Genomic DNA, 71,588 nt, shown 5'->3' on the forward strand with positions numbered 1-71,588 from the left:
CTTTGAAAGCCACAGGCTTTCCAGAGAAGGGAATCCAGGACCCACCACAAGAAGGCAGCTTCCGCATCTGAAATTCAAACTGTCTTGGATAATAAGGCAATTGAAATAAATACTGGAAAATGCCAGGAACATTATTTATACATTCTAAATAGTAAGTCCTAGTTAGGCCTTGGGGAAGAGTACACACACCACAAGCAACTGGATCTTCTGCGTTACCAAGTGCTCAGGGAGCCAGATGAGTCCGCAGTGCACTCTTGGGATACTGACAAGGATGCAGTGACACACTTACTTGCCATTAAGAGGCTCTTTCCTTTGCTGTCTTCCTTTGGCAAACAAAGACACCTAGAAAAAGAGAAGTGTAGGCTACAGAATTTATCATGTATTTGGTCATACTTTTTAGTTTTTCTGTCTGTTTTCATTTTTCACAGATACGTTCTAAAAATAATGGGTTAATAATGTTGAGGAACAATTTTTTGGTTAAGAGGAGCCAAGAATTAATGTCTGCTTGGCATAGGAATAACTTCCCTGTGCATTCTTGATACTGCTCATGCAGGAAATTTAGAAGAAAAATTTGATGGGCGGATCAATATGTGTTCACACAGGGTCTAGGATTGCAAAGACAAATTGGCAATGCAAGTGCTTTCTTCAGGAGAAAGGAATTTAGAGCTCAGCTGACTAATCTGGAATAAATCTACTCTCATTATTTACAAAAACGTTCAAATTTTATTGATTTAAAAACAGAAAGATTCCTTACTGATTGCAATTTTATTTTCATAAGTGAAAATATAATAGAAAATGATAGTTTAATAAATGTATCTAAATGTTCTGTTATTGGATTCTTTAAGTGCAAATATCCCTAAAATTCTGGAACTTCAGTTTTCCTTTTTATATCAAACTTTCATTCTTATGTTGCACTCTTTATAGAAGTAAAATCTAAAGCCTAACACCAATCTCATTCCCTTGGGCTGTGGTGACGAAATCCTATGAATGAAAACCATCAGCCAGTGGTGCTTACACGTCTTACAAGTGATGATAAAATTTTGGCAAATGCAGTTCTCTAAAACAAAAGCTGCTGTGTATTTTACAGAGAACAAAACAACTTAAATCAACTCTAAAATGCTATCATCATTTTTCCTATCCTAAACTCCAAAGTTCCTTTTAGGCAAATGTAGAATGTTTGGTAGTTATTCTATCTGCTTCTACACTAACTACACAAAACCTTAAGCTATATCTTCTTCCTTTTAAAAACAACAAAATAGATTTTGTGTATCAGTTTCTGACTAAACTGAAGCACGTGATTACACAAGCATTTTGTTCAGGATAAAGAAATTTTCAAAATTAAATTTTCCCTTTAAGTACTTCCAAGTTAAATTATAAATCAGTAAAAATTAGCCATGTGGAAATAATGTAAGCATTTTAAGGGCCCTTCTCTGCTATTTTATCAAATTACTGGAACATTGAATTTTCTAGACAAAAATACTCAAAATAACTATGTTCACAGCGGGAACATAAAGAATGGTTGAATCATCCCTAACAATTTCCGCTACCAAAAAGGGGCAACTGAGAAGTGTTTAGAAAGTAAATCTAAGTGAATGCAGGATCCAGCAGAAAAGACTATGTACGACCCTTTCCTATACCATGAAACTATATTCACATATACCTGCACATCCCTGCTACGCTTTCTTTTACTTAACACTGCACAGTCTTGTCTAACATAACGATGATGCAAATGCAAGCTGGAGATCATGACATAGCTACTTGCCTCAATAAGATATTTTTTAAAGCCCCAAATCCCAGTCTTACCAGTTTTGCTCACCTTGAATCTAACAGCCAAGACTAATCCCTTTGTAATTTAGAAAAGTCTATGTATTAGGCTTATTCTTTAAAGCAATCATGTATTGAACACCTATTATGTATTCAGCCCTATGCGCAGCAAAGTGGAAATAAGAAGTCAGTCTCCAGTCATCAAGGAAATTAAAATCGACTTGGATTATTAAAAAAGTTGAACATAAAACAAAGTTAAGAGCTGACCTATATGAATCAAACCAAATAGCATTTCATCCAGTGAAAATTCATACTACTCAACACCTAGCAACATCTGCTTTTTCCCCCCTAACTCAGAAGACTGAGAGAGGAGCTAAATCCTACCTCGTTGTACTTCCTATTTAAGGCCCAACTGTGATCATATGGTTTTTATTCTTTAATTTGTTAATGTTGTGTACCACATGGATTGACAAATCGTAAATTTCTCTTAACCTTTCTTTCTTCTCCACTGTTCCATAAGGTCTCAATAATGTCTGGAACATGGTAGTGATTCAAATGTTCATTAAATGAATGAATAAATCAGAAGCTAAGCCAAGCCCAGAGCAGCCTTATCAATGAACTTAACGGTCTCCTACAGCAAATCCCAAAAGCAGTTAAGGTTCTAAGCAGTTACCTAATATGACCTTTGACCTAGCCTTGGCCCCATGGGATAACTGGTATTAAAGACTTAGTGCTGAGTGTTAAGGCAAAGGCTCAGAAAAAAACCAGCAAATCCTAAAATGCTTTTTTTTTAAATGAAGAAAGAATATTATAGCACAATGCCTGACCCATAAAATGTGCTCACTATATGTCCGATGAGTGAATGAACAAATGCAGAGCTGAGGAAAGGTAGCAGCTCCAAAAGAGAACAAACTTGGGGCAGGTGTCATAGATGGGGCTGTATGTAAAGCCCTCTCTGGCTGAAACTCAAATCTATTTCCTTACAGCTACTACGTCCATTTCTTTTTTTTTTTTTTTTTTTTATTGATTTGTAATGATTTTACAATGTTGTGTCAAATTCTACTATGTCCATTTCTATGGGTGAAATCTCCAGCTACCCCTTCTTCACTCCTCCCAACATCCCATTAAAGGAAAACAAAACCTGTAAACCACACAATCAGCAGTGCCTCCCAAACTTGAATGTACACACTTATCACTTAGTTAAAATGAAGGTTCTGAATCATGACATCTGCGGTGAGGCCAGTGATTCTGCATTTCTAACGAGCCCCCAGGTGATGCTATGCGGCTGATCAACAAACCACACTTTTCGAGTATCAAGAGCCTGGACACACTGCAGAGAATATGTATGCTGTCTTAAAGCCAGAGTTAAGATACCTCCTGCTCCCGTATTTCCTAGTTGTATAAACTTGGACAAGCCATTTTACCCCTCTGAGCCTTCCTTTGTCATCAGTGGAACATGGAGAAAAACAACACCTTACACTTACTAACTGCTTACTATTTACCAGAAACTAATGCTTCACATTTATCAACTTATGAATAGGACTTAGGTTAAACAACCTGTCCGACACAGGTACAATAAACCTAAATCTTATTCTAGGTACTTTGATTCAAGAACCTGGTGTTTAACCACTGTATAAGAGTGTCTCTTCAGCAGAGGCATTATGAAGATTAAATAATAATTGGTATTTAGCTCACATTTATTGAACACGATATGCTCCAGACCCCAGGATAAGCTCCCTTGGGAGCGTATTAACTCATTTACCTTTATAACAGCCCCAAGAGATAGATACTATTAGTATCCTCATCTTACAGGTTTTAAAATAGGCCCAGACAAGTTAAACAGAGGAAGGTCACACACTAGCGCAGTCAAGGTTGCAACCCAGGCAGTCTAACTGCAGAGCCCCGCGCTCTTTCGCCACAAGCCCTGAGAGGGTGAGGCCGCGGGGCTCTGAGCCACCAGACATCAGCTTGCTGGGATGCGCCCACCACCGCGCCCACCCGGGGCGTTCTAACTGCCAGGCCCGCTCGCTTCGAAGCAAACCAGGTCTTCCTCCACACTCGGCTTTAGGCCTATCTGTGGGAAGGGTCCTTCTCGGGCCACACCAAGGACCCCCATGAACGTGTCAGGGCTCTGGTGAAATACAGTGTCTAGTCCCAAGACGAGCTGATTAGCTAAACATCGTGGGAACCGACTTACACTAAAACTGTAACACAGTCACAGTGGGACCCTCACCCTGAATCTGCGGCCCCCGAAAGCTCGGGCCGCTTCCTTACGCTGCTGCATCCTGGAATTTGTAGTCGGGGCTCCTTTCCTGCTCCGCCTACACCGAGGCCGGGGCCAAAGCGGGCCGCCTCTAATCCCATCTGCTCTCCAACACCGCCCTCTGCCGGCCTCTCCTCGGGTTGCCCGCATTGTGAGCCCCTTCCGGGTGCTCCGGAAGGGAAGCTTTCTCTTCCGGGACGAGCGTCTGGGTGGCCGCACGTGGTTGTATTGCCGGGTTTGAGCTGGCGCTGGCAGAGAAGTAATTGAAAGTGTCTCCCGGAGCGAGTGAGCCGGGCCGGAGCCATGGAGGGCCAGAACGTGGAGGAGCTGCTGGCAAAGGCGGAGCGAGACGAAGCAGAGAAGCTGCAGCGCATCACGGTGCACAAGGAGCTGGAGCTCGAGTTCGACCTGGGTAACCTGCTGGCCTTGGACCGGAACCCCCCGACAGGGCTGCGGCACGCGGGACCCACGCAGGAGGCCGAGCTGCGGGCCCTGGCGCGGGACAACACGCAGCTGCTCATCAACCAGCTGTGGCAGCTGCCCACCGAGCGCGTGGAGGAGGCGCTGGTGGCGCGGCTGCCGGAGCCCACCACTCGTCTGCCGCGCGAGAAGCCGGTGCCCCGGCCGCGGCCGCTCACACGCTGGCAGCAGTTTGCGCGCCTTAAGGGCATCCGTCCCAAGAAGAAGACCAATCTGGTGTGGGATGAGGTGAGCGGCCAGTGGCGCCGCCGCTGGGGCTACCAGCGCGCCCGCGACGACACCAAGGAATGGTTGATCGAGGTGCCCGGCAGTGCTGACCCCATGGAGGACCAGTTCGCCAAGCGGATTCAGGCTAAGAAGGAACGGGTGGCTAAGAACGAGCTGAACCGGCTGCGTAACCTGGCCCGCGCACACAAGATACAGCTGCCCAGCGCGACCGGCATGCACCCCACCGGACACCAGAGTAAGGAGGAGCTGGGCCGCGCCATGCAGGTGGCCAGGGTCTCCACCGCCTCTGTGGGACGCTTCCAGGAGCGCCTGCCCAAGGAGAAGGCGCCCCGGGGCTCCGGCAAGAAGAGGAAGTTTCAGCCCCTTTTCGGGGACTTTGCTGCCGAGAAAAAGAGCCAGCTGGAAATGCTGCGAGTGATGAACAGCAAAAAGCCTCAAATGGACGTGACGAGGGCCACCAATAAGCAGATGAGGGAGGAGGACCAGGAAGAGGCGGCGAAAAGGAGGAAAATGAGTCAGAAGGGCAAGAGAAAGGGAGGCCGACAGGGTCCTGGGGGTAAGAGGAAAGGGGGCCCGCCCAGCCAGGGAGGGAAGAGGAAAGGTGGCTTGGGAGGCAAGATGAATTCCGCGCCGCCTGGCTTGGGTGGCAGGAGAAAAGGAGGGCAACACCACGGAGGAAAGAGGAGGAAGTAAATTTCACCCTTGGACCCGCTTGTAAAACCGAGAACTGTACTAAGAACTGTTACTAAGCTCTAGGTACTGTAAGGGGATGCGGAAGATGTGGCCGCTGCCTTCATTGGCTTGAGATTGAAGGGACAGGACTGCCTTCCTCTCAAGATAGTATGTAAATACTGAACTCGACACATTAATGTATTTCCCACAACCAAACTTGGGCTGGAAATTAAAGGCTGTATTTAAGGGCATAAGAATTAGGTGGAAGCTGGAGTGAGTTCTGTTTTTTAAACAACCAATTTTTTCTTTTAAACTTTGGAGTGGTGTGAGGGGGAGCTGGTCATATTTCAGAGACTTAGATTGATTTTTGCATTATTTTGGTAAACTTCTGTATCAAAGAGGGGAACAGAAAGATTACATTTGCAGAACTGTTGTAAAGGTTATTTAATAAAAGTTTGTATCTAATGTTGCTTTTAACTTTTTGGCTCTTGGTACAAATCTTAAGTAAAGCCGGTGACCTGGATATCTGGTACAGATTATTTTCATTTACTTTCTAAAAAACACGTAGCAGCTAAATTTTGTTTTCAGCGAGACCACTTTTATTAGACAAACTCATACTTGTTTGGGTATCAGATAAAATACTGGAAGTATAGTACAACTGGTGTCTCTTTCAAAAAAGATTTAATGCTTTTCAACACTGAAAACATTAATTTACTGTACATGGTGATTTGGGGCTTTGCTAAATAATGGTAATCATCTCTCATTAATCCTAATTTTTATACTTAAATTAAATCTTTATCAACACTTACGTCCCCAGTTTTTTAAAGCTTCAAGTAGGGTCTGTTTGGGGAAGAAAGAAACCCACATGATACATTTGTCAAATTGACCTGAGCTAGTTTGATTAGGAGGTGAAATGTCTACAACTATCCTGAGTCTCCTTCCCTAATTGATTTCAGTAACTCATCTTTGTTAAAATTGTCTCCTGAAGAGGGTTCATAGTACATGGAGGGGGTGAGGGTTTGCTGCTGCTATACTCTGGGGAGCCACTCTACTCTTGCTTTTCGGTCTGACAATTGATAGGAAATTAAAATTGGGAGTTCATTTTGTCTTCCTTTTTTTTCAGTATTGTCTCATTTTTATATTTTTAGAAACTGCTATGAAAGAAGATTAATTCAGATTTCATAATAGGTTACTAAAAACGCAAATGTTCATTTGTTACTGTCTGAAAATACTTTCTGATAAAGTTGAATTTTGCCATCATTGATCAGCGTTTCCATGGGACATGGGGCACTTGACGCCAGTCCCCCGGGTCCCCTTGTAACCATGGAAAGTATTAACTACTGATGAAACCATTTAATGGTATCCTGAACAACTTCATTAAAAGCCAAGCCATTCGTAAAGCATTTAACACCTTTTAAGTTGTCAACTGTCCAGGGTTGTTGTTGTTGTTGTTGTTGTTGTTGTTGTTGTTGTTATTTTGTTTGGGAATTTTTCTGCCTTTGGTTTTGTGAATTGATTTAACATTGGACACAGCACTGGCCTTGTAAAAAAAAAAAGTATCCTCGGGCTTTTTGCAAGGTTCTTGTTTACTGTTAACATAAAGTTAAATACACTGTCTTAATTTATTCTGAAAATACTCTGAAAAGGCAAAATAGCATTTTAAAGAAGTTAGAGTGGAAAAAGAATGCCCCAGTTTCTCCCTTTCCCCACGTCCCCGACATGAGTAGAGGGTTTTAAACAGAGACCTGTACTCAAAACCCTACGGAGCAGTTTCCTTCACGGCAATTTCGAAGGTGGACGGTGAGACTTTGCACCGGGTAAGTCGTAGTTTTGACCGTAGGGAAACTGTCCGGAGCCGGGGGGCCGAAGCGGGGGCGGGTGACCCCACGGAGCCGGGGGGCGGGCAAGGGCGGGGGGGGGCGGGGCGGGAGGCGGCGGCCGGGATTGGCCGGCGGCGGGGGCGGGGCCGCGAGGAGGACACCACGCGCAGCCATGGCCGCTGCCGCTCGCGCCCGGGTAGCGCACTTGCTGAGGCAACTGGAGCGCGCAGCGTGAGTGCGGGGTCGGCCGGGCGGGCGGGCAGGCAGGGGACCGGAGGGTGCCGCCGTGCCCACGCAGCCCGCGGGGAGCGACCCGCCCAGGCCCCGCGCATTCTTCCTCCGGTCACTTTCAAGATCTCGGGGACGGGGTGCCGCAGGGCGCGTCCGCTGCGCGCGAGCCGGGCCGGCGCTGTCCGTGTGCCAAGCAGCCAAGCGCTGCGCGGTGAGGCCGCTTTTACTCTGCATGTTCTCCGGTTGAGAAAACTAAGGCCCAGAGAGGAGGCTGCTTAGTCCCAGATCGAAGCAGGCAGTGGAGAGCCTGGCACAGTGACCAAAACAAATGCATGTATCCGATCAGCATATACCTATTGGCTGTACGTAATGTGACTAAAACTATTCTTGGTGCTGGGGATACAAAGACGAAGGACTGGAGCAGTTTACAGTCTAGCGGGAATTGCATGAGGGGACAGGGCAAAATGGGCCTGTGCAGAACAGAACGGACAGAGGGTGTAGAAGAGAGATGGATGTGAGAAATCACCAAGAGCTTGACCCCCCTGGCACGTACGGGAGTCACGGTATTAAAATAAACATTATGACACGTCTGACTTCCCCTCCAAAAATGCCAGGTACGTAGTAGCTGCCTGTTAAATGCCTGTTGAATGTGCAGGTGCACAAGTCGGCCTGGGAAAACATGGGGGTGGGGGGTGGGAATGTACTACAAGGTGAAGCTAAAGAGGGAGAAAGGAGGGAGACTAGACAGGAATTTTAGGCAAAAAGGAAAAGCAGCACCAGAGGCAAAAGTCGCAGTTCCAGGATCTAAAAGTAGTTAAAGTCTGGACTTACCTTCACATGAGAAGGTGAAGATAGAAGACAGATGGTGAAAGGCCATGAATTAGAAAACAGCTAACATTTACCATGCACTTACCATGTGCCAGGCACTGTCCTACACACTTTACATGTTCTAATCCTTACAACAACCCTATGCAATACTGTATTATCATCATATTACAGGTAAAGAAATAAAGTCATGGAGAAAAATAATTTGCCCAGTGTCATACACTAAGCAAATGGCACATCCATCATTTGAACTCAGATACTCCGGCTTCATAGTCCTTGTTATACTAAGGAAATTTTAATTGTGTCCTATAGATATTCGAAAGCTATTGAAGCAGTAGTCCTCACTGTGAAACACATACTTTAAGATGCCTCGTGGGAAAAAGAATGCCTTGGCCAATTAAGGAGGGAGAGAGGTCAGAGATGGGATAGGGAAGAAGCTTGAGAGAAGGCAGTTGATTCTGCAGTTCAGCAGAGAGGTCTAAACAGGAAGATTAAAGTAGAAGTCATCAGCATAGAGGGTCTTCAGGGCCATGGGACCAGGTGAGATCACTAAGGGAGTGAGCGCGGAGGGAAGAGACGCATCCACAGGCTGAACACTGGGACCCGCCAGCATTTAGAGTCAAGAGCATGAAAAGAAAGCCAGTGCAGTAAGAAGAAAACCAGAGAGTTGTCTCCTGAAAACCAAGGGAAGAAAGTATTTCCAGGGAGGAGGGAGTGAACGGGAGGATGCCACTGACAGGTCTGAACTGAGACCTGAGTGGTGTATTAGTACTGGGTGGAGGTTATGAGTGACCGTGTAAGTTTCAGTGGAGTCACAGGACAAAGCTCATTGGAAAAGGTTCTGGAGAGGATGAGAGAAGAGAAATTAGAGAGAGCAGGTGTAGTCAGCTGGAGGGAAGGAGAGGCGTGGGGGCGGCAGTGGGAGAGGGAAGAGGGACAAGAGAAAGTTGTTGCTGGATTGTTTGTTGATATAACCTGGGGGAAATAACATTTTCATGCTGATGAAGATCTTTGGGGAGGGAATTTTGAAGAGGCACGAGAGAAAAGGAAGAAGTGTTGTTAGTGATGTTTGGAGGAGCTGAGCAAGGCTGAGGTTTAGTGCACAAGGGAGAGGTTTGGCCTTTGCCAAGAGCATGGCCAGGTTATCAGTGACACTAGGAGGGAAGCCAGAATAAACGAGCCAGAGCCAGAGCCAGAAGTGGGTAGATGAGAGGCTTGCACTAACCATGGTTTGCTCTGCTTCTCGGGGGGAGCACAAGAAGCCTGTCAGTGGTTTCCGACCATCCTAAGAAGGTGGGGGAGCCCACAGCACATTCTCCCGGCCCCAGGTCAGGCTCTGAGTCTTGGCACACCAGAAAAAGAGGGAAGGTCAAGGGATTTTAAATGTCTACATTTGTTCATTTACTCATTCATTCATTTAGTATTAAAGATTTATTTTGTGCCTGCCTGGCACTATGCCAGCCACTGCCAATAAAGTTGGGAAAAAGGACAGATCTTGCTTTGTTGTCACAAAATTTATAATCCAGAGGCGGATAGAAACAGAGCACCAGCAATACAGTGTGATCACAGTTTTAATGTGGAGGGAGACTTGGGTACAATGGACTACAGAGAAAGGGTGTCCCCCAGGGCCTCGGGCCTTGGGGAGGACTGCCCAGAGGAAATGACATCTGACTGACATGAGAAAGAACACTAGTTCCCTGGGAGAAGAGAGGGGAAAGTATGTTCCAAGAAGAGGAAATAACAAGGACAAAGTTCTGGAGGCAAGAGAGAGAGTTTGTGGCCCATGCAATGAAAAGAACAAAGTTGATTTTCTAGGAGCTCAACATCAGAGATGGAGCAGGAAGAGGGCCAAGCTGGAGAAGTGAGCAGGGCCAGGGAAACAGGGCCAAGTCTGAATTTTTATGGGGAGCCATCGAAGTACTTCCAAACTAGCAAGTGACATCACTGGAAATATGCCCCTGACCACAGTGTGGGGGAAAGAGGTGGCAAAGGTGGAGCCGAGAGAAGTCAATTAAGAACTCCATAGTAATCCACAGAACCAGATTGGGGCATTGATGCATCGTCGACTATGAAGGGTGATGGAGGGTCAGAATGACTGACAGCAGCCCAGGACAGAACCCAACATTTAAGGAATGGGCAGAGTGGAAAAGGAGCTGGAGAAAGAACAATCAGAGGACACCCAGGGGAGTAGGGAGTCTTGGGAGCCAGAAGAGTGTTTCACCTACCCAAGGAGAGGGTGCCCAGTTCAGTGCTGTGAGAGCAAGGCGCTAGGAGGTCTGGGAAGAGAGGGGACAGCTGGAGAGCAGGGACTTGTAGAGACAGGTGCCAGATTTCAGGGGGTAAAAGAATGTGTGGGAGGCAAGGAAATGGAGTCAGCAGATGGAGGCCAGGAGGAGAAAACTAGAAGGTGGGCAAATGGGAGGGGACAGGAGGTTGTGAGTTTTAAGCATGAAAGTCTTGTTTAAATATGATGACAAGGATCAAGTAGGGGGAGGCTAGGACAGATGGAGGTCCCAGGAAGGCAAGAGTGGGTGGGATTCAAACCACAAATAAGTATAAATGATGGACTAAGGTAGCAAGAGCTTGAAAAATATAAGAAGAGAAGGGGTGATGAGTGGAAGGAAGTGTGTGCCCCCATGGCCCTTCATTGGAAAGCTTCGAGTTTGGATTTATCCCTCCCTTTGGGTCTCTTTTCTTGTCCTTGGAGGGCTGGGAAAGACCTCGAAAGTAATGCCTTGTTAAGAACGGCGCCGGGGCCTCGCCTACTTTTTCCCTGCAGAAGCTACGGGTGCTCAGGCCCTCCGGGATGCTCCCGGGAACTCTTCCACGCGGCGTTTCCAGCCGTGCCCACGAGATGGCAGCCTCGACTCACGGTGGCGCTCACACCGGCCCGCGCCGGTTTTGACTTAATTCACCATTTTTGAGATCTTGACCATCATTGAGTTAACGCCCTTCCTTCCTTCCTTCCTTCCTTCCTTCTCCCTTTTCCCTCTCAGATGTTTTCATTCCAGATTTGAAGGCAGGGCTGGGGAGTGAGGGGGTGGTGTGCACGCACGTACCTACTGGACCCCACTACGACAGGGTCCCCAGAGCAATAGAGAGAAACGTAAACCTATTGCGAGGCTCCAAGGGACAGCGAGCCGCAGAAAGAGAAGCCGGAGAAGGGACTGTTTAATAAATAGGAGGACGCCAGGACAGGGAAGGGATGCAGAAGCCAAGGGAGGGACCGTCTAGAAACAGGAGGACGTGGAAAATCTGAAGATATGGATGTGATGGCAATTCAGGCGGCTGGTGAGGGCGGACACCGAGGGTGGGGCTGCGGAGGGGACACGGCGGAGCCGAGGAAGGACGGGGGCGCGAGGCAGTGACCTGGCAAGCCCGCTGAGGGCTTCCGGAGCACCCGGCCCAGAGCCCGTTTGAAGAAAAGCCAAACACCCTGAAGACAATCGGAAACTACAAGGAAAGTTCCAGGAGAAAGGGGTGAGGGGGATGAGATGCGAGTAGTTAACATTGGGTCAAAGCCCCAAGCCTAGTAAGAGCTGAGTCCCCATCAAACTTACTTGCAGCCCCAGAGTGCTTATCTCAGCTCCCCGCAGGCATCGACTATTGATTGCTTAAGTGTAAAAGAATGAGCCTACAACGCTGGAGAGCCTCTGAGTCAACTTAGTGTCCATGGTGATTTCTGGCTTTTTCTATGGTGCAGTGTTTACCAGTAGCTACTACTTTGGTAGCATCTTAAGACTAGGATGCAATGTGAGTTCCTTTAAGGTTTCTTATCGTTTGGTGTTCTGGTTTCACAATACATTTTTTTCTTTCTTTCTTTCTTATTTTTTTTTCCCCTCTTTGTTTTCCCTAGATGCCAATGCCCAGGTCATTCTCATACTTACTCCCAAGGTAATAATACATTTTGTGTTTAGCCACAATTTCAGTTCCCACTGTTGCCAGTAAATTTGGGCAAAGTGTAAAGCAAGAAAATCAAGGCATGTGAGAGGAAGATGGATGAAAATAGTTGCCTTTTTACTTGAAATTGGTAATATGTAGTTCTAATTATATTATGTATAATTATATGTATTATACCATATTTATATTATGTATAATTATGAATCTGTTACTGATTATGTGTTTGGCTCAAATGTATATTTAATGCTATTTATAATGCCTTTCTATTTTAAATAGAATTACTTACCAAAGCTAAAAATGGTGATACGAATAGGATTTTAGGATTGTCTGAATTCAAACAGAATTAATCAAGATGAGATCTCTGGAAAGTCCTAGTACATCTCAGAAAAGAAGCTAAAGAACAATGTGGTTCCCAGAAGGAAAAAAATTTGCTTGTATCAATTTTTAAAACAACATTCTATTTCTTAATAATTATAAATAAGGGGGTGTGTATAGCTCAGTGGTAGAGCACAGGCTTAACATGCATGAGGTCCTGGGTTCAATCCCCAGTACCTCCATGAATAAAATATGTATTTTTAAATGACAAAGTTTTCAGTTCCTACAAATGTCTTAATCCTTACCAACTCTATTGTCCACAGAGCAGCAGGAAGCTCACTGTAGCTTCAGCATGTCCTCAGAATGTCACATGAATTATACTGACACAAAAACTGATTTCACCTCTTAGGAGAAAAGGTCAAATCTAAACAGAGCAGTAAGGGATGGAAAGGAGGGACCTGCACAGACAGGATCCTAAGCAGAAACCCATAAAGAAGCCTGCTGGGGAGCAGAACAGATAGAATAACTAACTGAGGACTTTTTCCTGCCCAGAGAGTGACTCATCCATCAGGACCAGCCAGGGGACTTCCTGGTCCTTGACAGCCATCACTAAGCAGAAGCTTGCCCTGCCTCTTAGGCCCTCAGGGACACGTGCAGAATTTTGTCTTCAGCGGATTTTCTGCAATTCTTAATTGGTTTCAACAAAGATACATAATTTTCCTATTTGGGGCAATAAAATTCATCATTTAGAGACATAATCTCAGTGTTTTCCAGTATCCAATTTATGTCTTTTCCTAAACTTTAGTAACAGGAGTAATAGATTATTTCTTTAAAGCCTATAGATATCAAAGAAATTCAAATTATGATTAAGGATACTTCTACTGAAGGTAGATTTTTGTCTGATAGTTGTGATCTCTTCTTCTTTAAAAAAAAAAAAAAAAGGTCGTGAAAATTGTTCTGTAGACTTTTTTCAATCTTATGACTGACCAAGACTGATAAAAATAAGTGGATGAAAACAAAGATAAAATCCATTAAGTACAGCCTTCTTGTGTTGTCCCAATATGACAAATCATTTCTGCCATAACTAAACCTGATACTTTGCAAAGAAATGTCAGTTTATAAAAATTTGTATTAAATTACCCAAAGAAAACTAATTAGTTGATATGTAAGCTTGAGAAATATAAATATCTTACTGTGATAATTAACCTCCATGGAAAAAAATCTTAATTTAAACAAATTATCACAGTTGCTATAAGAAGTGTAAGCAGGACTGTAATTTATGAGTTTACTAATAGCTCTTCTCTAACAATAACTGAACTCAAGTCTAGATTTTTTTCTAGTGGGTTTTTACACATCATGTTTTCAAAAGTATAGTTTAATTTCAACGGCGAAAAGGTTTTAAGTAACTATTTTCACACAATCTGCATCAAGTTAGCATTACATTCTCTTAAAATGCAGGTTTTAATTTTAATCTGGTAGGCAACAAGGAAACCTGAAAAATGTATTTCAGGTAAGGCTTCAAGGGAAATATTTATGTTCACTGCTGAAATACCAGTTTACTCTCAAATAACAATATTTTTGCTTTGTTTTTGAGGTCTACTCTGATGCTTATTTTTACATTTCCAGCTCCTGGACTTTCACCTTCTGGGAAAACAACAGATTATGCCTTTGAGGTAGGTTGACTCAATTCATTCTTTGTTTTACGAATGACTTGAAAAAGTACAACCAGAGTATTTTGCTAATGCATTATTATCTCATTTGAAATCTGCTACTAATTGATGTTCCCTAGTCTCAGTATTTGATCAGCACCTGTTAAACAAAGTACCTTGTTAGGATTTAATAGGTTGTTAAGATAATAGTACCTAATAGAATAATGGAATGTAAATTTTCTGGTATGTTATCAGTAATGAGAAATGTCTAGAATCCTGTCCTCTATTAAAATAAAGCCAATAAGCCATTAAAATTGGGCAAATTCCCAGTTCTACAAACTCTACAATTTATAAGTTGTGTGATATATCTTCTTTAGTTTTATAATTATAACAATCCCCAAAGGCGTCCAAGAAATCTGTTGAAGCCAGTATAAGGGAACAATTAATTCTGATGAATTTTTATCATAGTGTAATTACATAACCATTTGCTTAAATCCCCGTCTCCTTCTAGTTCAAGAGTCATAAATTAAAATGTGACCAGAAGCCTGAGTTAATCATTCTAGGAGCAGTCCAAGTGAGGGCAGTGCTGAGTTCACTGCGAGCACAGGCCTATGTGAAGGGTGCAGCCTGTACCGAGCCCCACGTGGCTGCTGCCACTTCAGAACACAGGCTCTGTGCTGCCCAATTATGCAAGAGAGAGAAATCCAGATGGTCACGCTGGCTTTTTTTTTTATTTGGATAATAAGAGTTATTATCCAAACCAAAGAAAAAAAAAGGAAGAAAAGAAACTTAAACATAACATGGACCAAGCAAAACTTGTCTTCAGGCCAAAAGCAACCCAACATCCATCAGTGTAAAAGCTCTCTCTCAGCTGTAAACTTTATGAGGCCATGTTTCTCTTGTTGATAGTTGTATTACCAGAGCTTCGCACAGTGCCTGGTACATAGCAGACACTCAGTAGTGTAGGTTGGACAGGAGGATGGATGGATGGTTGAATGGATGGATGCATACCTACATGCAAGGGTGGCTGGATAGATGAACATTTGGATGAGTGAATGAAGGGGGAAAAAATAAAAATAAAGAATAAATTCCAACAACAATTAAATTGGAAAATAAGAAGATATTTGAAAGTTAATTTGGATGTGGAGGCAAGAAGAGACAGGCATTTCAAGCCGAGAGAACAATTGAGAGATTATGATGTATTGGGGAAAATTCCAGTGTGACTGGAACCAGCATTTGCTTAAAGAAGTATGATGAGTGTGAGGCCAGATGGTGGTGACGTGAAGGCCATGCTGGGGAATATGCACTTCGTTTTCTAGACAATGGGAACTATTTTGAGGGTTTTATAAATGAAATGACCAACTCTAAACACCCCTCACCTAAATCTTTTTTTGTTTTCAGATGGCTGTTTCAAATATTAGATACGGAGCGGGAGTTACAAAGGAAGTGGGCATGGCAAGTGTTTAAGATTTCTACAGGCTTCTACTATAAATGTTACATATATTTAAAAACAAGCACAAATGGACAACAGTTGAGTCCTTTGTTTTGGACTCAATGTTAAGTTTGCCAGAAGTGTCTATGACATTTTTAGCGCAATCAAACCCAACTTATAAACTCTTTTTGTTATTGTAGGACCTACAGAACATGGGTGCTAAAAACGTTTGTCTGATGACAGACAAGAACCTGTCCCAGCTCCCTCCTGTGAAGACAGTTATGGATTCCCTCGTGAAGAATGGCATCAACTTTAAGCTGTATGATAGTGTGAGGGTGGAACCAACCGACAGAAGGTATTCTTTTATTGCTGTTCTTTACTTCAAGTGGAAACCAAAACATTTCACGGTTGCTTAAAACTTGCCCCAGGCCTTATTGAATGGCGTGGCAATTTAATCCTGAAAAACCTGACATTAACGGCTTTTCTTTTCCCTTTTCCAAGCTTCATGGAAGCTGTTGAATTTGCCAAAAAGGGAGCTTTTGATGCCTACGTTGCTGTGGGTGGTGGCTCCACCATGGACACCTGTAAAGCCGCTAACCTGTATGCATCCAGCCCGCACTCCGATTTCCTAGATTATGTCAACGCCCCCATTGGGAAGGGAAAGCCTGTGACTGTGCCTCTTAGGCCTCTGATTGCAGGTAAAGACTTTTGGATCTCTCTGTTTCATTTTGCAGTGGGCAAAGGCCTTAGGAAAATGCATGCCAGTTATTTTAGGGTGTACGTTTGCAAAGCTTTCTGAGTTCTTCATTTCAGTATAATGCCTTATTTAGAGATCAGAAGAGATAGCAGATCACTCATGTTTAAAATCCTGATCTTCATTATTGCACAGACAGAGACACTTTGGGTCACTGGTAGGAAAGTTTGCAGAGGTTACCGTTTACATTTATTAGGTCCCTCTGTCAGCAGGTTTGTCTTCTGAGCCCCTCTCTGTTTTGTCCCATTTTGCCAGAAGTTTAAGAGGAACATTCGCTATGATTTTTCTGGTGCCGACTCAACCCTTTCTTCCTCATAATGGCTCTTCAGCTGACCTGGGGCTTTGTCTCTGCCCAGGGACATGTGGCTAGCATGGCCTCCTCACTCTGGGTGACATCTGCTCTGTGGCCGCCCAGGGCACAGACACGCAAATCCAAGCCAGGGCAGCTCGTCTCTTCCGCACTGACCCTGGGATCTTTCGGTCTTTTCTTCCCTCCCATTTCATGGCTGTCAGCATATTACTGTTTAAAGCCTTATAGCTAAAATGCACTAACTGAAAAATATCAGTTTAAAGTCTTGTCCTCTCTTTCCTTCCCGCTCCTGCCCCCACTGTGAATGGGCCTTGTGCTGGGACAGGAGTAAGTGGATGGGAGATGAACTGCTTTGACATGAATGAGTAATCAGCAGGGAGCAGCATAATTGATGTCTGGCAAATGGGACCCTCTGGTGAAACCGTGTCAGCATCACACAGAGGGGTGATTAGTAAAGTTTAGAAACTTGACAGAACCACAAAACCGCAGAGCCCAGCAAAGGCAAGGCGTTACTGTGATTGCTGCCAAGAGGGAATAAAGATGTCTTTTAGAGACGGCGAATGTGAGTTTTCTTACCAGAGATGCCGAGAGGACTGCGTTTGAATACCCAGCTGCAGCTGCTTAAGTTCTGGCGCTGGAGGAACCCAAGGCTCCCAGAGCTCCTCCTGTTAATACAGAAGTAGACATCACACATGCATGTTAAACACATATGTGTAATACAGATAACGGGTGTCATACATACATGTTAAGTATCCATGCATGTTAGTGCTGCTACGGACTTTACATACATGGTAACACAGATACAGACCTCCATACACATCAAGCACACATACATGTTAGGTATATATGCATGTTAATGTAGCTAGGGACATCATACATGCTAAACATGCATGTGTATTAATGCAGCCACTACCATCACGCACACACATTAGACATGGATGCCAGCACATTAAATGCAGACACAGGCATCAGACCTGGTACACACATGTTAATGCAGACACAGCCATACACGTTAAGCATACATGCATGTTAATACAAACACAGACATCAGGTGAGCAAATGGGGCAGCAAAGCTTTCTGCTCTAACTCTGCTCCTTATTTCCTGAGGCTGATTAAGAATCTCCACTGACCTTTATTTAGATGCTTTGCTAAAATTAATATTTTTTTGTTCAAGTCCCAACTACCTCAGGAACGGGGAGTGAAACTACCGGAGTTGCCATTTTTGACTACGAACACTTGAAAGTAAAAACTGGTAAGAACTCTGTCCATAATTTTTTTTTTAATTCTCTCTCTTACCATTCAACTCCACCCTCTTTTCTTTAATCCTAATGTTTAAAATTCAGTGAGTTACAGAGTTAAGGAAAGGGTAGACACACTTTCTTTTCCCAAATACATACAAAAATATAAAGCAGTCCAATATACTTCTTTTCAAGAATTACCTACAAAAGCAAACTGAAATGCCATGAATCTTGATTGGCCATTTTTCTGCCTGGGTCAGTGACTGTATATCAATGATGAACGGTTAGTCCCTTTCTCAGACATCTTGTTAACATTTTAACTCAATTTTATTGAAATGAGTTTTTATACAATAAAGTGCATACACATTGAGAGTCTGGTTTGATGAGTTTTGACAGATACACACACCCATGTACCCACCACCCCAATCAAGATACAGAACATTCCCACAGCTCCAGAACGTTCCCTCATGGCCCTTCCCAGTCAACCCCTCCAGCCCCATTCGCAAGGAAGCACTATTCTGCTTTCTCCCTTCTTTGTCATCTTTACTCCATCTTCTTGTGTGACTCTCAGCTATGGTGAGAAACATCCCTCCTCTTGAGTCTCCTTCTTCCAGGCCTTTGTAGCACAATAAATTGACACCAAACTGCACATTCATAGTAACTTCTCTTTTTAAATTAAATTACTTGACCCTTTGACATTGTTAAAGATGATAAAAATAGTAACCAACACTTAAATTCTCCCTTACATTTTTTTAGAGACTTTCCCATCATGTTATCCATTATGATCCTTACAACAGCTCTGGTAGGGATGGAGGCCCTGTGTTCTAGTCTAATCTCAGAACCCAGAAAGGCTCAGAGACACGCAGTAAGTCACAGAGCAAGGACCCAGACCAGTGGTGTGCTAGTAAACCAGATCTCTGGACTTTAGTGAGTAAATAAGCCCTGATTTGTAGCATTTGTGTGGGGTAAATACTCCACCATAGTCAGTGACATCACTCCACCTGGAACTGGGAAGAGACAGGCTCCTGTAAACTGCAAGAACCCAGGTTCTTGAAAAACCCAGGTCTCTGACTCCAGATCTCTTTCCACTGCTCCTTGCTGCCTCCCTACATGAGAATGAATCTTATCTCATATTTTTACTTTTTTAGGATAATTTGTTACCCTAAAGTTATTTAATTTTTGACAAAACTGTACCCATACCTCTAGCCTCTGTTGAAAATCCCTGTCTTAGGTATTGCCTCGCGAGCCATCAAACCCACACTGGGCCTGATTGATCCTCTGCACACCCTGCACATGCCCGAGCGGGTGGTCGCCAACAGCGGCTTCGATGTGCTTTGGTAGGTACCACTGCCATCTGGAGGGCTTTTTCAGCACCCAGGCCGATGGACAGTATCTTACTGCTGAATGCACTTGCTAGTCAGTCATGATTAGCACTGCACAGCAACCCCAGCTTTGGTTGTCATTATCCCCATTGCTGGATGAAAATGCTGAAGCTGTCGGGGTGAGGTGAGGTCCTGGGTGAGCCACAGACCTGCTGTTCAGGATGGACCGGCCCAGCCACAGCTGCGCCCACAGAGATGTCGTGAGGAGCAGTGGAAGCTGGCATGCAGCGTCTCAGTCCCACACCCCTGCCTCTACTGCCCTCACCAGGGAACGCTCAGGGCTGCAGCCACACGAAGAGGGCAGGGGAGGGAGCCAGCCCTTCCTGAGCTGGATAGGCTCACTGCATAATAAATATATAATAGACCAAAGCAAAGTGAATGACTCACAGACCCAAAGACTTTGCTGTCAGTGACGGAGGAGTGGGCTCAGAAGAAAGGAGAGTGATAGCAGTGGCCCCGCCAAGGACTGACCACGGGAGAGAACACCTTGCCTGAGGAGCCTGGCCTGAGGCCCAGTGGTCTGCTCTGAAGATGGACACACCCACATATCAAACCTTAGAAGCAGTTCCCCTTGTTAGGGCTCTGGGGTCCTTCTGATCATAAATTGGCATCCAGTGGACTTGCCAATGGGGAGAAGAGATGCAGTCTAGAAGACTCAGGTGTCTGTCCCCCTCAGCGGTTTTATTTCTGGTTGTTAATCAATATCATCAGATTTCCAGGTTTTACACAGATTCTTTGTGTTCAGCTCGGTGACTCTGCCCCTGAAAGACAAATCTGCTCTTGGGCCCAGAATCAAGATGCACAGCAGGACAGAGCTTCAACTCTGCACCTCGGAGAACTCATCACCACCCCGTACGCCCCACGTGGACACCTCCTTCTTGCCTTGCCCAGGTTTCCTGTTTAGAACACAAACCCATAGCTTTCGTCCACCAACTAATTCTTGAAGTTGTAATGCTTTGTTCAAAAGGTGTTATCTGCTTCTTATATGTAAAAGAGAGTAAATTCTCCTTTCTAAGACTGATAACTGTATCTCATCCACAAAATAGTTCATGTTATATTGTGTTCCCAGTGAATCGTTCATCTAGATGGTTGTGTTTATCCTCACTTCCTGCAGTTGAATAGCTAGAATTCATGGCAGGCCAGCAGGTGGAGGAAAGTCTGAAGCTTCTTGAAATAGCCCACCTTGAAATTAGGGCATGTAAGAAAAAATAATTAAATTTTTTTTCAGACTAAGAATTAATAATAATGGTGAATAGTAAGTCTTACAAAATGCTGGTACCACGCTAAGTACGTTACATATGTCAACTTCATTTTCACAGCAGCACCATGAAGATGACTATTAGTTACCCGCATCTTAGAATCACAGGGAGGATGGTGGCTCCCCCCTAGACCCGCAGTGAGAAGGTCTGGTGCCAGAATTTACAGCTGGGGGGCGAACCCCTGCACTGTCCTCTTATAGGAGGTTAGTGTAACTGTGACCCTTCTTGGATGGGTAATACAGTGTTTGATCAATGCAAGGTATAAAATGGTAAATATGCTTTACAAGGAAGTCATTGTTTAGATTCAGTGCTTTTCTTCATGACTTAAATGTTTAAAAACTCAATATCATAAAGATGCATTGGCACTACAAAGGGACCGTATGTAACTTCATGCATAATGGTCAAAAATGCTGTAGTGCTGTTAACACCAACTTCACTGTGTTAATTTCTGTAATAAGCGATAATTGTCATGGACAAGAGGTGGATTCCTGGAACGTATTGTGATTATCAGTGCTACACAGCATATCCACAGTGGAGTGAGTCCAAGTTTTCTGAGACAGTTTGTGATCTGAATGGAGGGAAGGAGGAATAGAATGCTTTCAACTTGTGTGTTTTAAATATTCTTTGTTAGCCATGCCCTGGAGTCCTACACTGCCCTCCCCTACCACATGCGGAGCCCCTGCCCTTCAAATCCCATCACTCGGCCGGCCTACCAAGGCAGCAACCCAATCAGTGACATTTGGGCAGTCCACGCGCTGCAGATCGTTGCCAAGTATCTGAAGAGGTACGTCACCCAGAGGGGACAGAAACAGAACAGAAAAACCACTTTTTGCCCTTGTGTAAAATGTGGCACACTACATCCTAAAATGTCCTGAGCCTGTTCACCTACAAAATCAGTCACTGTACATAGAGAAGCACCAGAGACCAGCAGCCTCTGGAGGGAGCCCTGTGGGGACAGATGAAAGTCGGATCCTTCGATCTGAAAAGGTAAAAGCCACGAGAGACAACATAAGAGCACCTAATCTATGAAGGATGCAGGTAGAAGGTTTAGTCTTCAAAGCCTCAAAACCAAAGCTAGGGCACAGGGAGATGTCCTCTGAGGTATGGCTACCAAGGGCAGAAATGAGAACTACGGGACAGATGTTGGCCGTTCCCATCAGGCTCTGTCCAGAGGCACTCGGGATCCACCCGTGAGCAAATGGACATCAACTAAATTTAAGACATAAATGTGTAGAGTTGTCTGTCCCTAAAAGGTTTTGAAAGATTCATGCATGACATAGCCACAAGAGGCGCCTGAGAGAGCAAAGACAGAACTAGAGATGAAAGCTGAACCCTGAGACATTAAGACTGATGCAGAGTGGAAGTCATACGGGAGGGAGGGAAGGAACATGGCGGGTTAGGCTATATGTGCACACGGTGCCGGCCCGAAGCAGGAAGCTGCCCTGGGAAGGGCAGCTTGGACCACACTTTGTAGTAGCGCTGCAGGGGGCTCGGAACCACCTCAGGCTCGCAGAGCCCATCAGGGAACACTTGACTGGGTAGAAGCGGATATAGATAATGGTCAGCCAGTGTGTTTGACGGGCAAAGAAGGCAGAGCAGCCATGGAAGGTGAGGGGCAAATGGACAGAGGAAAGGCTGAAGCTTTATCATCTGCTATTTCATCTGGCTGGATAAGGAACTAATGCTGGGTTTTGGAAAAACACACAAACGCCTACCTATTCCAGATGAAAAGAGGGAAAAGGCTGTGGCACTTTTATTACATAGCAGGAACCCTTAGTCCAGGCAGAATCACAAAGAAACAAGTGAGCAGTGGCTCTCTTGGCCATCTTAGGCATCCTCCTTGGGGCAGGGTTTCCAAGCGGACGGTGAGCTGGAGGGCTGAGCTGTATCTGAAAGGGGCCTTTGAGAATTTGCTTTTCTGAAGTGGCATTAGGGTCCGACTGAGCAAGCTCGTCCTATAATAACATCCAACTTCCAAAGTAATAAATATAAAATAACATGTGCAGTTTCCACGGATACCAAGAGAGGTCTCCAGTGGGTCCAGCTTGAGGAGGTGTCACATTAAGAAAGATGGCTGGGCGGCTCATTTGGCCTGCAGGTAGCCCCAGGCGACAGGGACTCACTTCCACGAATCAGTCTGGGCCCTGTGCATTCTGTGTGTTTACTCTAAGTCCACTCCCAGCCGTAGTCAAGGTCATTGACAAATGAAAAAGAAGAATGAGTCTCGGGGCACTTTTCTAGAGCAGCTTTCACAGTCCAAGGGTCAGTGCTTTCTTCCCCTGGCACTTTTATCACATGAGCAGCCTGACAGCGTATTTATTATGCCTTTGCTCAAACCGTTGATGAGAAAATATGTTTCCCTTTGGATTTTGTCTAGAAGACAAGGTGCCATTGGAATAACTTGCCTAATTTTTCTTCCTGTTGAGTAGCATTTCTTTTTTTCCAGATCTTTCCCTAAGGCGGCTCTTTATTCAGTAGGAAATGCCAGTGCTGATGTGTTATTGTTAGGTATTTATGTCATCCACAGGGCTGTCAGAAATCCTGATGATCTTGAAGCAAGGTCTAATATGCACTTGGCAAGTGCTTTTGCTGGCATTGGCTTTGGAAATGCTGGTGTTCATCTGTGGTGAGCCAACTTGAGATTTTTATTACTTCACCTAAGCTTAAATTTTTAAAATGTGTATATTTTGGGACATGTGGTAAGATTTAAATATGCTACAGAAAGAAGAAATTTAACTTTTGGTCCCAGAACATTTTCCTAATTCAGATCCAGTTTATTGGGTCATAGATTTTTTTTTCTTTTTGGTAACCAGTTTATTGAGATATTATTCACATACTATATATCATTCACCCATTTAAAATTTACAATTCAATGGGTTTTCATATATTCGCAGAGTTGTGCTACCATGACCACAATAAATTTAGAACATTTTATCATCCTAAAAAGAAATTCCATACCCCTTAGCTGTCACCCACCAATCCTCCTATACCCTAGAGTCTTAAACAACTACCAATCTATTTTTTGTCTCTTTGGATTTGCCTATTCCAGACATTTCACATAAATGGAATCATATAAGATGTGATTTTTTGGGGGGGTCTGATTTCTTTAGCTTAGCATAATGCTTCATGGTTCATCCATGCATGATCAGTACTTCTTCCCTTTTTATTGCCAAGTAACATTCTATTGCATGGATATACCACATTTTATTTATTCATTCACCAGATAATGGACATTTCGGTTGTTTCAACTTTTTTGGCTATTACGAATAATGCTGCTATGAATAATCATGTATAAGTTTTTGTGTAGACATATGTCTTCATTTCTATTGAGTATATACCTAGGAGTGGAATGGCTGGGTCATATGGTAACTCTTATGTTTAAATTCTGAGGAACTGCCAGGCTGTTTTCCACAGTGGCTGCACAACTGTACATTCCTACCAACAGTGGATGAGGGTTTTGATTTTTCCACATCCTCACCATGTGTCATGGATTTTTAAAACCTCAAACAGAATTTTTTTCTCCCAATCTCTCAAAAAGAGGGGGGTTGGAATATTTGTCAATAGCCCAGAATTAATCTGTTCGAGCAGAACTTTATTGGTATGTTGCTTCAAAACTGAAAACTAGTGAGCCCAAAGAATTAAGACTTGGTCTTTGCTAGGGCGAGTACAATGAAATGGTCACCTTCAAGCTCTGCTGCTGACAGGAGCACAGACAGGCACCACCTTTCTAATAGGCAACTGAGCAAAATCTCCCCAGAGCTTGGAAAATGTTTATACCCTTTGACCCACTGATTTTACTTCTAGGAATATAGCCTAATTAAACAATCATGATATGACCAAAGAATTTCCTTATAAGGATATCACCTAAATGTTATTTATAATTGAAAAATTTAAGAACAACCTAAATTCCCAACAGTTTGGGAGTGGTTAGCTAAAGTGCAATACTCAAAGAATAAAATAAGTCCATTAAAAGTAATGTTCTAGAAGAATGGAAAATGTTTATAAAGAATATTAAGTAATACAAGCAATGTTTAAAACTGAATGCACAATATGATCATCAGTTAAAGATACGCATAAGAAGCCTAGAAGGAAATATTCTATAATGTTTATCTTGAGGAAATAGGATTATATATCATTTTTCTTTTCTATAAAGAATATATATAACATTAAAAGAAATCAAACTAAAATATTGGATATCATTAGAAAGGTACTTTGAAAGCTACATGAACGCTTTCACGTCATGAAAGCACACTGGAAAAAAAAAGAAGAGAAAGCCCACTGAGCAATAACTTTCTGAATACTGTGGAGCCAAAAAAGGTAAAGCACTTTCCTAAGTATCCAACAACAACTCAGGGAACCAATGGCTTCTGATCTGGCTCGAGAAAGATGACACACACCAGGCATCTTTTTTGGATACGTTAATCATACAGTCCACCAAAATACTTCATCTTTCTATGAAATGTAAATCTTTTAGAAAATAAAAAACAAAGTCATCCAATAACCCACATGAATAGACTTAATAGACCATTTTATTATTATAAAGTATTTCATTTCAATATATTAATTGTAAACATATTAACTTCTCACAATGTGTATCCTCTGGGTCATCTAGTAAACTGTTATATTGTCCTGTGTGTTCACTAAGAACTTTAGAGGATATAAAGAGTTTTCCCATTAAAACAAACCAAAAAAAAAAAAACCCCACAAATAAAAAACAATGTGCCTTTTCTTGCAGGCTGGAATAATCATGTATGATTCACCTCCCATTAGTACGTAGCATTTAAAAGGACGTATCAATCATTGGCAAGACAGATCACTGGCAGATCTAGCTTGCAGTATGTCTTGGCTCATAAAACACCCACCGATAGCTTCAGTTTGTGAAGGAACACACTGCGAAGGCAGTGCAGAGCAAGATAGAAAATGCATACCCTGAAGTTTATTATAGAAACTTTAAGGTGAATTCTTGATTTCTTCAAGGTAATGAGGTTAACCAGTCTACTTGGGGAGCAACTTCTGCATCAATATTTTTTAAAGGCATACAATTCTGTGAGCATTTGAATTTGAACATCTTGGAGGTTTTGTCCATGAATACACCAGATACCAATTGAGTAATAATATATCCTCATAGGAATCAAGGAAAACAGAATGTCTAACTTTGTGGGTTAATAATATTGTCAGGAGACTGTGAAGGGGTCTCCCACAGGAGTATCTTTGTGCTGTTAACTTGGATTTCTGGTATCTGTATGTCAACATAAGGAATTTCTTTCTTTCCTAGCCATGGAATGTCTTACCCAATTTCGGGCTTAGTGAAGAAATATAAAGCCAAGGACTACAAAGTGGATCACCCACTGGTGGTAAAGTCATAATAAATTCTTTAATTAAGTCTTAGATTCCTTGCAGTTGCCATACATGTATTTGTCAATTCTTGATTGCTGGGACTACAGGGTGAATATTTAATATTTAGAATACGCGGGTGGAAGACCAGCTTTGCCCTATCAGTCACCATGTTTTGTTTCTCTCCAGCCTCATGGCCTTTCTGTGGTACTCACCTCCCCGGCGGTGTTCACATTCACAGCACAGATGTCTCCTGAGCGGCACCTGGAGATGGCAGAAATACTGGGTATGAACCATCACTCGTAAGTCTGTGATCCACATACGTGGAGCATTTCCTAGGATTGCTTCTGAAGGTAAACCATAAAGGATAATTCCAAAAAATATTGCTTTGAGATAATTTAATAATAAAATGTCAGTGACCTGCCCAAATTCCTACCTAGCACTAAAATTCTTTAATTTTATGTTTCTAAGAGTCTATTAACAGTGAAATGGAACCAAATATTGCTTAAGTTTATAGTAATAATATTTCCACTATTTTTATCCCCAAGGAAAGTGAAACTGTTTATATACCATTAATATTATAAGTGATTTTTGCTTTGGTTAATAGGAAATAAAATGAATCTAAATCAGGAAGTAACAGTCAATTCCCAATTATAGAGAAATTAAAAAACTAGAAACTATAAAAAGATCCCCAAAGAAGAATTCGTTTGCTGTTCTGTAGAATAAATAATGTCTATAATAAGATACTCACAGTGTCTTTTGAATCTTACAAGAAATACAATTTTATCTAGGATCACTTCCATGCTATGTAAAATATTGGTATTCTTCTAATACAAGAGCTCTTTTAAGGAAACTTAAGTGTTTGACTAACTTTTAAAACATCTAGTCCCCTACTTGCGTTTAGGGAGGAAAGGGAAAAGCTAAAAAGAAAACTGCATTCTGCTCTTCTAGCAGCAGCATTTGGAGAGATTATTTGCAAGACGGTGGGAACGACCACAGACATCCTTCCCGAGGGGCCGCTGCACCCCCACTTCTCACACTCGGGAGTGTTCCTGAAAGAAGCCCTGGGCTCGGGTTCCCAGCACGTGCTGCCGGAAACACAGTGCCGACTTTTCCGAGGACCTTGTGTCCCTTTCCCCTTTCAGACCGGGGCCGCTGCTGAGCCCTGTGTTGGGATCCAGGTCCTGTGTAACTACGCAAACAGTGTAAATAGGCAGGAGCCCAAATAGTAGGCTAGAGGTAGGGTAAGTGGGGAAATCTGGGAGAACCTAAACCTGACATTCCAGGCCACCCACAGAATCACTAAGAAAGCGAGTCCTCTGTTAGACAAAGCCCAGGCCAGACGGACCCCCGGTTCCTTCTCCTTGCATAGGAAATTCTGGTCCTATTTAGCCATTCAGTGTTTTGATTCCCTATGTAATCCTGGATTTTTCTTAGCTTTAGGCCAATGTATTCTCTTTCCTATCCTCTCTTTTTCTCTAAAACACTTCATAGGAAAGCCTGGAGGTTTTGACAGTGTGTCTTATGGCAGCAATCCCGGGAACATAAAACCCTCGTACACCCCACCGTGTGTCTCCTCACCACTTAACCCATATTCGAGCCGCTGCCGTGTAACACGGGCTGCTCTTGTCAGGCGAGGTTCACCTTCTGCCCAGCTGCCTTCGCAGCTACCTCTGTATCTGGTTCTACTTATGCCTTTTCCTGGATTAATTACACAGTTCTCTCTGTTGCAGAACAGAAAGGTTAGGACTGACTTCAGAATGATGAAGTCGGTATGGAGGTGAACTGAGCATTCCAGTCTCTTTTTGACCCATACAGAGAAAGTGGACTTGAGCTACGGTCATGAGCCATTTTGGATAATAGGTCAAAAATGTGCCAGTCCATTTACAGAGTGTTTCACTTCCTAGCAATGAATGTGTCCAATCAGAATGGATGGAGGCAGGAGTGCTAAGGGTTTGGAATCAGTTCCTTTCCTCTGGGAACTTTTCACTGCCACTCAGAGGGCAGAGGCCCCTGGCTCCTCCAAGTTGATGCCTCTATGATTTCGTGTATTAATTAGTAATTATGTCCAAATTCTGCCCTTACAAATCGCCCACCCTTGGCAACCCTCTCCCTTGTTCACAATATCATTATTATCTACATGTTAAATACTGCTTTCTGAGAGTCTCCATATTCTTAACTCTGCCTGACAGGTTCTGTAAAATATATTTAAAGGAACCTGCCCTTTGGCAACAGAGTACAAAAAAAAAGTTTTATAGCTACAGAGAGGAAATATTTCCTTCCCTGGCCACACCTACACATTTCTCTCATTTTCCTCCTTTTTGGCAGTTAACGTTTTTGCACTTCTGTAGGTCCTTGTCTCACAAGGTGTTTGCAAAGGGTTTGTCTTCGTTTCCTAAGATGTTGCTGTGAGGAAGGGCACTGAACATGGAGACCTCTAGATGTCAGCAAATTCCAAGCCTTGAAAGTTACGTAAGCTGTGCTTCCTCCCACGGATGCTCATTCCTCCTCATCCAAACACCAGCCATCTTTCTTGGTCCCCTTCCTGTGCCTCTGTTCCTGGCTTTGTTTCTCTTCTTCCCACCACACACGGGGCGAGCAGCCCATTGGAAATGTGAGAGCCAAGTCAGGCCCCCAGCTGACTTCTCTGTGGAGGTTCTTGGGGCTCCGGGCTGGCCTGGCCCATCTGTCTCCTGCAAGGCTGACCTCTGGGCCTGCCTCCACGTGGAGGCCCAGTGGTGCCTTGTCCTCCAGTGAGGGAGCCGGCAGAGGTTACGTATTCAGCTGTCTTGTGACTGAATCACACGCAGCGCCAGCTTCCTCCTCTCTGTCGACAGTCAGTGCTTTGTGTCTTCCAGGGGCTGACACCCGCACTGCCAGGATCCCAGATGCCGGGCCCATTCTGGCAGACACACTGAGGAAATTCTTATTCGATCTGGATGTTGACGATGGCTTAGCTGCCATTGGTTACTCCAAGGCTGATATCCCCGCGTTAGTGAAAGGAACGCTGCCCCAGGTAAGAGATGCGGCTCATCCTCACTCCCCTGTAGGGAGCACACAGCTATGGGAGAGAGACAGTCCATGTGGAGCATCTTAGGAGAGGAGATGAAAACCTCAGGGCCCTCCAGAAGCTCTGAGGTCTCCACACCAGGCAGCAGCTCTCCCTTTCCCCAGTGGGAGGGCACCAAGGCCCCCTCACCTTTATATTCTTCCATTAAACTGTGGCATGTGTGACACTTTGTCGCTGTAACAAAAGGATCCTTTATAAAACTTTAAGGCAGAAACAACTAAATTTATCTTGAGTATAGCAGAATTTCACTTTTCTCCATTTCTGCTCTTTTAAGAGAACTCTATAAAGCTATGTAAAGCTATTCCAAAAAGGCCACTATTATTATTTTCCATTATAAAAAGTTACACTTTCTACTATTTTTTTAAAGAATAGACATGGCCTTTAAATTTTATTATTACCTTTTTAATGGAGTTAATGGGGATTGAACCCAGGACCTTGTTCATGCTAAGCATGCACTCTACCACTGAGCTATATCCACCCCCTGCCTTTAAATTAAGATGATTACAAAATCACTTTTTAACATATTTGGGAGACTGTGTTTTATACACAGACATCTTTACATAAGTCTATCACTTCGAGTCCTATTTCATTTATTTATATGTTCCTAAAGAATTTAAACTGAGCAACTATCCTTTATGTGGGAGAATCATAATAGACGTAAAGTTTCCCCTCTCAAGGTTCTCATGAAGAGAGTTTATCCGACATTGGACCTCTCTTCCATTTAGGACCCGATACCCTTATGTTACAGTACCAGAGCCTAATGGGCTGACCCTGTTCACTGTAATTCACCATAAATCACAGAGTTCAGAGTCATGAGATGACACCATGCTTACTAGGCCTAGAGTGCTCACTTAGTCCTCTGTCCAAAATGGAAAAGGCAAGGATCACTTAAACACTGTAAGGATATACAGAAAAGATGAAAACTCTAATTCAAAAAGATACACGCACCCCAATGTTCATAGCTGCACTATTAACAATAGCCAAGATACAGAAAGAACCCAAGTGCCCATCAACAGATAATTGGTTAAGAAAATGTGGTGTGTACACACACACACACACACACACACACACACACACACAATGGAATACTACTCAGCCATAAAAAAGAATGAAATAATGCCATTTGCAGCAACATGGATGGAACAAGAGATTATCATACTAAGTGAAGTAAGTCAGAGAAAGACAATTATCACATGATATCACTTATAGTAGAATCTAAGAAAATAATATAAATGAATCTATATACAAACCAGCAATAGACTCAGAGACACAGAAAATAAACTTATGGTTACAAAAGGGGAAAGAAAGAGGGAGGGATAAATTAGGAGTATGGGATTAACAGGTACAAACTACTATACATAAAACACACAAGCAATAAGGATTTACTGTAAAGCACAGGGAACTATATTCAATATCTTGTAATAACCTATAATGGAAAATTATCTGTAAAAATCCGTATCTTTAAAACTGAATCACTTCGCTCTACACCAGAAACTAACACAATATTGTAAATCAACTATACTTCAATTAAAAAAAAAACCACTATGAGGATATGAGGATAAGGCACTTCTGCCCAAAGTTCCTGTATCCATCCCTGACCCTGGAGCAGAGTTGACAGTGAGAACATCCACTCACACAGCATCCTGCTCACCACCCATGGCAGTGCTTTTCCCTCAGTCCACTCCAGTTAAGCACAGGCCTCAAACTGGCTTCTTCTCCAGCAAGCAAGTGCTTGAGTGCTGAAGACCTCACCACTCACTTTAGATAATATTTGTATGGATTGGGTTCACAGCCTTATCTGTCCATATCTACCAGGTGGATCCTAGCAATGAACAAAGTAATTTAAGGCAACAGGGAGTGGTGGGGACTTTGATGAACTGGAAAGCACATGACCCATCTCATTGGGTGAGCAGCTTGTTAGCTATAGTTTATTATCACCAACCATAAATTCAGGTCCCAGTGTTGGCAGAACTTGAGATTTTTAAGGAAAAACAGCAATCTGGATGTGTGTGTTGAACCCCCTGATTTTCCTATGTACAAACCAAACATGCCCCATGACCCACCAGTTTCCCTGACTTAGAGTCAGGCCCAGTGAACTCAGCTGCATTCAAAAATACAAGTGAGTGAGAAAAAGGGGAGTCTCAAAGTATAGCAGACCCCCTAGTTCTAACTCATAGTCCTAACCCGTAAGTCCAAGGGTCTAAATAAAAAATATGACCATCACAGTTATTTTATCTAAGCCTACTAGATTTAAAGTTCCATGAAGGCAGGAGCCTGTCTGTTTTGCTCAACCATTTTCTACAGCACCTAGCGTGGGCTAGCCAACATCTTAAATAGGCACTACCTGTAACCCTCTCCCCCTAAATCTTCTGTCCATTTGAGCTTAATGGCTGAATATGGCCACTTTTTGAGCAATTTCCTTAGACTCAGTAGGACTCAGCCAATGATAAGGAGTCATGAAAACCTGTCCAGGGACACCAGAGACCAAGTGGTCACCACGATTTTGATGTAGCCTCTGGCTCTTATAGCATGGTCCCAGCAAAAGTGTCCACTCTTCAAGGGGTTTTCTGAAAAGTTCTTCTTGTTTAGCCCGGAAAACTATTCAGGGCTTTGTGTTGATCAGCCTCCAAGAATGGTATTCATGATTTTCATATGAAACTGGGTGACATTCTTGGCCATTTAGTTGCTGGTGGCAATGGATCTTCCAGCCATCAGCACAGACTGGCAGGTGCTGACGGTTTTAATTCTACTGTGCTCAGACTTCCACTTTCAAAAGCTGTTCCCAACAGCAAGAAATTCAGACTAACATTCAAGACCATCCACTAAAATAGCAAGTTAGTTAGGTATCACTCCGAATGCCTCAGTGCACATGTCATACTGGGAAATCACACATAACAGAACCTTAATTAGACAAAACCAATTTCTTAGTTTCACAAAAGATGCAAGGTGAATTGACTCTTTCGAATACAAGTCATGTCTATAAATAGGAAGCCAGGATTTCCTCAAGCTGTATTCATAAAGCGGCCCCAATGTGTATGTTGCCTTTTTTTCCCTCCCTTTGATCATGTTCTCATGATTAGGAGAAGAATAGTTAATTTTCATTAACTGGCACTAGTTCAACGTTGAAGTCAATTTGAGATACATATATACATAGAGAGAGAGAGAGACAGAGATGTGGGGGAAGGGGGATATTCAAAGGAATCTTAGAAATAAGCTTGCCTGTTTTGCAGTTGAAGAACTGGCTTTTTTTTAGGTGTTCGGTTTTCTTGTTTTGTTTTGTGTTTGGCAGCAGTGGACATTTTATAGGAATGCTATGGCAACTTCAGGATTTCACCAATGCAGCAGATTAATCGTCACTTATTAGTAGCTACAGGATTTAAGGTAGTGAGAGGGATATACTGGTTCCTGCAGAGAACATTGCCAGAAGGGTTACTGCATGTAGTCGACATTTGATAAAGCTTCTTTTATGTTCAGCAAGGAGGGATCGGCTTCCTCTGGAACGAACAACCGAGCCAGTATTCTCCACCAAACAGCACAGCCCAAACTGGTGGCGGCGAATAGCAGCCCTGTGTACAGGGGCTTCCAACTGCCGTGGCCAGGCTGCAGAGGGAGCAGGCGAGAATAAATTAATCTTCCAAGCTGGACTTCTGAAACCTCTGGAAAGAAACATTTACATTTCAAATCAAAACATTTCATTACCGAGGAGAGCTGTCTACCAAAATGAGCACTTCCACCCCCTGGCAGACAGGCCAGCTGAAATGTTGTTTTATGAATGTGCTCAAAGTAGTAGTCTGAATTTATTTCAGTGCCCATGTTAATCAGCTGTCCTTCAGTCTCATGTGTCTATATATAGCACGTTTTGGAACACATCTCAGTTCTGAGTCGGTAGCTTTCATATGGCATAGCTGGTATTTGCCAGGATACAACACAAACTTTATGTCGCTGCCCCCATTTAACCCATCGTTGGGGGTTAGAAATGTGAAAGAGAATCTCTCAGCTTGGCCTGAGCTGAGAGTTCTGAACTACTTCCCCAAAGATGAGCAGGGTTGTTTTAAGGGCCTCTGAGCTCATCAGATAAGACTCTCTCCCGCTGTGAACAGAATAAAGTGGCAATCTTGGACCATGGCAAAACCGAACTTCAGTTCCGGTCTCTGCCGCAGACGTATACAGACATAAGTCACCACGAACATGTCTCTGCCTTGCGGTGGATTTTCAGAATTCTTTAGGGTCTCTAAAAGATGCACTGGGACATGAAATTTTACCTTGGCTTCAACCATACTCTTTAGCATTGCCCCCCGTCCTTCTCCCATCTGTCCATCCATTCTTTTTTTTTTAATTATGGTAAAACATACCTGACATAAAATTCACTATTTTAATCATTTTTAAATGTCCAATTCAGTGCCATTAAGTACATTTACAATGTTGTGCAACCATCACTACTATCCATGTCCAGAACTTTCTTCTAATTTATCTATTTTTATTGAAGGATAGTTGATTTATAATGTTGTGTTAGTTTCTGGTGTACAGCAAAATGATTCAGTTATTTATATATATACGTATATATATATATTCTTTTTCAGATTCTTTTTCATGATAGGTTATTACAAGATATTGAATATAGTTCCTGTGCTGTACAGTAGGTCCTTGTCATTTATCTATTTTCTATATAATAATGTGTATATGTTAATCCCAAGCTCCTAATTTATCCCTTCTCAGAACTTTTTAATCATCCCAAACGGACGCTCTGCTCTGCTGCTAAATGGAAAACATTAAGTCCCTCTTCTCCCCTCTCCCAGCCTCTGGTAACCACTATTCTACTTTCTGTCTCTATGAATTTGCCTATTCTAGGTACTTCACATAAGTGGAATCATGCAATGTTTGTCCCTTCGTGTCTCCATCATGTCTTCACTTAGCACAGTGTCTTCAGTGTGTCAGAATTTCATTTCTTAATATGGCTGAGTAACATTTCATCGTGCGGGTATGCTGCGTTTTGTTTATCCATTCATCTGCAGATGGACACTGGGCTGTTTCCACCCTTTGGCTATTGTGAATAGTGCTGTTATGAACACTGGTGTCCAAGTATCTCTTTTTGGCCCCTGCTTTCAATTCATTTGGGTATATTCCTGGGAACAGAATTGCTGGATCACAGGATAAGTCTATGTTTAACTTTTTCACGAAGTGTGAAACTATTTTCCACAGTAGCTGCACCGTTTTATACATTCCCATCAATGATGCACAAGGCTCCCAGTTTCTCCACATCTTCACCAACATTTGTTATTTTCCATTTTTTTTTGGCAGCCGATGTAATAGGTGTGAAGTGGTAACTCGTGGTTTTAACTTGCATTTTCCTAATGACTGAGGATATTGAGCATCTTTTCATGTGCTTATTGGCTATTTACATATCTTCTTTGAAGAAATATCTGTTCAAGTCCTTTACCTACTTTTGAGTTGAATTGGTTGGGTTGTTTGTTATTTAGTTGTAGCAATTATTTATAGATTCTTGATAGTGTCCTTTGATGCATAAAAGTTTTTACTTGTGATGATGTCCAATTTATCTGGTTTTTTTTCTTTTGTTGCCTGTGTTTTAGTGTCATATCCAAGAAATCATTGCCAAATCCGCAGTCATGAATATTTTCCCATTTTCTTCTAAGAGTTTTCAGGCTTTAGCTCTTACATGTAGTTCTTTACATTTAGGTGCATTTAAAGTTAATTTTTGTATACATCCTTCCTTCTTTTTATTCTTCCTTTTACCCCACAAATACTTATTGAAGTCTTACACTATACCATGAATTGTCTGGGATACAGTGAAGAAGATAAAGTCCCTCCCCACCCTTGTGGAGTTTACATTCTGCTGAGGAAGATAGGCAATGGACAGCTAATCCAATGTATAAATCAGTACAAATGAAATTATTTCAGACAGTGATTAGTGGTATGGAGGAAACCTGGGTGATGAGACAGTGATTCCACGTGGGACAGTGTGGCGGGCACTCCAGTGAGGGTGGTCACAGGCGGCCTCTGATCGGTGGTGGAGCAACCACGGGAAGAGCTGGGAGCAGCACTGTAGGCTTGGGGGAAGGCCCGGGTGAAGATGAGCATCTTCTTGGGACTGGGGACGGTGGGTGTAACTGACATGAACGGAGGGAGAAGAGTCAGCGCTGGGTGAGAAGCAGGGCCAGGTCCAGCTGGGGCGAGAGGACATGGTTTTGTTCTAACTGCAGTGGGCAGGTTTCAGAGAGTGTTAAGCCGAGGACCACATTTGTAAAGGGGAAGACTCGCTCTGGCGGCCGTGGGGAGAATGACCTCTAGGGGGCGATAGAGCAGCAAAAGTGGAAACAAAACTCCAAGAGGCCTTTCAAGTAGGGCAGGGGTGGACAGTGACGAAGACGGGTGGTGGAGGAACGGGAGGTGAGAAGTGGTCAGATTTGGGATTTATTTTGCAGGTGGATTGAACTTGTAGGAAAGGGAAGGAGGAACCAAGGATGACTCCTAGGTTTTTGCCTGAGTGACTGGGTGTCATTTCTGAGAGAAGGAAAAACGGGAGTCCGAGTCCTACCTTGTACGTGTGAATTTTGAGATGCCAGCATCTCCCTCCCATCATTTTTATTAATCCAGCCAATAACTGGTGAGCACCTGCATCTTGCGTGTCAAGCACTCTTGGGCGCTGAGCACGGCTCTGCCCCGAGCTTCCCTCTTCTACCACAATGCTTGCACACAGGGGCTTGTCATAAAAAAAAAAAGAACAAAGAAACCTACAAAAATGGGACCAAAACACTGGCACATTTTTTAATTTCATTTAGGCCTAGAAATTTGGGCCTACATTTTCGTATCTTTTAATCCCCTGTCCCAGAGGGATTAAGGAGCCACTGACGGGAGTGTAGACAGCAGTAGGATGTGCTGGTGTCTTTGCCGACTCCACTCAATAATCATCAGAGAAATTCAGGGAATCGCTGAATTCTTTTGGGAAGGTAGAGATAAAACCTTAGGTAGTAAAAAAAAAAAAAAAAAAAAAAAAAAAGAGTCACTTGTGGCCCATAGCCTGAAAGCTAATGTCCTAGTGAAAGTCTTTTTGAATATACCTCAAATCCAAGTTACAAAACACAGTCTTTGAAGTCAAGGGTGACCAGATGTTTTCCTTGGCAGCACACGCTGCTCTCCGCGCACGGAGAATCTGGCAGAGGTGGCTGACCGACACGGGCTGGTCACTGCTGGAGGTGTCTTTCCCGAGCTTGGCTGGGTTCTGTACATTTGAGCAGAAGGCTGTTCTCAGGACCTAAGGCAAGAGTAATGCCTTTTGAAAACTTTGCGGGAAAGAGGCATCACTTGATAAACTTCTGAGCTGAGGATCAGCTTGGTACGAAGCAAACAAGAAACAGGATTTTTGAAAATATGACTATTATCTAGTCACTGTTTCTAATGACCAAGTTCATTTACACACCTAGTTGCTTTTACGAACTGTCTCTTGATAGCCCTGGGTAACTCTCTTTGTTTACTGTTTCAGGAAAGGGTCACCAAGCTTGCACCACGCCCTCAGTCAGAAGAAGATCTGTCTGTTCTGTTTGAAGCGTCAATGAAACTGTACTAATTTTCATTTTCATGGAAAGAATTACCATTGGCCATCGTAGTTCTGAAAACAGAAGCTGATCTGGCAAGAACTGTGTCTTTTCATGTCCACATATAACTTAACCTGTTACTAATTTGAATGAGATGTAAATTTATCCTGCAGAAGATTCCTTGATGCTCCAAGTCCAGCTACTTCCATAAAATGGGCTGGACAAATGTCCAGTATGTGGGACCCCCAGCTCAACTTCACAGAACCTGCCCCAAACCTGCGGACTGCCCCTGGTCCATGTATCAAAAGAGCAAAAACTCAGTATCCATCAAAAATGTTAATGCATCTATCCTATGTCCAATAATCAATCCTTTGTCTAGAAATTTATCCTACATGAATACTGGCACAAGTGTGTAAAGAAATATGGCAAGGACATTTCTGGCAGCACATTTTCTAAAAATGTAAAATTTGAAAGAATTTAAGTATTCATTAATAGTATATAGATAAGTAAATCATGGTGTATTAAATAATGGAGTTCTATTGAGCTACTAATAAGAATGAAGTAAACCTACTAGAAATACGTCCATGATAAACTGCTAAGTAGGGAAAAAGTAAGTTGTAGGACAGTTATATATTAGTAGTCTCATTTTTACTTTTCAAATTATATATAAAGATATGTCAATATCTACATAGAAAGGTTACACATCAAAATATTAAAAGTTATCACTGAAGAAATGGAATTTGGAGGCTAGATAATTAAAAGAAAATGTTCACTTTATATTATATACTTTCACTTTTTATTTTACAAACATCTGCATTGTTTAGATTTGTTACAATAAGCACATATTTTCTAATTTTTAAAAGGGGAAGAGAAAAGAAAGGTATCACTTTGCTGTTTTAGGGCAGATTCATATTATTTTATAAAAATACTAGTAACTAATATTAAAAAGGCAAAAACAAATCCGAAGGGCTGGAATATTACAGGTGGACCCTCTGGTGAATAAACTGTTCTTCTGAGAAAAACACAAATATCCTACATGGTAATTCCCTCTTTGGAAAATGGTTCTGGTGCTCAGAATAAATGAATTCAAAACCAGGCCACGTTGTGGTTTACAGACATCAGGACGCAAGTCAAGCCTGAGTAGCCTGATCGTCTGCCTCCAGTCATGTCCCGTCTACAGAAACTGTCCACGGCTGAGTTTTCCTCACAATGGTGACCACACTGGGGTTTGCCTGCTCGAGCTTTGGCAGTCTGGATCTCAGTGTACTTGCATATTTATTCGTATTTTAAATTGGATTAAAGTGTCAATCAAATAAGTATGTAATTACAACAGGGTGGTTGTTTTTTTTTTTTAATAGATGAGTAGGGCATTACCATGCCATTCAGCCCTCCCAGGCCCACTTTATCTCTAGAAACATCTTCATTCCCTTGGGATTTAAAAAATAACATTTAAATATTGTTTATTTGGAGTTTCCTATTACAAACATAAAATATGTTCAGTACCAAAAACTATAATACAAAGAGAAACACAAGAAAATATTTGTTCATATTATACCATCCAAAGATAGCCACTGTTAAAAAAATAACCAAATTTTAAAATATATGTTCTCCCAGTAACTTTGTATGCATATATAGATAATTATATATGTACTTTTTTTTTTTTTACTTAGAAACGGTATCATGAAGGTATAGTTTTAGTTCCTACAGAACGTTCAAATTTTTTATGCCAAGTGCCCAAAAAGGCAAGCACGAGACAGTTCCAAAAGAATTTCAGCCATACCTCGCAGGCTATATCTAGCTAAAATTCCCTCCAGCTTTTTAGGAGAATCTGAGAAAGAAGCTTTGTGAAAAAGGCAGAGAACAGCTAAACCCTCTGCCCAACTGAGATCCTTCGGGAAACTTAAGTAAAAGTTGTTAGTGAAGGTTTCAAAAATACATTTGGCACAGCAAAAACATATGTCCCCCACCCCCTCCCCAAAGAAAGTTCAGGTAAATTCTAGACATCTTATAATATGTTCTGCACGATGACGTGGCACCCTTAGGACAACAGAAGAGCAGACGTCCAGGAGGTGGGGAGGGTACAGCTCAAGTGTAGAGTGCATGCTTAGCATGTATGTTGTCCTGTCCCCAGTACTCCTCTAAAAATAGAGAAAGAAGTAAACCTAATTACCTTCTCTGACAAAAAAAAAAAAAAAAAAAAAAGACTAGAAGTCCAGGGCCCTGGGCTCCACTCCAGTCCCTTGGTCTGACTAAGTCTTATTTTATTCAGTCAAGGCCTCTTCTAGCTTGAAAATACTACGACTAGATTTTATGTGCTACCTTGTCCTTAGTGGGAGGTTTTGAGTTTAGGAAATTCAATGTAAAATAATTTGAGATACGAAAATGCATTCTCTGTCTCTCTTAAATGTTCGATGCCATTTCTACCAGTAACCAGCTGTCTCAGTGTGACTCACCAGGAGTGTTTGGTATTCATACTGATGATGACTCTGTAGAGGAAGGATTTAAAGGTCAGGCATGAAGAAACAGATTTAGGAAGTCTCCGTGTTCCTTATCCTAATATTCTTCATTTTGGTCCCTACAATTTAAGAATATGGAAAAGATGTATTCCTTGATTTACCAGCTATTAAAAGAGTGTGACATAGGAGATTATGCCCATTTCTGTAAACCAAACACTCATGATTCACTGAGTGCATTTTTCCTAAGTCAAATTCTATTTATCTATTCATTTCCTTAAAAGATCAAAAAGTTCTTAGGGGGGTCATAGCTGCATTTATATGGATTAATTTACTTGCTAAGGAAACAAAAATTAGAAGAATAGTATTCAAAAGTTTGTATAATATCACTCTCATAAAATGATCATATGTGGTGACATTTTCACTTCATATACATCATCCCTACTTTATTTCTTGATACAAAATTGGTTTCAAGCCGGCCACATTTCTCAGGTTTTTGTCAGTTGCCACAATGAGTAGCTGCACTCCTGTGTCCCCGGTGCACAGGGAGCACTGTACTGGGCTTGGCATTGTTTGCATAGCTGTGGACACAGCCGTGGGGTGTTTTCTAGTGGTCAGTGAGGCAAGTCTGCTCTTATAAAATAGAGACAAGTACAGTATCCAAATAGGGAGTGCAAAAAATTGCTTTCCTGGCCTTTTAACCCTGAGAAAGATTAATGGTTGTTTGGATTAGAAACTGTACCCTAATGAGGGACTGTTGCCTCCGGGGAGTGGGAACGAGAAAGGGGACTGTTCACCTCCAGGTCAACACAACACAAGCGGCTGTGTCTCTGATGACCAGCAACCCCAAGTCGAGACAGCTGCCCGGGCTCCTTCGTTCAATGCCTGGTCCTCCGGGAGCTAGTGAGGAGGCCAGGCCACACGCCACCATCACCGTCACAATGGCCCGTGGAAGGCAGTCTCCAGGGGCAAGCCACGCTTTGAACGGGCAGCAATTGGTTCCTGAAGTCCTAGGTGGAATTACTGACAGCTGGGGGTGGGAGGGTCTAGTTTCTCACGCTATTATTCCACTGTCTTCCCAGTCACCCAACAACTCTCAGAATAAATGGGTACCCCACCCCATCCCACCCCACAAACTGCAATAACTGTTTGTAATGTTGTTCCTTCTGAAATCCCTCAATGAAACTGTGTGCAGGACAGCTAACTTTAAAGTAACTCCATTTCATTCTTTCCGGCTTTAAATACTGGCTTTTTTATTTGAGAGCTTTTAATTGGTTTTCTAACTTATAAAATTGGAAACTGATTAAAATAATCATGAGAGAAAAGGGAAAAAAATTATCATCATGCCATTACCCAAACACAGCTGTTATCATTTGCTGTATTTCCTTTTCATCTTTTTCCTTTGGGTGGTGAAATCTTCAGCTCTTTTCCCTTGAGGCATGACATTTTAAGTATTTTCTATGTTGCCACATAATCTTCATAACCATTATTTTAAAAGGTTACACAATAGTTTATTAAATAGAAATTTAATAACTTATTATAGGGCATCAAAACTGCTTTCAAATTTTTACTCCTGCCAACACCATAGCAATGAAGAAATGAATAATGCGTCTGTCCTTTCTCATATTCTAAATTAACCTCTGAGGTTAATTAATCCCCAAATGGAATTTTTACATTAACGTATGGACCTTTTCTTGGCTCCTGGCTCTTACTGTCAGATTATATATACCTCACTATTGTTTTCAATATTGATTCCACTTTCCTTCAATCTTAGTTCTCTTCAAAATAAATACTAGTACAGAACAAGAAATGAAACAAACTTCACATGGTTGGATCACACTAGACTATTTGTATAGACTTGCAAAAATCAACTGCGGTTTTTCTTTTATGTCAGTATATCTTAACAGTTCACATGGACAGATTAAAGTTCTCAAAATTATGAAACTTACTTTAGTGTTGTATTATAACCCCTTAAGTGAAGCTGTAAATCACCAAGGCTACTTTTTGGTCACTTACATTTTTTTTTCCCCTTCTAAGCCTATGGGCCTGTGTTTTTACATTCATGGGCCTCAGTTTTGCGGGCCAAGACAAAAAACCAAGAGACCAACATATAAATGTCCTTTTCTATAATGCTGTTCTAGAGTCATCTGGGCCTAGGAGTGAAAAGACTGCGGCACAGGGAGGGAGGTAAGCGACAGCAAGGAACCACCTACCAGCACTCCTTCCAAGGGTCTACGGTGCTCCTCCTCTGCTTTGCAGGTGTGCGCATTGGTCCCATGATGTCTTTGGCAACATTACTGGGGACCAGTGTGAGCTTTGTACCAAACACGGCGTGAGAGGAAAGATTGTGTGTAAAGCAACCTGCACATAAACGAGGAGATGTCAAAATAGTACCAGCAGGCTGAGTGAACACCTGAGTAAGGACAGGCTACTTTCCTTTCGTTTTTCACGTCTCATTTAACTGCTGTATACTCAGCACATAGCTCAGTACCTTGACGAAGTAGGTTCCCAAAGGAGGAGGAAGGGGAACATGGATTTGGGAGGAGAAGAACTGGGTTTTGCAGGCAGAGATGGGTTTTTTTGGTTTGGGGGGGGGGGCTGATTACAAAAATGTGATGATTGAACTGTATTTTTTTAACCAAACTATTAACACTTTATAAACAAAAATATCAACACTTATGAAATAGTGGCCTATTTGCTCAGGCATCTTCCACAGCTGGCAACAATAATAAACTAAAGATAATAATAATAGTTTATTTATTGAGTAATTTATTGAGCCCTTAGCCTGTGCCAGGCTCTTTATCAAGGAACTACCTACTAAGAGAGGCACTGCTATGATCATTTTTGCACAAATGAGGAAATTAAGACTCAGGTTGGAAAAAAAAAAAAGAAAAAGCCCAACTTCACATAGCTTGATAAGTGGCAGGGCCAGCTCTCAATCCGAAGGTTCTGCTGACCCTGCATTCCCAGCCACCGAGTTTACTGCCTGTCAAATGCCTTCTGTTGTCAGAGACTTCCCTGAGTCACATTTAAATACTACATACACTTGTGTACAACACAGCACCTTGAACACAGTAGGGATGCCATAAGTATTTGTGGAACAGAGGACTGTATTTCATTAAAAAGGGAAAAAAGGGAAGAGACAAAGAAGCTACTGTAAGCCTTTGACACATCAGAGGGAGGTCAAGCTGGCTGTACTGGTGGCCACACAGATGGGTGTTAAGAAGTAACAGAGCTCAATATCGCTGATTACCAGAGAAATGCAAATCAGAACTGCAGTGAGGTATCACTTCACACCAGTCAGAATGGCCATCATTCAAAAGTCCACAAGTGATAAATGCTGGAGAGGGTGTGGAGAAAAGGGCACCCTCCTACACTGTCAGTGGGAATGTAGTTTGGTGCAGCCACTATGGGAAACAGTATGGAGAGTCCTCAAAAAAATAAAAATAGACTTACTATGTGATCCAGCAATCCCACTCCTGGGCATGTATCTGGAGAAAACTCCAGTTCAAAAAGATACATGCACCCCAGTACTCACAGCAGCACTATTTACAAGAGCCAAGACTGGGAAGCAACTTAAATGTCCATGAATAGATGACTGGATAAAGAAGTTGTGGTATGTATACACAATGGAATACTACTCAGCCATAAAAAGAATGAAATATTGCCATTTGCAGCAATATAGATGGACCTAGAGATTATCACACTAAGTGAAGTAAGCCAGACAGAGAAAGACAAATATCATATCACTTTTATGAGGAATCTAAAAAAAAAAGGACACAAATGAACCTATTTATAAAATAAAGACAGACTCACAGACAGAAAAAAAAGGATATCCCTTAAGTTTGTGGAGGGAGGGAAATGGAGCAGTGCTCAGATGCTCCCTGAATGCCTGCTTGGCCCATGCACTGAGATGGGAGCCACTGCATAAATGAGACCCAGCCTCCCCACTCAGCGGGCTCAGACACAGAACGCTACACGAGAGCAGAAATGCCGTGAGTGGGTGAGCACTCGCAGCCTCTCCCCGATCCTGGCCATACAAGGAATTTTGTCTTTGCTAACTTGGACCCCTAGTTTAGTCGGTGGAAACTAGATACCCAGCATGATGGACAGAAATGTGTTTCCCCAAAATCATGTGCTGAAGCCCCAGCCCCCAGTACCTCACGTGTGACTGTATTTGGAGATAGGGCCTGTAAAGAGGTACACGGCTACCAATCTGACCGGTGTCCTTATAAGAGGAGGAAAGTTGGACACAAAAGAAACACCAGAGATGCAGGCAACACAGAGGAAAGGCCACGTGAGGACACGGCGAGAAGGTACCATCTGCAGGCCAAGGAGAGCGGCCTCAGCAGAAACCAAATCTGCCAATGCCTTGATCTTGGACTTCCAGCCTCCAAAGCTATGAGGAAAAAACTTCCTGTTGTTTAAGCCCCCCCAGTCTGTGGTGTTTTGTTACGGTAACCCTAACAACAAGGATTTGCTAGCAAAGCCCCAAGCCATAGAGAGTCTTGGGGGAGGTTAGGAGAGAGAGAGACTAAGGGCGGCTGACACTCAGGGCATTGGAAGATAAACGGGGAAGAGAATTTGGTTTGGTTTTTCAAGCTTGGCTCTGTGTTATGAACAGAACTCCCTTCGGAGCTTCTTAGGAGATGGTGATAAGGACACAAATTGTTTTAAAATTATTTCTGCATGTCAGACTTCTCCTGTGATGGTGTTGCTATGTTGCAACACCAAACCAAGACCAGGTCCAAGTTAAAGGGTGTTAAGTTATCATTTTAAAACAATGTAGTAAGCATAGTGATAAAAACCAAGTCAGGGAAGGTTCATGAAGGAGACGACTCCTGTGCTGAACTCTGAAGGAAAGCAGAGTTAGATGGGAGGCAGGAAGCTGGGAAGATATCCCAGGAGGAATGAACAGCATAAACACACAGAGTAAAAACCTGGTGTGTGCAAAGAGTTTTCAATAGTTTGGTATTGCTGGAGCATCACAAGCAAGTCAAGAGGTGGTAAGTTGAGACTGGAGAAACCAACACGGGGTGAGCCAGGTGTCAGGTGGAATTTGGAATATAGCCAGTAAGGTGCTAAAAAGAAAACCCATGAGGGACGGGCTGGGGTGCCAGAGACAGATCTGTGTTGGAGATCAGTCACTCAGATAAGAAGTTAGATTAAGTAGTGACTGATAACAATTACAGAATAATGAAAAAGATATTTATACAGAAGCTAATATTTCTTTCTTTCTCTGAATCTTTTAAATTTTTATTTTGCCATCTTTATAGATTCACATGCAGTTGAAAGAAATGACACAGAGATCCTGTATACCCTTCACCCAGTTACCTCTCGTAGTAATGTCTTGAACAACTACAGTGTAATAGCACAACCAGGAAACTGATGAGGATACAATCCATTCACCTTACTCAGATTTCACCATTTTTACATGCACTTATGTGTGTGTGGGTGGGTGCTTGGTTCCACGGAATGTTACCACACGTGCAGATTATGTGACCACCATCATAGTCCAGATACAAGCATTTCCAACACGAGGATGCCCTGAGCTACCTTTTTTGAGCCATAGCCACTTCCTTCCCTCCCCAGTCCCCGAGGACTGATCTATCCCCCCATATCTATAATTGTGTACAATTTAAGCTAGGAAACTTTGAGGTGGGCTTTTTTCCCACTCCACAAAATTCTCTGGAGGTTCATCCAGGTTGTTGCGTGTACCAGTAGTTCCTTTTTATGACTAAGCAGGATTCCCCAGTGTGGATGGGCCATAGTTTGTTTAACCACTCATGGAAGGGCTGAGTTGATTCCAGTTTTTGGTTGATTCCAGTCTTGGGCTATTAGGAAGCAAGCTGCTACGAATGATTGTGTACAGGTTTCTGTGTAAACACAAGTTTTCATTTTTCTGGAATAAGTGTCCAGGAGTGCCATGTGATTTGACTTGTTCAGTTATGTTAAAAACTGACAAACTGTTTCACCGGTGAAGGGAGGAGGGGGGGCGCGGCACTGCACCATTTTACATTCCCATCAGAAATGTGGAGTTTCTCCACATTCTCATCATCATTTGGGGTTACCATTATTTTTTATTGTAGCCATTCTGGTGAGTGTGTAGTGAGCTCTCATTGTGATTTTAATTTGCATTTCTCTAATGGCTAACGATGTTGAACATCTTTTCTTGCACTGATTTGCCATCTGTATATCCTCTTTGGTGAAATGTCTGTTCGTGCCTTTTGCCTGTTTTCCAATTGGGTTGTTTATTTTTTTTACTGGTGGGTTTTGAAAATTCTTTATATATTCTAGATATAAGTCCTGGTCAGATATGTGGTTTGCAAGTATTTTCTCCCTGTCTGTGGATGGCCTTTCATCTTCTTACAGGGTCTTTCACAGAGCAAAAGTTTTGAACTTAATTAAGGTCCAACTTACCACTTTTTCCTTTTTTTGTGTCATGCTTTTTGTGTAAAGTCTAAGAACTCTGATTAGCCATAGACCTCTACGATTTTATCCTTTTTCCCTAAAAGTTTTAGTTTTATATTTAAGTCTGTAATCCATTTTGAGTTAATTTTTATATAAAGCATGAGTCAGGTTGAGGTTCTTTTTTTTTCCCCTATGCCTGTCCACTTGTTCCAGCACCATTTATTGAAAAAACAATCTTTCCTCCACTGGATTTTTTTCACCTTTGTAGAAAATAATTTGGGCATATTTGTGTGGATCTACTTCTGGTTTCTCTATCCTGTTCTATTGATCTATAGATCTCTCTCTCCACCAATACCACACTGTTTTGATTATTACAGCTATATAGTAGGTCTTAACATTAGATAGAATGATTCCTCCGATTTTATCCTTCTTTTTCAAATTCATTGTAGCTGTTCTAGGTCCTTCACCTTTCAATATAAATTTCATAGTAAACTTGTTTATATCAACAAAAATGTCTTGCTGGGATTTGACAGAAATTGTATTAAACTCACTGATAATTTAGGGAGAATTGACATCGTCAGTACATTGAGTTTCCAATCCACAAACATAGTATGTGTCTCCTTCTACTTAAATCTCATTTGAATTCTTTCATCAGCATTTGTAATTTTCAGGACACACATCCTGAAAAAGTGTTGTTACATGTATACCTAAGGATTTCATTTTCTCTGAAGCAGCTGTAATGCTATTATAGGATTTGGTCGGGGAGGGGCAGTAATTAGGTTTATTTATTTATTTGTTTTTTAACAGAGGTACTGGGGATTGAAACCAGGACCTCGTGCATGTTAAGCACACACTCTACCACTGACCTATACCCTACTCCCACGGTATTATGTTTTTAATTTCTGTTTCCGCATGTGTATTGGTACTATACAGAAATGTGATTGATTGATTTTTGCACGTTTATCTAGTATATTGCAACCTTGCTGAATTGACTTATTCATCCCATAAGGTTTTTTGTAGATTCCTTGGGATTTTCTACGTAGATAATTATGTCATCTGCAAATAGGGACAGTTTTACTTCTTCATTTCCAATATGTATGCCTTTTATTTCATTTTCTTGCCTTATTGCATTGCTTCCAGTACTTCCAGTACTATGTTAAATAAGAGTGCTGAGAGCAGCCAGCCTCACCTTGTTCCTGATCTTAGGGAGAAAGCATTCAGTTTTCCATATTCACTGTGACATTAGCTGTAGTAATGTCTTATTCTGTGTGCAATCATTTATTTTCTTGTCCCTCTCCCTCTCTAATCTGGTAACACAGGGTAAAAATCTTGTTTTAATGATCTCTAGATCCTTATCACCTAGAAAATAGTGTGCATGTACAGCAGGAAATTTCTAGTAAGTATTTGCCTAGTAGAATGGAGAGAAACAAACAACCAGTCTGATTTTTTCTTACTCACAGAATCTGATTTCTCATTGGCCAAATTCTCAAACTTTTCAAGTGAATTAATGCAAAGCTCGTGAGCCGCAGATCCTCAGCTGTAACCAATGAGTGCTGGAACTAAAATCTTTTGTGCAACATATTCTGATATAAAAACAACCCGGTAAAAAAGCAAAAAGTGTTCTAGGACCCATTTTTAAAAGTCCTGATCCATTGAAAATGTTGGGAGAGCGGCTTGTGGGGTCCACAGAACTTAGGGTCCTCCTCTTACAGATAAATGCTCAGAGAACCACCCCCAGCTGAGCCATTGAGGAACAACTTTATAAAGAACAAACAGCTATTTAGCCACACAAAAGAAAATCTTCCTGCCGGGAGTAACACCATTAACATCTTAGCAGATTTTCCATTATGAATCTGACATTTCTTTCTTCTTCAAAGCCCAATCTGAGTGCTTTTGATTTTTTTAATGAAATAATAAAGCCATCAACACACAATAAAAGTGATGCAGTATTTATAATCAGGTGTCTCTAGAGTATGTTTTATGTCAAAGAAAAGATTGAGTTACTAGGCCTTTCCTTTTAAATCCCTTAAAACCTTCATCTTTAGAATAAGAGACTCAAACTCTTCTCTCAGGTCTTAATTTTTATGTGGCTTCTTATTACTTTTTGATCCCCTCTAAAACTCTAAATCTCAACATAGCTTCAGCTCCTTCCACGGCTGAACTGGCAGCCGGCTGATCTTTTTATTGGTGGGTAATGGATTTAGTTTGATTGCTGACACGGGAACAATGAAAGGATAAACAATTCCATTTGCGCCCATGAAATTCCCCATCTGTTGAGTGCGTTCAGGACCTGAGAGCGCTGGGCAGAGACAGACGAGGGAGCCGGCCACGCCTGATGTTAATGGCATCCGTCACACAGGCTGAACATGTGGCTTCATAAATCAAGAGCTAATAGCAACTCTGATTGCTCTTGTTATTAACTCGCCACCCATTTAAATACCTAAGAATTTACCATAACGTTGAGCCTAGATAACTGATTTGCAATTCTGATCTCACCAAGAGACCAGAGGTAGGAGGGGAAGCTAAAAATAATTTTCCTAAGTTAAAAAACACAATAACTTTCAGATGCACACTCAAATATCTGCAGTTGAAATATATGATATTTGGAATGGGTTTCAAAGTAAAATGGGTTGGGGGGGTGTGGGTAGTAGAGGTGACAAAAGATTGGCCATGAATCGATCATTGGTAAAGCTGAGTGATGGGAACCTGGAGGTTCATTATATTACACTCTTCACTTTTATATTTGTTTAAAATTATTCATAACGCTAAATGTTAAATTATTCAAATGGTAAAGTTAAAAAAACACTTAAAGATCACTGGAAAATGGAAGCTTCCTTTGTTTAGCATAAGAATTTTTGCCTAATTAATCTTTTCTTAAAGAAAAAATTTTAAATTATGCTGACACAACAGTTCAAGCATTTAACAAAGCAAATCAGCGATCACCACCAAACAGGAAAGCTGCACATCTCACAGGGAGAAGATCAGGCAACACCTACGGTGGTGTTCCAGGAGCCCACACCTCCCACAGCCCAATCCCTAACTAAGGCGGGGAGCCCACTGTGCTGGGGAAAGCTAAATAGTTCCCCCACCCTCTCCCTTTTTATTTTCCACTGCAGTGAGTTACCTGCTGTCACCCTCACTTCTGCGTTTTGTGGCCTCTTTTCATGGATGTTCTGTCTTAGGTGCTCTAATTTGGGGGCAATTGTCAAAGAAATGGAAAACGAAAGAACAATGGGAAGGGAAACAACCAAAGGAAAGTGACAGCACCTTGTGCAAAGGACCTGTTCAGTTCACTTCTGTTAAGTAAATCCTCTTAATGCCTTGGCTCTGCTGGATTCCCCAGAGGAAGCTCTCGGTGTGTCTCCATTAATCCTGATGCTGTTAGAAGGCGGGAAGGGGACCTATCAGCCTCTCCAGCCCCAAATTATACACAAATAGAATGTTGCTCCAGTTTACTCAAGATAAAATCACTGAATACCTACTCGGTGCCCAATACTATGCTGGGCACTGGGGTAACCATACTGAACAGGGCACAAGGCTTTTTAGGGCCTGGCAGACAAATGAGCAACCACTACTCCGTGTAGTGCTGCAATGGAGTTCAGGCCCTGTGACCTGCCCTGGGAATCTTCTAGTAGAAGAGATACTGAAATTGAGAATGTCAAGTGCAAAGTCCAAGAGCCAATGAAGGGATTGGGCAGGTTGGAGAACCATGCAGTCCAATATGGTGGCCACTAGCCACATGTGGCTATTGAGTCCTTAAAATGTGACTAGTCCAAACTGAAATATGCTGTAATTGTAAAACACCAGATTTTGAAGACTTACCATCTTTAAAACTCAGATATCTCATTATGATTTTTATATTCATTGTATATTAAAATATAATATTTTAGATCTATTAGGTTAAATAAAATATATCATTAATTTCACTTGTCTCTGAACTTTATAGATGTGACTACGACAACATTTTTAATTAGATATGGGGCTAGCATTACATTTCTGGGGGGTGATGCTGCTCTAGTGGTTCCCTGTGAGCTGGGTGAAGAGTGTGGGTTGAGAGGCACCTTGAAGGAATTGAGAGACTGTTCAGGACCCTGGTGTCAGCAGAAAGGGAACAAGAGTCACTTAACATCTTCCCTTGAATATCAAACTTCATAGGGCCAAAACTTAGTTCCTGATCCATAGTGCATGCTAGAGTCGCCACCCTGATTCTCCAGGACCAAGGCTCTCCTCCTCCAGCTGCTGAGTGTTGGTGACTGACAGCTCACAGCCAAGTTCCCCCCAGAGCTTGTCCTCCACTAAGGAGGATCGCCTTCCCCAAGGTCACATCCCTTCCCAGGGTGGCCTCCATCCAGTGCCAATTGAGTAGGAAGTCAGTCAGGAAGCCAGACCAACCACCTTGCCCTGGTGTGGATAACTCTGCCCAGCTTCAGAGTTCCTTCATGGGGTTGGCTGAGTTCCCTGTGGGGTCTACACGGCAGCTCAGCAATTTCCTCTGCCCCTTCTCACTTCCTTCACTCCCACCCCAGGTGTCAATCCTACGAGCACTGACCAGCAAACTTCCTGCATGCAAATTTTATCTGGGTCGGCTTCCTGGAAACTTGACCCACAACATGACCTCCCCCCAAAATCTCTTCCTCTTTCACTCTTCCCCTGGTGCCATCCTTCACGCCTCTCTTTCTCTCACACCCACAGCCTACTGGTCAGAAATCAGACTGGTTTTACCTTAAATTATACCCAGAATTTGACCAGTTCTCACCACACCTTCCACCATCACCCTGATCCAAGCCCCCATCATCTCTCCCCCAAGGTACTGCAGTGGCTCCCAACTCTTCTCCCTGCTTCTGTCCTTGCCATCCTTCAGCCTTTCTCACAGCATAACCAGAATGAAGGTCTCCAGTCAGGTCATGGGACAGCGTGCCTGAAGCCCACTAGGGACTTCCTGTCCTATGCAGAGTAAAGGCTAAATCCTTGCTATGATCCAGCGTGTTTAGGACAATCCCAGTTTATATTTAATGTCCTGGCCTAATTTTAACAGCAATTGCTTTCAGTCTTAAAAGTAGCCTAGTTTGCATTAAAGAATGAAATAATGCCATTTGCAGCAACATAGATGGATCTAGAGATTATCACGCTAAGTGAAGTAAGTCAGACAAAGCCAAATATTGTACAATATCACTTATACGTGGAATCTAAAAAATGACACAAATGAACTTATTTACAAAAGAGAAAGAGATTCCCATATCTATGGGGAAAAAAAGACTTATGGTTCCCAAAGGAGAAAGGGAATGGGGGAGGTATAAATTAGGAGTTTGGGATTGGCAGATACAAACTAGTATACATAAAATAGATAAACACCAAGGTCCTACTGTATAGCACAGGGAACTACATTCAATATCCTAAAATATCCTATAATGAAAAAGAATATGAACTATATATATGTGGTTGTGTGTATATATATATAACTGAATCACTATGCTGAACACCAGAAACTAACACAACATTGTAAATCAACTATACATCAATAAAAAAAATTTTAAGTACCTAGTTTGGATTACAAACTATATGGTACCCATCTGTAAGGCCTTTCACGAAGTAGCCTCCTGCTACCTCTTGGACCTTATCTCCTAGTACCCTCCTTTGTTCACTCTATTCAAGTGACTCCAGAATGTCCTGCAAACAAGTAGACAAACTCCTGCCTCAGGGTATTTGTACTTGCTATTCCCTTGCCTGAGATGTTCTTCCTCCAGTTATTTGTAGCCTAACTTCCTCATGTCCCTCAAGCTTTACTCAAGATCACCTTTTTGATGAGATCTTCTCTGGCCACCCCATTTAAAATTTCACATCTCTACCCTAACTTTTCAAATCCTCCTCCTTCACTATATTTTTTTCTCCTTTTTTACCTTTTGACTATTCACTACATTGTATATTTTACTTATTTATCCTGGTGTCTTAGTCCATGCGGGCTGCTACATACCACAAACTGGGTAGCTTATAACAAGAGAAATCTATTTCTCACAGTTCTGGAGACTGGCAAGGCCAAGCTCAAGGCACCAGCACGGTCATTTTCTGGTGAAGCCCCCATCCCGCTTCACAGCTAGTGCCTTCTTGCTGTGTCCTCACTTGGTGGAAGCGGCTAAGGAGCTCGGTGGGGTCTCTCTGACAAGGGCACTAATCCCACTTATGAGAGCACCACTCTCATGACCTAAGTACCTCCCAAAGGCCCCACTTTCTTGTAGCATCACATTGGGCATTAAGATCTCAACATATGAATTTTGGCAGGGGACAAACATTCATCTGGTTATCATCTGCCTCCCTCAGCAGGATGGAAGTTCCATGAGTTTACATTTCATCGTTCCCAGCGCTTGATGCAAAGCAGCTGTTCCATAAATACCTGTTGAAAAGACGAACGAATGAAACATGGACGAACTTCAAAAATATGATGTTAAATGAAAGACGCTAGACACAAAAGGTCTCATTTTGTATGATTCCATTTAAATGAGGAGGTACATCCGTAGGGACGGAATGCAGAGTAGTGGTTGCTAGAGTCTGGGGGAAGGGAGAATGAGGAGTGATGACTTAATGAGGAGTATGGGGTTTCCTTTTGGGGTGATGAAAATGTTTGGCAACCAGGTAGCAGTGGCAGTGGTGATGGTAGGACAACATCATGAATGTACTAAATGCCACTGAAATGTGCACTTTAAAATGGTTAATTTTATGTTGCATAAATTTTACCTCAATTTAAAAAAGCAAAACACAAAAATGAATGAAGAGTTATGGGGTGGTGAGGTCTGCAGGGCCGGGGTGTGGATATTCAGTACAGAGTGGGGAGTGCTGGGGGTCGTGGATCCCTCAGTCCGGCCACAGCAGGACAGCCTGAGGACTGTGTGTGTAGAAGCCCATTTGAGAACCCGCCCTGTAGCAAGCCTGGGTCCTTCTGACTTATGCCATATTTCAATAATCATACTAATGCCAGTGAGGTCCCAGGCACTGTCCACTCTGAACCCAAGAGAGCTCTGGGCCAGCACCTAAGGAGGAAATCAAGCTGCAATAATAGGTCATGCAAAAGTTCTGTCATTTTCAAACGATTTTCTTCCAAATAAATGTGATATGATAGATTCCTCTTCTTTCCTAAATTTTTCCCTTGATGAAACTGTTGAGGTGTCTAAGAGCACACACTTTGGGGCAGGCTGCCTGGCTATGATCCTGGCTCAGAATCTTAATACCTACAAAACCTTAGACCAGTGGTTCTCAACCAGGGGTGAATCTGCACATTTGGTAATGTCTGGGGACAAGTTTGGTTGTTATAACCTAGAAAATGCTACCAGCAGCTGATGTGGAAAGGCCAGCAATGCCACTAAACATCCTACAATGCAAGTACAGTCCCAACATCAAAGAATTATCTGGCCCCAGATGTTGATAATGATGCAATTCAGAAACTCTGCTTTCAACCAGTTGCTGAGCTGTTTGGAGCCTCAGTCTTCTCACCTGTAAAATGGGGGTATTGGTACTGGGCCGACTTACAGGGTTGTGAGGATTAAATAAAACAGTGAGCAAAGGGCATAGCATAGTGCTTGGCACATAATAAGTGCTATTCTTTAAAGTATTATTAGGTTAAGCCCGTGTCTGATTATCTCAATTATTGCAGAACCTAGTAAGAGCAACTGAAATTTGTCTTCTTCCCCAATTCAAACCCAAGATGCAAGCTTTTAACATGGGAGCATCAGATGGAGATGGAGCATGTTATTACCAGGGCCAGTAAACCCACTCCAATAGGCTCACCTGATATAGCAAATAAAAATAGAGGAAGCCCTGTTAGATTTGAATTTCAGTAATTCAAATAATTTTTAATTTGAGGAAAACAAATCATTTTTAGTATAAGTATGTCCCGTACAATATTTGGGACAAACTTGTACTAGGAAAACTATTTGTGATTTTTCTTAAATTAAAACTTAACAGGGTGATCTGTATTTTATCTGACCACTGACACCTCAAGCACCTGCCCTCTGATAAGGAAAGTCTTCACCCACAAAGAGCATTACTTTGCATAAGTTAGAGATCGAAACCATTTCTCTCTGTGTGTCTGAGGAACTGAAAGGAGAATGCTGTACCTGCTAAAATTATGAATGTACCCTCTATTTCACAAGTCACTGAAGATAAAACTCAGAGGCCTTTTCAGAGGCCCACAGCCTGGTGTCCCCTGGTCTGCAAAGCCTGGTGTTGTGGCATTGCGGGTGGGGGTCCAGGTTTTGGAGTCACGACTGACCTGGGTTAGGGATCCTCTTCTGTAAAACAGTAGTAGGCCCACCCTGCGTGGTTGTTGTAGGGCTAATGTATAAAATGCCTGGTGCATAATAGGTGATCAACAGTAACATCACCTGCATAGTGCGTGGTTCACGATGGGGTTCAATAAACATGGAGAGAATGGATGAACGCTGTATGGCACGAGCTGGGAGGACACTGGCCACCATTCACGTTGAGGGGCTGCCCCACCTCTGCTTTGCCACAAAATCCGCATCCCTCAGGTGCTTTTAAAGCTACATACTCCTGGGAGCCGTTCCAGATCTTTGGAATCAGAAAGAATGAGCGTGGGGCCCAGGCACACGACGTTTCTCAAGCTGCTTTAGCAGGTCTGGGTTAAGAATCGCCAGGGTTAAGAATCACAGATTCTAATCTTGGAAGAAGGCTCTGTCCAGAACCCTCTTCTTTCTTCTGTTCATCAGAGGGTTTCAGACTTGAGTGAGATCAGAAGCCCTGGAGAGCTTATACAACACAGGTTGCTGGTCTCTACCCCAGAGTTTTTGAGTTAGTAGGCAGGGAGGGCCTGAGAACGTGCATGTCTAACAAGTTCCCAGGTGATGCTGACACTCACTCCAGCCAAACCCTAGCTGTATGTTATCACCACCAGGGGCTGTTTATAAGTACCTACGCCCAGGCCCTAGAAAACCATATTTAAAGAGTCTAGTGGGGGACCCGAGTCTGCATGATTCTAGTGAATCCGGGTCAGGAACACCTGCTCCCTTGAGTGAATCTCTGCTTGAACCCCAGAGTGTGCCCTGGCACCAGCGAGGAGGGCTTCTCAGGAGCTCCTTAGAAACTCAGTCTCTCTAGTGCCCACCCTTAACCTGTGGAATCAGATTCTGCATTTTAACAAGAACCCCTGGTGAATCCTACCACATTCAAGTCTGAGAAGCATTGCTTAGGTTCCAGCGTAAATGCTTCAGAGAGGGCTTCTTAAAGATACACATTTAAGGATATTCTTTGCAGCACTGTTTCTAATTTACAAAAATAGAAATAAGCTATAGGTCTATCAAGAAAGGAGTGAATAAATTCTTACAATTCAGTGGTCTTCTGCACATCTATTTAAAGAATGGGAACCATATATATTCCCTCAAGAATGAGGGAGTGAATGCATGCATGTGTGGTATTGTTCCATTTCTATTTTCTTAACTCCATATAGAGAGATATAAAAAAATCTGCAAATATACCCACCAATCTTTAAACAGTGATTGCTTTTAGGAAGTGAGACTTGAATGGGGGAAGTGGACTTCACTTTTTCTGTGTACTTATTACAATTTTTGAGTTTGTTATAATAACCAGGTATCATTTTTATTATTTAAAATATATTTCAAACAGGTAAACATGATTTCTTAAGACCTGTTTTTCTCTGGATGTGTTTCCTTACATAAGCTCATTTAGTTACGTGTTTCAGTCTTATTCATTAGACATAGCACAATATAATCTAATTGATTAAGTCTGGGCTCTCTTAGAAAAAACCAAATCCAGCCTGGACCCCTTGAGATTAAATCCAGGTAATTCTGATTGACTTCTGGGTGCCCCAGAGGGTTCTTAATTTCAGTTTAGTATCAGGTCCTTAAAACTACATTTGTGTCTTTCAGTTCCTGGACTTTAATATTGCCTCTTATTAAGCGTGTGGTTAATCAAAACCCCAGATTTCTTTTTAATAAACTGCTGCTAAACCAGGTCACTCCAATTCTGTCCTTAATTTTTTTCAATGTAAAGGTAGATATTTTTATTAGTTTTGTTAAATTTCACCTTGTAGGTTTTATTCCAGTCTGTTAACATAATTTCAGCCTTCAACATAATTTTGTACCTTGCTTTCTATCATACTAGGTATTCCTCTAAACTTTATATTCTCTGAAAAATTTAATCACCATGGAGATTATAAAATTTATAGACAAGCCTTTTAGATAGTCTCTTTGTAGTTGAAAATGAACAATGAACAAAAACCTACTTAAACCTTCCAAAAAGGAAATTTATCAGGTGGAGACTGAGGTATATCCTACTGACTACAAGACAAAAATGCCACAGGGCCTGGGAGAGACAAGGCAAGAAATGGGAAACTCAAGCTGGGCAGCGCCCCCTCCCTCATCTCTGCCTCTTTATGTTCTATCTTTCTCCATCTCTCATACCCACCCCTCACTCTCCCAACACTCCCCTCAACTCCAAGCCTCCCTCCCTCCCACTGGCCCTCACCTGAGCACGCACAGAGACACAGACCCACAGACCCTCCAAGTGTAGGCCAAGGTGAAAGGACCAGCTCCCCTCCCCTGGATTTGCATCCAGGCCTCAGGCCCCTTTCAGACCAGCAGTTCCATTTATGTCCACTGGCTTCCCCTTAACTTCACCCTCAATGGCTCTGAGAGCCACCTCAGATACTGAGACAGTACCTTCCCTCTGGCCCCAGACCAAGGCCCAATTTCTGTTTCCAGGAGGCAGCAGTCCGGGTTATGTGTTTGCCCTGATTCAATCAAATGTGGCCCAGGGCACAAATTCAGGTATAATAAACGTGGCTGCCCAGAGCCATCTTCTACTGCTGAGTGTGAGTCTCAGAGACATCAGTGTAACACTGGCAAGTGCCTGAAGAGTAAAATGCCCCGAATCTGTCTACCCTAGAAATATCAATGCTCACCAAGGGCAGGTCTGAGAGACCATGGCTCAAGTCCCCCCAGGTCCGAAGGAGTGGGGATGGTTTTGGAGGTGAAGAATGGAGTACAACTTAGTGGCTAAGTACATCTGCTTTGGAAGCAACTTAGGGATTAAATCCTAATTCTGCCATGAACTAGGTATTTTAATCTTGAGCAAATTACTCAATCTCTTTATGCCTCAGTTTCCTCACTTATAAAAATGGTAAAAATAATAGCTAGTTTCATTGGGTAGTTGCAGGCATTAAATGAGATTATATATATCAGGCTTCCTAGCTCTTAGCTAGCATTTAATAAATGCCAACTATCCTTATTAATAACACATCATCATCCTTATCAATATGAAGAAATAAATCTGTAATGGTGTAATGAAAGGTAGTAGGTCTGATATAATACACCTGTTTCAACCATCCCTTATTTTTTGTGTGTATCGAGAGAGAGAGAGAGAGAGAGAATATAGAGGATAAAATATAAGATATATAGGCTATTTAGGGCAATATATATTAGGATACTTAGGATAATAAAAATATAACCTCCCTTTAAGTGGGAGCCTTGCATGTCCTTGTTATCATCCCTGCAAGCACCCGCCGGTGTCTACAAGGAGATGCTAAACGCCTAGCTCTCTAGAAATGTCAGCCTTGTCATGTACTGGCATGAGGCGAAAAGGCTCCGGAGAAACAGTCCTTTTGTTTAAAATAGAAACTTTGAAGGAAGCCAAATTAACACATGACAAATTACTGAATAGCCAGTTCATCTGAAAGGAAAAAACAAACAGCAACAACAACAACAACAACAACAAAAAACAGCCCTTTCCTTTCTGAAATGAAAAGGAGAGTTGCTGGTACAAAAATTCACGTTTCCTTTTTCGGTGAAATCCTCCAGCCACACTTGGTGCTAACCGAGTAGGCGATTTCACTTCATCACCACTTCACAAAAGACTTCCAAATTCACTGCGGCAGACACGGCAAAATAAAAATGTTAAATACATCCTGGCTGGGAGGGGACTGAAGCCGCCACGCTCAATCAAAGGTTCGCAATAATAGGATTCATAAAGGGAAGAGAAAAAAAAAAAAAAAGACAGATGGGATTAGAAAATGTTGCAGTGAAGACTCTGGAATGAGATGAGATCACAGCACCAGCCTGTCTTTTGTGGACCGGCACAATGATCCCCGAGCCAGACTGGATTAGGAAACCTCGCGACTAGGGGTTCAGAGAGAGGCCTCCGGTTCCCAGGCACTTTTGGGGAGAGAAGGCTGAAACGATGCATCAGATTTACAGCTGCAGTGATGAAAATATAGAAGTTTTCACCACCGTGATTCCTTCCAAGGGTGAGTAAAATTGCCCTTGACTGTTTCCTTAACGCGGCACGCAGGAGGGTAATAACGATCACGTGCTGTTTTCCCCTCGGGTCTCTGAGGTCTGATCATCTCTGTTTTGATGGTGTTTGCGGTTATTGTTTCTGAAAAGGAGGCACATGGATGGACATCAGTCACTGAGAAACAATCCATCAAGGGGGAACGAGAGAGTTAAATACTCCCCGTTTCACTTAATTCGATCCTGGGAACCTAATATGCCAAACAAAAGTGACAGCAAGCCATTGTTTTAGGAAACAGAGATGAAAACAAAATTCCCAGGGAAGCTAGCTAGATTCTGTCATCTTCTCCAGTGAGCAGGTGGGTTCTGAAACGAGAAGCAGCGCAAAAGTATGCTTTCTAACTGTGCCGTGAAATGGGAGGAGACAGCCTGCTGGCAGTGGCCTAAAGTCCAATGGAGCAGTCAAATACTGCCCTGACCGAGGCTGGCCTCTGCCCAGACCCTAGGGCCACACTCCCAAACTTAACCTGCAACTGGCACTGCCAAAGAGTGTGACTTTGTAAAAGCTCTGGTGCTCCGAGGTGAACAGGTGAATGGTGTCAAGTCCCGGGAAGGGCTCTGCGTGAGAGCACGGAGACCCAGGGGTCTGGATCCTGGAAAGTTCCCTCACCCCCTGCAGAGCTCGGCCCTCTCTTCTGCCCCCTCAGTGCTCTCTCTGCTGCCGCTCTCTTGCTGGGAGAGCCCAGGACCTCAGCTTAGCCCCTGGTCTCACTGTCAGGTTGAATGAAGAGGGCTGGATGCTCGCTGGTGCTGTGACCCCCTGTTCAAACAAGTCCTTTTCTCCCCGTGTCAGCCACCGACAGGGCTACTGCTGGGGGGAAGGGAGAGGCTCAGTCCAGCCACAAAGAGACAGCCAGCGGAACATAAATTAAGCTTTAGACATCTATTGCCAGATAGAGGGAGAGGAAAAGAGAACTGGGAGTCTGCCCACGTGCTGAAGTTGGGACTCTCTGGAGACTCTGGAATGTACCTGGAAAGTCAAGTTGGACCCTCTGACCCAGCAGTCCCACTTCTGGGTAAACACTCTTCCACGTGGATGCTCACAAGGGCCCTGAGTCTCCAAGGGCAAACCTGAAAGCAACCTAAATGTCCCTGAAGAGGGAACGGGGTAAAATGTGGTGTCATCATAGTCTGGAATACTCCACAGCAGTCAACAGGGATGAACTAATCTATGTGGATGGACACAGAGAGGTCCCAAAAGCACAATGTGGGGAAAAAAGGGCAGGCTGAAAAAGTATATATATATGATAATTATTACATCTGGAAATACAAAACAATACTATATATTGTTTATGGATACATACCTGGAGGAAAATATAAAATATATAGGCTAGAAAGACACAGAGAAAATTACTGATGTTAGCAGCCCTGAAGGGGGAGGGAGGTAGAATTAGGGGAGGTAGAAAGGGGACCAAAACTCGCCTTCTAATTTTTTATTTCCTTTATATGAAAAGGAAACAAATTGAAAGCAAATATGAAGATGTTAGAATGTGAATTTTCTGTAATCTTTTTCCATTTAAAAAAATTAAAGGGAGAAAAACATCAAGGTGGAATGCCTTTTAAATTAAAAACTTATTATGAGGTTCAGGAGCAATGTTACACTTCACCTGGAGAAAATCATTCAAAACGGGGCCTTTGATTCCATTTGCTTAGCAGAGTAGTCAAGAGATCTACTGCCACTTCCGTGCTGTGTGACCTTGGGCAGGCACTTAACCTCTCTGGGCCTGAGTTGCCACTCTTGTAAAAGGGAGAACTTAGTCATTTCTATTTTTATCCCATATTTAGAGCAATGAATATGTTGAGTCAAAGATAAACAGTCAATCCTATATTCCTTTCTTACCATTTTTATTCATGGCCACCTCCTGGTATTAAACCAAACAGTCATCAGTATTCATGGGCAGGTCATTGCTCAGGAAGCTGTTCTCAGAAAAGGAACATTTGCAGTTTTATGTCAGAATGGAAGTGGAAGAAGTCCGCCTCTTCCTGTGCCTTGTTTTTCCTCATCTTGCCTTCTCCAGAGCCAGCAAGCGGAGGGCTCTCAGGGGGAGAAGGTGGTGCTAGGCTCTGTTTAAGTCACTGCTTAGGAGAGAGATCGGTACCTCCTCATTCCATCCCTGTATTCCCTGACTGCAGAAATACTGGCTGGTTTGATTTTCCCTAATGAAGGTCATAGTCTCCCTGGGATTCTCTTTCCCAAACGCTCCTGTTTAGCTGTGTCTATTCCACATGAAATGACCAAAGCATTTACCGAGCATAAGTTCAGCAGCCTGGAGTTCAAGAGCACTGGCCCTGTTCCACCACCGTGTGATCTCTAACCCTCAGTATCTACCTACAAAACATAATTACTGAAGAGACCCTACCCTACAGAGTTGCTGTGAGGAGTGACTAAGAGAAGGAAATAAGCCAGCCCCCGGGAAAGCTCACTGTGAGCCATTACTGCATTTATTACTATTCTGTTATATCCCTCTTTCCAACACACATATATTGAGTTCAGCCTATCATCTAGGCATTTCTTTAGCTGAGCCATCTTAATATCTCCCCAAAATAAGGCAACATCAAGTGTTGTAGCATTTCTTAAGTATTTTAAAGGCACAAGACATAGATCAAGTCTGTAACTGAGGACCACTGTGTACTTTTACTTCCTAGAGAGGAGAGCCCTTTAAGAGAAAGGTTTCATAGGCACAATTCACAGTAAATACAAAAGATAAAAGCTGTGGTTTTACCCAGAACTTATACCAGTGGGTTTAGTGCAAGGGTGAACAGTACCACAGCATTCAAAACAATTCTTCTGGGGAGAAACCAGCATGGGGAGGGGTTGGCAGGGGGAAATCCGGGAACAGCAGGAGGGAACGGAGGAAACTCCAGAAAGAGAACGTCTGACGGATGCCAGTCCCTAGAGGTTATCACTCATTGCTTTCACCTGCCCTCATCTTGCAGAGACAGAGGACAATCATTACAACCACCACGAACTCCTGGGAACTCTGCCAGGCGCCAGGCCAAGGGCTTTATAAACATCAGTCCAGTTAATCCTCACCGCAGCCCTCTGACGTAGGTGCTGGTTTTTCCCCTGCCTTCCAGGTGAGGAAAGGGAGGTTTAGAGAGGATGAGTCATTTGCCCAAGTCACATAACTGGCAAGTGGTCGAGTTTGATTCACACCCAGGTGAGAGGAGCCAGGAGCCCCAGCTCTTAACCAGCGCTCGGCACTCCTGGTTTCACAGCCGCGGGCGCCCTGCAGAAGGTAACAGCAACACAGCTCTCACCCGATCACTGGTCTGATGTGTGACAAGAAGTCCTTTCCCTTCCAGGCAGGGCAGTGACATGGTGGGATTCCATTTCCAAGTAAATCACTCCAGCATCAACGTGCAAAAGAGATGCTGGGCTGTCTCCGTTTCCAACAAAATACACACCTTTTCCCAACCAAGGAGCTTTTCTGTGATTAATTGATTCTTTAAGGTTTTTTAAATTGTAGTAAAATACACAGAATATAAAATCTACCACTTCACCATTTTTTAGGTGTCCAGTTCCGTGGCATTACCTACATTGTTGTACAACCATCACCACCATCCATTTCCTCAATTTTTTCATCTTCCCAAACTGGAATTCTGCACCCATTAAATAATAACTCCCCATTCCTCCTTCCTCCAGCCCCAGGTAACCTCTATTCTAGTTTCTGTCTTCGTGAATTTGACTAGTTGAGGTATCTCATATAAGCAAACTCATATAATATTTGTCCTTTTGTATCTGGCTTATTTCACTTAGTTTAATGTTCTCAAGGTTCATCCATGTTATAGCTTGTATCAGAATTTCATTCTTTCTTAAGGTTGAGTGATGTTCCATTGTATGTATGGACCACATGTAGTTTATCCATTCATTTGTTAATGGACATTTGGGCTATTTCTACCTTTTAGCTATTGCAAATAGTACTGCTGTGAGCTTTGGTGCGCTCAACCAGGTAACATCTAAAATCGTGCTTGCACCCACCTCCTTCCCCCACCCCCCCCCACGCCCTGTCCCACTCCAGGTGCAGACCCTCTGGGGATGGCTACTGTAGCTACATCAGCCTCACAGGTGTTCTCAAAAACCATTCCTTTCTCTCTCTCTGCAGTGTCCAGTCCAGCCAGAAGAAGAGTCAAAAGCTCTCAACACCTCCTAACCAAGAATGTAAGGAAACTTCAGTTTTGATCCCTTTTATTGACTTTCATTGTCTAGCTTCTTCCCTGTCTCCCTCTCCTCTCAACAACCAGGAAGGGTTTCTGTAGCCCCTGTTGTTGCTGCCGCACTCTCAGTCCTCCAGTTACCCCAAATACCCGACAAATGTCACCCAGACCACAAACAGCCCAGAATCAGACCCTCTTCTTCTGCCGTTTTCCCCACAGAAAGTAATTTTCATTTTCTATATACATTTTTTTTAAACACAACGTGGGTACAGCATCCCTGACCTGGGTCTTCTCCTATTGTTGGCATTTGCACTGTTCCATTTTTTCACTATCATAAGTAGCAGTGCAGTGAATTTATTTGTACCAAATACTATTCTTTTGGATTAATTATGCGGAGTAGAGACCTCAAAGTAGAAGTAAAAGGATAAGAATAGTTTAATCCATCTATCCATCCATCCATCCAATATTTGCATTCCTGTGTGTGAGACACTGGGCTAAATATGGAAAATATAACAATGATTTTTAAAAGATGGTTTCTGCTTACAGTTTCATCATATATTACCAGGAATTCTGAACAACTGCCAGGCTTCCAACAATGCTTTTCCATTTAACTCCAACCTCACCAACATTGGCTTTCATTTTTTTGTATTATCTTTTGCTACTTTAATAAGCACACGTATCATCTTTAAGTTAGTTTACATGTCTTTAGAGCTTGTGAATTTTTCATTTACTTACAGATTTCTTTATATAAAAGCTGTCAATATATCTTTGTACTTTAATTTGAAAAGTTTGTTTTAACTGCTAATTGTTTCTTCTTGGCTATACTGGAGTTTCTATTTCTAGCACAATTTTTTGTAGAACACTTAATTTTCTAAGCATCTCAATTTTTAAAATCCTATTCTCCATTTTTTTAATAATTTTTAAGTGACCTGGGAATGTTGTTTTATATACATTTATTACTTTTTAAATTCCCAAAATTCCCAAAGCAGTATGTGCTCATTATAAATTTCAAACACTAAAAAGATATAAAATACGGTACCAGAAAATACTGAGAAGCTGTAGAACATAGTGGTTAGGTATGTAGACTGGAGTCAGCTGCCTGGTTTCTATCCATTTCCCAGTTTTAAATCCTAGCTCTATTTCTAGCTACCTGACCTTGGGCAAGTCGCACAACCATCCTGGGACTCAACTTCCTTAGCATTAAAATGTGGATAGTGAGAGCACAGATCTCAAGAACCACTGGAAGGAGCAAATGATTTAACACATGTAAAGTGCTTCGTCCAGAGCCCAACACATACTGAGCATTCAAAAAGCACTGGTGTTTTTTTCAGTGAAAATTTCTCTTGACTAATATGATATCATGCTGTATTGCTCAATAACATACTGTCTTACAATTTGCTTTTTTCACTAAACAATACATTTTGAACATATTTACATGCCAGTTAATACATACAGATCGTCCCCAATCTTTATGGAGGCTGTATAGTATACCATTCTATGAATGTAGTTTTTTACCCAAACCAAATCTGAAGATTTTCTGCATTAATTATTTAGCCAAACCATCAATAAATGGGGTTTCCCCATTTTCTCCACTGAAACAATGCCACAAGAAATATTTTTGAACAAATTTTTTATGCTGTTATGCAAATGTTTTTGAGGATAAATTCATAGATATGAAAATGCTGAGTCGTCAAATCAACACCTTATACTTAAATTTATACAATGTAACACGACAATTTTATCTCAATTTAAAAAAAGAAAGAAAATGCTCAAAGGATATGAACACTGAAAAAATGTTACAGCCATTACCAAATTCTTAGCAACTGTTTTAAAGTACTTTTAGCAGAACTCCTGAGCCAATACTGCATGGTATCAACGTTGTTAATCTTTAACAATCTCATAGATGAAAACATCTTAATTTTAATTTTCATTTTTTAAATTATTAACATCATTCTCCATCTTTTCATAGATTTTGATATTTTTTCCCTCTGGGTTAAAAGAAATGTCTTTTGTTCATTTTTCTGTCAGTTGTATGTCTTTTTTAAATGGCTTTTGAAAATATTTTATATATTAAGAAAGGGTTTTAATGGGTTCTTTGTTGTAGGGCAGGAAATTCTTATCTTTCTCATGATACCTGAAAACTTCAGCACACAGTCTAGAAGGAAAATGCTCCTGACTTTCAAGGAGCAGTGGGTGTTACCAAAAATGGAAAGGGAAGGGTTTTTTGTGGGTAATTTAGAGTTTGAGAACAGACCTTTTGGTCAAAGACTTGAGTTTGGCATTACAGATGGTCCCCGACTTACGAGAGTTTGACTTTGATGATTTTCGTCTTTACGATGATGCCAAGGAGAACTGCATTCAGAAACCATACTTGGAATCTTAGATTTTGATCTTTCCCGGACTAGCAATATGTGGGATGGTACTCAACTGTGCTGCTGGGCCGAAGCCTCCAGTCGGCCACACGATCACAAGGATAAACAAATGATGGACTTAGAACCATTCTGCACCCAACCATTCTGTTTTTCACTTCAGTCCAGTATTTGATCAAGTGTATGAGATATTCAACACTTTATTATAAAATAGGCTTTGTGTGAGATGATTTTGCCCAACCATAGGCTGATGTAAGTGTTGTGAGCACATTTAAGGTAGGCTAGGCTAAGCTATAATGTTTGGTAGGTTAGCTGTATTAAATGCATTTTCCACTTATGATATTGTGTGTGGGGGGGAGCATTTATCAGGATGTAACCCCACTGTAAGTCAAAGAAGATCTGTATTCCAGATTTGAAGGAGCCACAAATCGTTCATGACTCAGGAGTGATCCCCTGGGAATTAGGAACGTTTAGTTTTCAACCAACTTCTTGCCTTGAATTTCTAACTTTAAATGATCTTCCTGTCTGAATCACCCCTTATACCAATACCTACTGACTTTATAAGGAGAGAACTGTGACTATGAAAGCTTAAAAATGGAAACTAAATCCTACTTTCTAGGAGTTAAAGAGGGTTCTAGGGAAGAAATTTCTCAAGGGATTTGGAACCTAAACGAAGGAGACAACTCTCAATGGTAGAGGTGAAGCCACATGGGCTTGAGACACACGAAACCCCAAACCATAGGGCACAGCCTCCTGGAAGACCTAACTGACTTCAGCCTGGCTCTGCAGAACCATGTTCTCAGCTCTCCTGGGAATGGAAATTTTTGAGAAAGACTGCTATGTCTATGGTTTATGACTCTGCCTCTCTAAAATATTTTTACAGAGGGGAAAAAAAAAAAGACTCAAGTATATGAATATACATAAAAATAACTTTTGATCAAAAAAAAAAAATCAGAAGCTAAGGACTTGTCTTCAAACATGAAATCTTCCCCCAGGTGAGAGAGTTTAATAACACCCTCTGGCCTTTGAGCTCTCTAAATTTCTGATTTCCCCTAACAGCCTGACTCATCCTTTGTTCATAAAACTCAGACCCAGCCTAACAGAACATTCAAATTAGAAAAGACAGGAAAGGTCTTATTCCACCTAAGACAGGGAAACTGAGTCCCAAAGCAGAAAGAACTGTCTCTGATCTTTTCTTTCCTCATCCAACTGGCTCTTGTCTTCGAGTTCCTGAGAAAATCGTTCATATTTTGCAACTGCTTTAATGTACCAATATTTAGGAATTTTTTCTTGAAATTCTTATTTGCGTCTATTCTCAGCCCTTGGGCTACCATATGGATGTCAGGCTCCTTCCTTTACAAATATCTCTTTCCTCTCTCAACCATCCTTAGTGTTGCAGTTTCCGCCCTCTCTGGACCCCTCATAAGTTCCATTTTCTTCTTCTCCAGTTTCACCAGTCCTTTCCCCACTACCCGCTCTGATTCTCAGGCAATTTTATTAACATCCTGATCATCCTGATGCTGCCAACATCATAAGGACATTAAGGAAGAAATTTAAAGAAATTTGAAGGAATAAATTTCCCTGAAGTGTGAGTCAGTTAGGACTCCGGGTACCATGGAGCCATCACCACTGTGATTCACAGCCCCTTCACAATAAGCAGCAGCGCCATCATCAGGAAAGATGGAGAAATGAGACTGCAAATACCACATTCTCCCCAGATTTCAACCTTGTGGAGGAGGGAATCTGGTGATTTGCTATTTAAAAAGGCACCGAGCCATCAACTGCACTTGAAAATTCCTACCTGGAGTCAGCACTTCTGTGGGTCTTACAAAGAGCAGTCCCTTAAGAGTCATGAAAGCAAGGTTCTCGTCCAGGCTCTGCCCCTCATAGCTCTGTGACCTTGAAGACACACATCCTCCCTTGGCCTCAGTTTCCCTGTAGGTAAGATGAGGGATTTGGACTAGAATTTTGTTGTGGATCCCATCAGCCCCGAATCATTATGCTTCTCCATCACCTAGGTCTCACTTGTCTTTCTAACCCCCTACCAGCCCCCTAGGTCTTTGACTTCAGCTCAGCAGGGGAGCATCAATTTACTGCAGTAAAGCTGTTGCACTAGTACATTCCTATTTCCAGCAGGCAATTTGGTGAAATTTGACCTCAGAAAGGAAAATTCGACATAAAACCCGTCTCCCCTTCCCCACTCCCTAATCTCACCCCTGCACTCAGTGTGCTGAAGAGCCTGCTCTCAGACCAGCTTGTTCTAAGACCAGTGAGCAGCAGCCAGCCTAGACTGTGTCCTACAGACCAGAAAATAAGCCAGGTTGTCGGGAGGCCTTCAGGAAGCCACAAGCACACATCCAGCTGTCCATGCCACGGTGTGGACCTAATGCACTGCCCTGCACCCTCTCAGTGCCTCCACTGTTATGGGGAACAAAAACCAAGCACAAGGCCAGCTAAGAAAGGGACGTTTTCCAAGCTGAGCCCTCTCCTCTTTCCTTTCCTGCTTTGGCATCCTTCAGGGACAGAGAAGATAACTTGCCAAGGCACCTGGGAAGTAACCAGCCTCATCCCCACCCCAGGAAACCTACATCCAGAGGTGGGCTGAGCAGCTAATGCCTCTCCACTCGCTCCCTGCCCAGTCCCTTCACCCAGCTACAGTGCAGAGAAGGGACGGCAGAGGAACATCTGCTTCCCTTTCAGAGGTGCTGGGTCCTCCCAGATCCCTCAGGCTTTTACGCCCTGCATTACTTTCTTCTTCTACAAAACAGGCTGGAACACACGCCAGTCCTCATTCCTCATTAGAGGAATGCTGAGAGAATGAAAATAAAATCCCAAATACCTGTGATGGGAGGTTGACAGCCAAAGGCCTCTGGGTGTCAGTAATGAGGCTCAGGTCTCTCCCGTTCACCCTGGATGTCCACATCCCAGGGGAGGGCCCTGAGGCCCAACGGTACACATGTCCAGGGGAAGGGGCTCTGAAATGCCATTTATCCAGAAAATGCCAGTATTCTGGGCAACACCATGGCAGAGGGCAGTGCTAAGAGGAGGGAAGGAAAGGGAGAGAGCTGAGGAAGTTGTGCAGGGTGACAAGTCCAGGCCACCCTCTGCTGCGCCTCACAGCCCTCAGTGAGCTGGTGTAGGGCGGACGGGCACTGCCCTCAGCCTGCCCTGAAGGCTTGTTGGAAACCCAACAGAAATACCACCTTCTCATCATTTTGCAATTTATAAACGTCTCAAATCAACACACTGTTCCCCTTAAAATTATACAATCATATGTGTCCATTATATCTCAACAAAGCAGGGGTAGCGGGAGAATAAATATTCTAAATTATTGGAGGAAAAAAACCATCTTCTGCAATGCCCAGAGAAGAAGGCGGACTAATCCTAAATGCTCCTGAATTATCCCCAGCTCTCTCCAAAGACACAGAATGAGTCTGGGTCCTAAAACTGGGCCTGAGAAGAGTTAATCTCCTAAGCGAGATGAGACCAAATTTGGGATATATTAATTTTCTAAGCAAAGAACTATTTGCAATAAACTGAAGCAAAGAATGACAGCCGCCCCACCCCCGGCCCCTTCTTCCTCTGTGGCAGACAGGGCTGCTCTTCGAGGCTGCAGGTAAACAGGTGGCACGAGGGAAGAGAGCCGGCTGTGCTCCTGAAATCCTTGCCAAGGACCAGCAGGGACTGCTCCCCAACACAGCAAGGACAGGGGGAAAGGACCCCCTTCCACGTAACCTCAAAGTATCAAACCTGGGGCTAGAACTCAGGGCTGCACAACCCCACGTGGAGGTTAACTTCATCACTGACAATCGATAGGAGAAAAAACAATTTTGTTTTAATGGGCATTTAATTATTGTTGTTGAACATCTTTTATGTTTACTGGCTATTTGCATGTCTATTGTCAATCGCCAGGTGTTTTTTGGCCCCATTTTTCTACTGTTTTTCTTCCTCTTTATTGATTTGTAAGAGTTTTATGTACATAGGGATAACTCCCTATTTATCCATAACAAATGCTAACATTGACCCATATTCTATTCTAGTGTTTGTTTTTGGGTTTGGGTTGTTTGGTTTTCTTTTTAACATGCATCTTTGATCTGTCTGGTATTCATTTTGGTATGAGAAGTGTGGACACTGATCCGTTTCCTGGGTGGCCTGACATTTATTCCAACAACATTTATTAAAGGTCCAATTTTTCGCCAGTAAACTATCACCCCAATATAATATTTAAAAATTCAGTCTTCTTTGCCTCAGCTCCCTCCACGACTGTTATATGTGGACAACTGAAGGGGATTCACCAAAGACTAGACTCTAAGGGTGGAGATGGGTCCACCTCACTCACAGATACACCCAGGGCCCAGGATCTGCATGGAAATGCCCTCGCAGGATGTCTGCAGAGGGAAGGAGCAGGTGAGCAAGAGAATGAGCAAATACAAGCCTCAGAGAAGCTGCCATGTAATGTTGGAGGTTCCAACCTGCTTCAAAGGAGAGAAGAAACTGAATGACCCCAGTGTCGTAGCTATGCATAAAAATATGCAGGATATGAGCCACAAACTGCTAAGGCTCCCCTTGTCACCTGTGATACTAAGATAAATATCTTGTATTACTTGTATTACTTGTCTCAAATTTTTACATTTAAATTATTTCAATGACTTCAGTATTGTTACTATATTTTTAAAGGCCCCTTTCAGTGGAATCTGACAAAAGGGGTATTCCTCTTAAAGTTCTCCCCAAAACAACTATTCAGCGGGTGGTCATGATTGAAAACACCATAGCATTTAGCGTTCTGTTCTGGCTTATCAGCTTCCACTTACCCAGCCACACGTCCTAGAAATTCATCTCCCAGCTCCACCCGACACAGACAGGCATCCTGCACGGTGGGGGACTGTGAGTGGCCTGGAGCCCTGCCTGCTGTCTTCCCTGCAGCTTCTTCCTTTTCACAACCAGGGAATCAGTTGGGCCCTGAGTCCTCTCCCCAGGTCTCCCCTCTGCAGGAGCATCCAGAAAGCCGCGTGAACCAGGGCGCTTACTCAGCTGCAGGTCCGATTTCTAGGACCGTCTTCATTTCAAATAGCCTGTCCTGTTGTCAAACCATGTGGGGCCCTGGGACAGGTGACTGGCCCCAGTATGGGGCCTAATGGCCCAGATTTCTGACTCGTGAAGGAGCTGCTGGTGAGGAACCCCCCAGAAGCCTCACTTTCCTGCAGCGTGGTACCACTGGACATGCTGAAGTTAAATGCTACAGGTCACTGCTTCAGGCCAGTCAGCCCAAGTGTTCTCACTGCTCCTAGCAGCGTTTGGGGTAAGGAAGGTCCATCTGCAAGGCTGCAGTCCTGGGCCATGGCTGTGGGTTCTGGATTCCAGGAGAGGAACAAGCTGACGGTCCTTCCTCCTCGGCAGGTGGTGTTCGAGTCAGAGCTGTACACGCCCAGGCCCCTGGAGCTGCTGCCGCACCGCAGCGACCGCCGCGACGTTGAGGGCCGCAGGGCCAGCCGGTTCCAGAACGCCCGGCTGCAGGGACCCCACCCCGCCAAGACCCCCGCCAGGCCTGGTACGTGTGTCCGTGGCCCATGGCCCCAGGGCCTCCCTGGGGGGCAGTGACCCACTTAGAGCAGCTGCTACAGTGTCCGCGTCCTGGCGTGTGTTTATTCCAACCACATCGTGGTCCTCCCTGGCGTCCTCCATCAGGCCAGGTGCGCAGAGCTCGCGTGGCGCGTGGGCTCCGCGTTTCCGCTGTGCGCGCTGTTCTGCTCTGAATGCGCCTGCTCTCGGGCTCCACCTACAGCAGCACCACGGAACTCCTTCTGCCTGCAAATACATACCCGCGCCTGCGCCTGCGTAGTGAGCCAAGACGCGCTCATCTACCATCTTATTCCACAGGCAGTCCTGCTGGATTCAGGAGGAGATAAAAATTACTATATTCTGGGGGAGAGGAAACCAGTGTAGACACGACTCATGAAGCAAAAGAAGCTTCCATTATTTTACAGAGTGTGTGTGTGTGTGTGTGTGTGTGTGTGTGTGTGTGTGTGTGTGTGTGTAAGTGTGTGTAATTATACAGGCTCTTCAACAACTGCCATCTTAAAACCTCATCATTTAAAATTTGAATGACTTAAGCTATTTCAACAATCTATTAAAAGAATTTAGAGACAAATTTGTTTTGAAAGCTGGAAACACTGAAGTCTTACCTTTGACGCTATTTTTTAAAATGGCTTCCACCCCAAGCAATTAAACAGGAATCTGTGTCTAGCCTGCTGAAATCTGTGATGGTATTTTGCCCTTAACTGCTGGTTTCAGTTATTTCTGTTATGCCCATAGCCTAGAGTTATTCATATTTTAAATTCCAAAAATACACGAGAAGTTTTGGACGTCCTTCTCAAAGCTTTGGGTGTCAACAATTTTGAATGTTACAAGAACTGAAATTAGACTCCATTGAGTATATCTCTTCATTCATCCATCTTCTCTCCTTCCTCCTTCATATGTTAGACTGGATCTCTAAGGTTTCTTTGGTCACTGACACCCTGGTCCTGTTTTTATGATCTAAGGTATAAAGGCACATAAATCAAGCTATGTTTTCTAGTTAAGTGATTACATATATACATTTTTATGTAAAGTGAAGCCATTAGGAAATTGCAATCTGCCTTGCAAATTAAGAGGAGATAAATTTTTCCGTCTATATATAGGTAGGTGGGTGGGAGGGTGGGTGCATGTGTGTAGAAAGGAAAAGATTATCTTCTCTACAAAATCATAAAATGAATTTAGAGCCATGTTTCTCAAATTTTAATGTACAAAAGAATCACCTGGGAATCTTGTTTTCATGCAGATTCTAATTCAGTAAGACTGAGAAGGACCCCAAATTTTGTTTCTAATAAGCTCCTAGATGATGTTGATGATGTTGGTCCAAGGACAACATATTGATTAACAAGGATTTAGAGACCATCTAATGGGTGGTTCTCCAAGTGGCATCCCTGGAGCAGCAGAACCACCTGGGAGCATGCTGAAAATGCAAATTTTGGGTCCCACCCAAGACCTATTGAATCAAATTCTGGGGTGGGGCACAGCAATCTGCTTTAATAAGCCTGTGCCCAGGTGATTCCAGTGCACCCTGATGGTAGAGAACCACAGATCTACTGCAAGCACCCCCCTGCCAACTTACAGAAGAGGAAATTGAAACCATGGAGACCGTCTGACCTACCCAAGGTCGTGCTGCTCATTAGCAGCAGAACTGAGATTAAATCTCAGGTCGCCTGATTTCCTAGCTAAATTCCTAGCTAAATTCTCTTTCTCCTAGAGAATAATTTCTTCCCAACTATCTAGTTTTAGGGGCTACTTTCCTCCCTAAGTAGCCTGTAGAAGCTTGGACGGGAAGAGGAGAACAGTAAGTTATGAAATAGACCGACTCTGCCCACCATG

The 71,588-nt window shown here is 42.7% G+C and overlaps 3 protein-coding genes and 1 non-coding gene across 6 annotated transcripts in view; all 4 read left to right on the forward strand.

Moving 5' to 3' along the window:
- Positions 1-4,230: 4,230 nt before the first annotated feature.
- On the forward strand, positions 4,231-5,884 carry RRS1 (ribosome biogenesis regulator 1 homolog). Its single transcript, XM_031441547.2, has one exon. The coding sequence runs from the start codon at positions 4,331-4,333 to the stop codon at positions 5,426-5,428; it is 1,098 nt and encodes a 365-aa protein (XP_031297407.1). The 5' UTR covers positions 4,231-4,330; the 3' UTR covers positions 5,429-5,884.
- A 1,490-nt stretch (positions 5,885-7,374) lies between these two features.
- ADHFE1 (alcohol dehydrogenase iron containing 1) lies at positions 7,375-37,806 on the forward strand. 3 transcript variants are annotated; one of them, XM_031441542.2, is made up of 14 exons: positions 7,375-7,458; positions 12,140-12,177; positions 14,125-14,171; positions 15,549-15,602; positions 15,780-15,934; positions 16,081-16,277; positions 17,818-17,895; positions 19,113-19,218; positions 21,154-21,306; positions 23,050-23,148; positions 25,798-25,876; positions 26,046-26,142; positions 28,715-28,872; positions 36,425-37,806. In XM_031441542.2, exons 1-14 carry the CDS (start codon positions 7,400-7,402, stop codon positions 36,506-36,508), a joined length of 1,404 nt encoding a protein of 467 aa, XP_031297402.1. In that variant the 5' UTR covers positions 7,375-7,399; the 3' UTR covers positions 36,509-37,806. The 3 variants fall into 3 exon arrangements, with proteins under 3 accessions (XP_031297402.1, XP_064336917.1, XP_031297405.1); XM_031441545.2 differs by lacking the exon at positions 7,375-7,458 and adding an exon at positions 11,208-12,036; XM_064480847.1 differs by lacking the exon at positions 12,140-12,177 and having other exon boundaries at positions 7,432-7,458.
- TRNAV-AAC (transfer RNA valine (anticodon AAC)) lies at positions 12,666-12,740 on the forward strand. Its single transcript has one exon. It is a non-coding gene; the product is annotated as a tRNA-Val (tRNA).
- A 19,358-nt stretch (positions 37,807-57,164) lies between the features above and the next one.
- The window catches only part of VXN (vexin), a 23,475-nt gene continuing 9,051 nt past the window's right edge, over positions 57,165-71,588 (forward strand). Inside the window, exons 1-3 of the mRNA XM_010987960.3 lie at positions 57,165-57,608; positions 61,761-61,816; positions 69,579-69,729. Of these exons, the coding sequence (XP_010986262.1) occupies positions 57,542-57,608; positions 61,761-61,816; positions 69,579-69,729 (274 nt within the window). The 5' untranslated portion in view covers positions 57,165-57,541. The remainder of the gene's footprint in view (positions 57,609-61,760; positions 61,817-69,578; positions 69,730-71,588) is intronic.

This window comes from Camelus dromedarius, chromosome 30 (genome assembly GCF_036321535.1).
Source record: "Camelus dromedarius isolate mCamDro1 chromosome 30, mCamDro1.pat, whole genome shotgun sequence".
In the NCBI taxonomy this organism is placed as follows: domain Eukaryota; kingdom Metazoa; phylum Chordata; class Mammalia; order Artiodactyla; family Camelidae; genus Camelus; species Camelus dromedarius.

What these genes read in the sequence shown, in the direction of transcription:
- ADHFE1 (XM_031441542.2), top strand. Translation starts at nt 7,400, where the DNA reads ATGGCCGCTGCCGCTCGCGCCCGGGTAGCGCACTTGCTGAGGCAACTG. An exon ending in AATGCTGGTGTTCATCTGTG is followed by an intron (nt 23,149 to 25,797) that starts GTGAGCCAACTT and finishes TTTCTTTCCTAG; the next exon opens with CCATGGAATGTCTTACCCAA. An exon ending in TGAAAGGAACGCTGCCCCAG is followed by an intron (nt 28,873 to 36,424) that starts GTAAGAGATGCG and finishes TTACTGTTTCAG; the next exon opens with GAAAGGGTCACCAAGCTTGC.
- RRS1 (XM_031441547.2), top strand. Translation starts at nt 4,331, where the DNA reads ATGGAGGGCCAGAACGTGGAGGAGCTGCTGGCAAAGGCGGAGCGAGAC.